Source organism: Chelonia mydas, chromosome 1 (genome assembly GCF_015237465.2).
Source record: "Chelonia mydas isolate rCheMyd1 chromosome 1, rCheMyd1.pri.v2, whole genome shotgun sequence".
Lineage (NCBI taxonomy): Eukaryota > Metazoa > Chordata > Testudines > Cheloniidae > Chelonia > Chelonia mydas.
The window spans coordinates 195,518,658-195,590,746 of record NC_057849.1 but is presented as its reverse complement, the minus strand read 5'-3'; positions in this window follow the sequence as shown (position 1 = coordinate 195,590,746).

Genomic DNA, 72,089 nt, shown 5'->3' with positions numbered 1-72,089 from the left:
TGTAGCACAGACATGACTGAACTTTGTTTTAACCACTTTCCTGGAAATGTGCTGCAGAGCTGCACTTTAGCCCAGTCCAAACCTGTGGTTAATACAAAGCTTGATCTCAGCTACGGCACAAGACAGAACCATTTTTTGTTTGTTTGATTGGTTGGCAAGTTTGTTAAGTGTGTGTTGCCTGAATATGGTTGATCAGTGCAGATGGGACATTCGAAGCAACATCCTCTTTGGAAAGCACACAGAGCGAAGGAGCTCACAGGCGGGACTAGTGGAAAATCACAGGCATGCAGTATTGTAAGTGTATAGAGCACCATACAGCAGGAGAACTGTGCCAAGCAAGTAATATGTTCCCTGCCCCAAAGGGCTTCCGTCCCACAGGTACTGGCTGGTACAGGGCAGGATAATATAAGACAATGCAGTACAAAGAGGCAGCTCTCCTGGGAATGTATCATGGAAAAGACAGGGGTTTATGGAATGCTTTGAAGGAGGAGCAAGAGAGAGGGGCTCCCCCAGGTGCAAAGGCAGCATGGGAACAAGCACAAAGTGGGATGTTGAGGCCAGCATTTGTGCTGTTCCCCACAGTGTCTTGGTCTTTCCCAAAGGAAAAAGGAACCGTCTATGTTTCGCCCCTTGTGCAGACTATTCAGCAGTGTAATCGGAGCCCATTAATCTAGCCCTGCACAGCAAACAGCCTCCAGCCAAACAGCACAACAAAAACCTGCCTACCTACCCCATTCACCTTGATGAGGAGCCAACCAGAAGACCTAGGTGGGACCACTAAAAATGTATCTTTGATTTGTTGAGAGCGTTGGGCAGGGGCAATTAAATAATAAGGCTGGAGTCCAGGCTCCACTTCTAACATTGTCTTTGTCCCTTTCCCATCTCATTTCCCCAGCAGGCTCCCTTTGCTTAGCCCTCGCCTTCAGAACAGGAATCTCCTGTCAGCCAGCTGTGACTGGAAGGAGACTGGGGCCTTTTCCTGCCCATTTATCCCTAGTGGAATTTTCCCTCTTGGTAAGAAATGAAAAGGTCACGTCATTCTTTTCTGTCTCTGCATTCCACCCCCTCCCCCCCGCTATTACTTATTTATCTCTGTGAAGCATTTAACTGGATTCACAAGTTGTCCCTTTCCAGCCCTGATAGACCCCTGGCTCCTGAGCCCTGCCTGCTGCTGCCCTGCCACTGCTGGGCCACTGGCAGAGCAGATGCAGGAGGAGGACGGGACAAAGGCCATGTCCCACAGATTAGGGTTGTCAACTTTTTAATTGCACAAAACCGATCACCCTTGCCCCGCCCTTTCCCTGAGGCCCAACCCTCACTCATTCTAGCCCCTCTCCCTCCATCACTCGCTCTCCCCCACCCTCACTCACTTTCACTGGGCTGGGGCGGGGGGGGGGAGTGAGGGCTCCAGCTGTGGGGGTGGGTTCTGGGGTGGGGCCAGAAATGAGGGGTTCAGTGCGCAGGAGGGGGTTTCAACCTGGGGCAGGGGGCTTGGGGTTTGGGCTCCAGCTGAGTGGCGCTTACCTCAGGCAGCTCCCAGTCGGCAGTGCAGCAGAGCTAAGGCAGGCTCCCTGCCTACCCTGGCTCCACGCTGCTCCCGAAAGTAGTTGGCATGTCTGGCCCCTAGGCGGAGATGCAGCCAGGCGACTCTGTGCACTGCCTGTGCCCAAAGGCACCACCTCCACAGCTCCCACTGACTGTGGTTCCCGGCCAATGGGAGCTGCGGAGCCAGTGCTCGAGGTGGGGGCAGCATACGGAGCTTCCCTGATCGCCCCTTTGCCCAGGGGCCACAGGGACATGCCGGCCACTTCTGGGAGCCATGCAGAGCCAGGGCAGACAGGGAGCCTGCCTTAGCCCTGCTGCACTGCCAACTGGAGCCACCAGGGTCCCAACTGTGCCCACATATCTATTCAGGGGACACCATCACAGGGCCTAATAACATCAGCCACACTATCAGAGGCTCGTTCACCTGCACATCCACCAATGTGATATATGCCATCATGTGCCAGCAATGCCCCTCTGCCATGTACATTGGTCAAACTGGACAGTCTCTACGTAAAAGAATAAATGGACACAAATCAGATGTCAAGAATTATAACATTCATAAACCAGTCGGAGAACACTTCAATCTCTCTGGTCACGCAATCAGAGACATGAAGGTCGCTATCTTACAACAAAAAAACTTCAAATCCAGAGTCCAGCGAGAAACTGCTGAATTGGAATTCATTTGCAAATTGGATACTATTAATTTAGGCTTAAATAGAGACTGGGAGTGGCTAAGTCATTATGCAAGGTAGCCTATTTCCCCTTGTTTTTTCCTCCCCCCCCCACCCCCCAGACGTTCTGGTTAAACTTGGATTTATGCTGGAAGTGGCCCACCTTGATTGTCATGCACAGTGTGGGGAGAGTGGTCAGTTTGGATGAGCTATTGCCAGCAGGAGAGTGAGTTTGTGTGTGGGGGGGGGGGTGAGAAAACCTGGATTTGTGCTGGAAATGGCCCACCTTGATTATCATGCACATTGTAGGGAGAGTGGTCACTTTGGATGAGCTATTACCAGCAGGAGAGTGAGTTTGTGTGTGTATGGGGGTGGGGGAGTGAGAAAACCTGGATTTGTGCTGGAAATGGCCCACTTTGATTTTCATGCAGGTTGTAAGGAGAGTGGTCACTTTGGATAGGCTATTACCAGCAGGAGAGTGAGTTTGTGTGTGTGGTTTTTGGAGGGGGGTGAGGGGGTAAGAGAACCTGGATTTCTGCAGGAAATGGCCCACCTTGATTATCATACACATTGTGAAGACAGTGGTCACTTTGGATGGGCTATTACCAGCAAGAGAGTGAGTTTGTCTGTGGGGGGGCGGAGGGTGAGAAAACCTGGATTTGTGCTGGAAATGGCCCAACTTGATGATCACTTTAGATAAGCTATTACCAGCAGGAGAGTGGGGTGGGAGGAGGTATTGTTTCATGGTGTCTGTGTATATAATGTCTTCTGCAATTTCCACAGTATGCATCCGATGAAGTGAGCTGTAGCTCACGAAAGGTCATGCTCAAATAAATTGGTTAGTCTCTAAGGTGCCACAAGTCCTCCTTTTCTTTTTTCAACCAGGTGTTCCATTCAAAAACCAGATGCCTGGCAACCCTACCACAGATCTCTGGCCTCCTGCATGGCAGGACTAGGCCTCACCAACCCTGACTATACACCATTGTCACACAAAACACTCAGCCACTGTACATATGTAGCTCTCCTCTCCTACTTCACAACTGAGGGGTGGAGGGAAAGCGTTGTTACTGCAGCTTGAGGCAATGGTAAGGTAACTTAAACTTACAATAGCATCAACATTCCTGATGGAGTGCAAGGGGGACATGCCACATAAAGTGACGTCTCCCCTGTTTTTTCCCACTTCAGCTGACCTACTGCTGAATTCAAGGGGCCACCTCTCGGGATGTGTGTGAAAGGTGAATTCTGGCTCCAGGCACACCCAACACTTGACCTCTTTGCTGAGACAGTAAAGCTGTTGCCAGCTGTGATCATAATTGTTCTGAGCTACAGATTCCTCTCCATTAGGAACTGGACTGAGATTCCTACCACCTCATTTCATATAGGCCAATGGTTACTGACGTGGTTCCAGCCTCGGCCGGCTCTACAGTTTTGGCCGCCCCAAGCAGTGACAAAAAACTGCCGCCGTGGATGGCAAAAGGAAGAAGCTGCCGCCGATTTGCCGCCATGGCTGGAGGAACTGCCATCCCTTTCAAACTGCCACCCCAAGCACCTGCTTGGAACACTGGTGCCTGGAGCCGGCCCTGGTTGCAGCAACCTAAAGGTGAATGACTCAATCATTTTAAGCAGAGCCTCTCAGTTTCGCTTGCTTGAAGATCAGTTCTGTCTTGGGGACTAATGTAATTATTTCAGGGCATTAAACTTATCTGAAAGCTTTTGTGGGAAATCATCAAACTGTTCCCTATGTTCTCAATCCCTGCACAAGGCCACAATGGTATGTCCTTATATTTTGTGGTGGTGCAACCATCTAATTGATCCAATAAAGGCTTTATCTTCAAGCGCGGGAAATGGTTGCTGAGAGTCTGAATCCCAGACCTTTCAGGAAACAAGCCATATTTGTATCCAAACATTTCTGAACGCTAATTGGCTCTCCCAATGCTCATGGGGGGCCAATATTATCAACTTTGTTTAGCAGATGAGGAAACTGAGCAACAGAGAGGCCAAATCAATGGCAGAGCTAAGACGACAGCCTAAGTCTCCTGCCTTGCACTGTGCTGCTCAAGGCCCTGAAACAAATTCTCACACTGAGGCATAGGCCCACAAAAAGGCAGTCCCTTCTCAAAGGAATTTAAGGCTCTTCCCCCACCAGTTTTTTGCTATTTCCCCGACTTTAAGCTTTCTGCTAAACAAAATGTCTTTCTCCACTATTATATATTATTTGTATTACTATAGTGCATAGTCGTGGCTTGGGACCCCTTTGTATGAGGCGCTGTACAAACACAGAACGGAACGATGGTCCCTGTTCAGGAGCCTTTGTGCAGCTGGAGAAGAGAGAGAAAAGGGTTTCCTCCTCCCTCACCCAGCCTGCCACCTAATGGGTTTCCCTCTGGGTGAGGAGAGGGCTGGCTCCAGGACTTGTGAAGCGAGGGAACTCACTAGGAGGCTGTGGAGGGTGACAACACATGCCAGGCCTGGTGGGCGGTGATCCTTGGGGGTGCACTCAGCCAACTTGGTGGCCTTTTCAGCAGCACAGCTGGCTGCTGGCTTCTGCAGGGTTTCAGAACCATCCCCAGGAGCTCTGGGACAGACCCAGAAAACAGGGACATACCCAGTTTTCAGTAACACACGGACACTGTCCGCACAGGCCTTTGTGAAGTTCTCCCACTGTGGCAGCTCTGCATGGGGTAGCAATGGTGAGAGCACCTGTGTGACCAGTACCAGTATGTTTACCACTATGTCATGGAGGGCTGCTCTGAGCAAGTTCAAGTCACACAGTGGTAAAAAGGCCAGTGGCACATCTACACTAACCTTTGCACCCTTGTGTCAGGGACCGGGATGTAGGCAGAGACGAGGGTCAGCATCAGAGACAAGCGCCAATTACAGGATTGAGCCAGTGATTGAGGCTGAGGGTCAGAGACCAAATTCCAGAGCCAAGGGTCAAGCCAGAGTCAGAAGTTGGAGCCAGGGGTCAGAGCCAGGCATGGTTGCTGATGGTTGGAAATGAGGCATATGGGCAGGAACCAGAGGAGAGGCAAGAATCAGGCACAGAGCAGGCATATGGTGGGAACCAGGAGTGAGGTCTGACCAATGTAAGCTCATTATTTAGTTCACCACTTCTTCATAGGAAAGTAGACCTGCGCCAGCCTTTGTAAGCTGAGCTGAGATCCCCCAAGCGCTTCTCAGCAATATTTCTGAGATGTACAGGGGAAGCAAGAAAAAGTGCTCCCCTGGAGGAAAATATACAGAAAAGAGAAAGTGAAATATGGAGAAAAGGGACCAGAGAGAAAATTAATGGATAGAAAGCCTCTGAAAAAGCCAGGTTGGGAAAGACTGAATTAATGAGCATTTGGAAAGCATTCTGAAGCTGAGAATTGCTAAGTGCTACTGTTGTTGTGAACAAGGAGTAAACAAAAGGCTCATCTTGCGAAAGGGGGGTGGGTGAGACATAAAGAGGACACTCTATAAAGAGCCCCAGCTCTGGTTTCTTAGACTGCCTGTGCTTAATTATGGTAATTATTCAGTGGAATGCCAACATACTAGGGCCCTGTCTACTTTGCAACTTTAATAAGCTCAGTTTTTAACCAGTTGCTGGCATGGCTGGCTCTAAACACAGCTTTTGTCTGTACATCAGTAACCATGGCAGCTAGTGGGGGTCTCACCCCTGCCCAAGGCCTAGCCTGGCACATAGTTATCTCCCTGTACACTTCAGTGCAGTTGCTGTGAGTGACAGGACCTCCACAGCCTTGCCGATATAACTGGCCTGGCTGGTGGTCTAAGTCAGGGCTGGATTTACACCTTATGCCCCCCTCCCCCTTCCTAGAGCCGTTGGGTGTGTCCCTACCTGTGGATGGCTGTGTAAGTTCAGTGCCTGTCAGAGGCTTGTAGCTTGACATTAGCATCAAGAGAGACAGCCCAGGCTAGTGGGTTTGGAGGGCTCAGAGATCCCACAGTCCAGTTTACACCCCGGGGACCCTGTCACAGTGGGGCAGAGGATATTTTGCTTAGCGACATCAGGGCAAACCTCTTCTCTTAAATGGTGTTTGTACTAAGCAAGAAAAACTTTGCCAGGGCATGAGTTACATGAACTATGTAGGTTTCAGAGTAGCAGCCGTATTAGTCTGTATTCGCAAAAAGAAAAGGAAGACTTGTGGCACCTTAGAGACTAACCAATTTATTGGAGCATAAGTTTTCGTGAGCTACAGCTCACTTCATTGGATGCATTCAGTGGAACTATGTAGGTGCTGGCTTGTCCTTCCAACAATGTACTTGGCAACCCATTTGCCTCTGCAGACAGCTCACCTAGTAACTGGTGTAGTGCAAGTAAATCCTGAAACATTTTTCTCCCAGCATCTGCTGGGAACAGGGGCTTTGGGTAGCTTCCAGCTGTAAGGCACTGCATTGTGGGATGGGGCTACAGGGACCGGTTGAGCCAGAGTCATTGTGACAGTTGAAGTTTCCCATCCACGTAGCGTTATAAGTTACCTTGGCCCGGGAACAGGGCTTCCCTGTGCCAGGCTCTAGATAAACACACCGGAAGACATGGTACCTGCTCTGAAGAATTTACAATCTACATTGGGAAGAAACTATTTTAGATTGCAACTGGTCCAGAGCTAAAGACTTGGTGCATTACCAAACATTACAACCAATGCTGGTAGAGGACCTGGAGGAACCAACTCTGCATTGACAAATGGTACTGTACAGATGTTGCAGATGCAACGCATTCCAAACAATGATTTGTTGCACTCCTTTCAGTGTTAACCTAGAACCACTGTTGCGTGTTGTGACACCCATGTGATGGGATGATACCAGGTTTACCAGGCAGAATGGAGGGAAGGGAAATAGTTCTGCATTCAAAATCAAGCTGATATGGCGTCTAGATGGCTCTGGGGCATGGTAGTAGGCTGCAGTCTGTCCCTTCTAGCACCTGTATTTATTGACCTGGATTGTAACTGGGTTGATGGTTCAAATCAAACACAGTTTGTTAATGCCTGGTTGTCGTCAGCATTTCATGGTCAATTCAGTGGTCTAAATAAAGTGACAGGTTTCAGAGTAGCCGCCGTGTTAGTCTGTATTCGCAAAAAGAAAAGGAGTACTTGTGGCACCTTAGAGACTAACAAATTTATTTGAGCATAAGCTTTCGTGAGCTACAGTTCACTTCATCGGATGCACTCAGTGGAAAATACAGTGAGGAGATTTATATACACACAGAACATGAAAAAATGGGTGTTTATCATACACACTGTAAGGAGAGTGATCACTTAAGATGAGCTATTACCAGCAGGAGAGTGGCAGGGTCGGGGGGGAGGGGGAGTAAACCTTTTGTAGTGATAATCAAGGTGGGCCATTTCCAGCAGTTAACAGGAACGTCTGAGGAAGAGTGGGGGGTGGGGGGGAAATAAATATGGGGAAATAGTTATTCCCCCCCCCCATTGTTCCTCAGATGTTCCTGTTAACTGCTGGAAATGGCCCACCTTGATTATCACTAGTACTCCTTTTCATTTTAAATAAGGTGAGTTTTCGGTCTCAAATATTCACATCACAAAAGCCACACTCACAATTGGTCCCTAGCTAGTTTGTCATGGACACCAAGATTTGAACAGGCTGTTGAGACTGCACTGTCTTGAGAGAGGAAGCATAGCCCAGTGGTTAAGGTGCTAGCCTAGGGCTAGTGAAACCAGGGTCCAGGTCCCTGCTCCACTACAAAGTTCCTGTGGGCAAGCCACTTAGCCTCTCTGTGCCTCAGCTGCAAAATGGGGATAAAAGCACTTCCCTAGCTCACAGGGGTGCTGTGAGGGCCCAGGTGCTGGCTTCTTCTGGGCCCTGGGGGTGCTCAACCCCCCGCTCTGCCCCTTCCCGCCCCCTCCGATCCCCTCCTCTGAGCGCACCCTGTCCCTGTTCCTCCCTCCTCCCTTCCAGTGCCTCCTGCATGCCAGAAAATAGCTGACTGCGGCATGCAGGAGGTGCTGGGAGGGAGGGGGAGGAGCTGATCAGTGGGGCCGCCGGTGGGCAGGAGGTGCTGCGGGGGAGGGGGGGGAGCTGGCTGCCAGTGAATGCTGAGCACCCACTAATTTTTTTCCATGTGTGCTCCAGCCCTGGAGCACCCACAGAGTGGGTGCCTATGTGTGAGGGTAAATACATTAGAGCGTGTCTACACAGGAATTAAACTCCCACAGTTGACTCTGGAGCATGGGTCTGTAATACTGCAGGGTAGACATTCAAGCATGGGCTGGAGGCTGGGCTCTGGGACCCCATGAGGGGAGAGCGTCCCAGAGCTTTGTCTCAAGTCTGAATGTCTACACCACAATTTTACGACCCCCACAGCCTGAGCCCAGGTCAGCTGACACAGGCCAGCCATGGATGTTTAAGTGCAGTGTAGACACACCCTTAGAGACAACGAGCTGCTCAGACATTGTGGTAATGGGACCTATAAAAGATAGATTACTTCTTACACTGAGAGCTAGGCATTTCCTACAAATCACAGTTTACATCAGTAGCTAAAATCCTAATGCAGACAAGCCCCGGGTTTCTCTAGACAGGGCTGGCACCGTGGCAAGACAGCATAAAGGAAGCTTGCTCCACGGCTACCGATTCTATACCTGCTCTGTGGATAAACAAAGTCTCCAGGGACTGCGAACATTTCACTTTCACCAACACCAAATTCACATTAAAAGACATGTTCTCAAGTCTTTTTTTCTAGTGACTGAATCCACGGACATAACCTACTGAAGGAAATCTTAGTTACGAGAAGGCTGCCTTTGTTAAGATAACACTTATCCTATTTCCTTTTATAATTACTTATTGTATTTTATACTGTATGTTCTTTATACAAAGAGGGTAGTGGACTAATGGAAGAGGATGCTGGGAAATCAAGGATACATAAAAAACCCCTCAGATCCTGTGATTTTAGGGCTGTCATGGTTTTTACAGAATCCACAATGCAAGTAATAACATTGTGTGTCTAGTCGTGCATCTTTCATCCAAGGGTCTCACTTGACAAAATAGTTAAAATTAAGCTTCGCGACCCTTCTGCAAGGTTCAAGTATTATTCTCGCCTTATTCAAATGGGAGAATGAATGCAGAAGTTAAGCGACTCGTTCATGGTCAGATGGTAGTTCTGCCTACAGTAGGCTTGTTTGGGGAAATCTGCAGTTACAGAATCACCAGTGTAGCTCCACTTGTGCAAGCAATGATGGAAGTGCTAGTGTAGACAGGGCTCTGGTGGCCACTGGCATGTTAAACAACGTGTCACTTAAGACTTCATCTGATGCAGGGTATGGGTATACTGCAATCAGAAGCCTGTAGATGTACCCAGGCTAGCTTTCACCTAGCTAGCCTGAATAACAATAGCAGTGATGTCACGGCAGACCAAGCTGTACAAGCCCACCTAGGACCCTCAGTAAGTACTTGAGCAGCCAGCCTGTGCTGCAGTCACCTTCTAATTGCAGCATAGACCTACCCAGAGTGGTTAAAAACAGCGGTGCTGAGTGGACACTACCACTCACGACCAGTGGAGCTTCACTAGTGGTGCAAGTGAAATGCTGGGAGACTGCCCCCAAAACTCGGAGTAGATGCAGTTAATCAATGGGAGAACTGGGAAGAGAACCCAGAATTCCTAACTCTTGGTCACATGCTTTAGTCCCTAGTGCTCCACCCTCCTTCCTGTTATATTGTCGATTCCAGAAGTTCTCAAACTGTGGTGCGTGGCCCCCGCAGTGGTCGCGAGCTCCATTCAGGTGGTCCGCGGAGAGTTCCCTCTAAGGTGCATGCCTGGGCGGCCACGCACGAGAGAATGAAGGGCCACCCACCTAATTAGTGGAGCTGACAGGCGTAGTTCCACTAATTAGGTACCTGGACCCTGGAGAAGATGCACATGTAAGGTGAGGTGCTGGCCTTGGGGGAATAGCGGGTAGGTGGGAGGGGGCAGTGGGGTGAGAAGACGGGGTGGGGGGGATTTGGGATGTGCAGGGCTGAAGCGGCCAGAAAAAGAGATGAGTTTCCCCAGCTCCAGGGCTGCGGCTGCTAGGGAGAGACCCCCCTCCTTCCCAACCCCAGCTTGGGGGCTGCCACAGCAGGGGAGAGAGGGTACATCCATCGCATTAGAAAGGTAAGACTACTGATATTAAAATATGAGTTGTGTGCTTTTATTTGTAGAACAAAAAAACCTTAATTATTATTAATTTTTTTTATACAGCACTTTTATCCAAAGCGCTTTACAATAGTTAGCTAATGGTACAAACAACATTTGGAAAGATCATTAAGTGGTCTGCCAAGACCCTCAGCAATTTTCAAGTGGTCCACAACAAAAAAAGTTTGAGAATCACTGGTCTATTCTTTACTTACTTTCCATTTACAATCAAAGCACAGGGCTAAAATCTGCTACATTGTTTTCAGTGTAAACTAAAAGAAAGCAAATTTTCTCTTTGGTCTCCCTGCAAAGAGCTTTGAGAGTGTCGCCATCATGCTGCTGCCGCCCAGTTAATCACCCAGCCATAGAAAACAGCAGCACTAAACTGATCCCTAGACCCACCCACAGTCTCCAAACACTGCAATGAGGTGTTTACCTCAGAGACCTAGCTTGGGCCATTAAACTCACCTATCAAAAAATAAACAACCAAATGGAATCAAGGCACTTAATTTTAACAAACAAACAGCTTTCTGCTCGCTTCTTACCCCTGCCTTTTACTGGCCTGAGCCTGGTCTTTTTATTCCCATTCTCTGACTAGTCTAGGAGGAGACTGGAGGTTTTCCATACATACCAACTTGTCCCTCTTTAGCTGACATGGGTCAATACTGGGACAGTTTAGTCTGAATTCTAGATGTCTGGATAAACTGGGACTTGGATCCAACCAAACCCACTTGTTGTTTTATGAAGACAAATCCTAACCAATGTGGTTATATAAAATCAAAACAAGCCCCAATTTTAGCCCATCTCCAGGTAAGAGGGAGGAGCCCTGCTGAACAGAAATACTGACATTTAGTCTCTCCAAATAATCATGCCCTACAGATTTCAAAGGTAGTTAACAGTTTGAACTTATTGTCTCCTTTAAATGTTGCCTTTACACATTGACAAATCTGGCTTTTTCCTGTGTCTTCATTCTTGGACATAGATTTTTTTCCCCATTTGGGAAGCGATTTTAGTGCTGCAAATTATGCACAACAAGGTCTTCTCTTTCCTCCTGACGCAATAGCTGGAGAAAGCTTGGGCTTGGCCAACTGAGATTTCAGCCACCTGTGTAGCTGCACCATCTGCATACCACCGCTAACATAGATATGATTTACATCTGTGCAGCTATACTAGTGGCTGAAATCCTAAGGTACACAAAGGCCTCCGTCTAGTCGCAGCATGATGCTTAGACGCTCAAGAGCAAACCTCAGTCATGTTTATCTCTAGGAGTGAAACATCTTTAAAGGTTATAAGATGGCTGGGTCTATAAGTGTTATTGCATATACACAGAGGGGTTAGCTAAAAACATAAAATGTTCTTGCCGGAAGGTTGCAATGTAACACTACTTTATTTCTTAGAATTAGAACAATAAAACACGAGAACCAACAGAGGGAGACAAAGCAGGCTGCTCCCTAAAACAGAGAGGCACAATGTACCCTACCTTACTCTAAGCTGGCTATCTGTCTGCAGACTGACTCTACGTCTAGGCCCAGGTGGATTGCACACTTCCCGACAGTGCCTGCAAACAGGATCAGGACCTGACCCTTGACCTTCCACTCCCCCTCCCCACTCAAAGTGGTAGCTGGCAATTCCACCACAGTCCTCAAAACACCACAACAAACACAAACAATGGGGGAACATAGGGCTTCCCGCTGCTGGAGCTAAGGTAACCAAAGAATGGGTATGCAGGAAAGGCGGCAACATGCTGCCCTCAGTGCTCCCATCCTCTGTTATTTTTAGCAAGACTAGCTCACTCCCTGATCTCCCTCTCAGTGGTACCCCTGCTCTCTGTCAAGCCCCTTCTGCCTTCCATCAGCTTGGGGACCCAACTCTCCCTTGATGTGCCACAAAATGGGTCAAATGCCCTCGAAATGGTTTAGGGGGTTTCTCCTTAATATAAAAATGACAGCATTTCTCAAGTCAGAAAAGTGCGATGGAAACTACCTATGCTGAAAAGTTTAGTATAATGAAGAGCTGCTGCTGTCTCCTCTTCTAGTGGAGATCAATGGGGCCTGAACAACTCTACCAGTTAGCCAGTCGTTTCTGAGAGGACTGACTGAGGTCACCTCTGCTCACAGTTATGAATGGCAAATGCAGTTAATGATAATTAGTGACTTACATTTGCACAGCGTCTTTCATTCCACCCACAGCAGCTGTCCAACAACACACAGCAATGCTACATTTCTGGCCCCATGCCACTGTGAAGGGGAATGCTTTATATCCAATCAGAACTACAGGGATAATTTAGGAAGGGGAAATGCAGTTAGTGGATTTAGGTCCAGCCAGGATGCAAGGTTTCCACGACTTCCAAAGATTCCATGAGGTTTTTTACTAAACACCAGTGATCAGAACCTCAGGTTTACATATCACCTGGAAGATGGCTTCTCCAACAGTACAAGGCTCCCTAGCACCATGCTGGGGTTTTACACGTCAGATTGCCACTTACTGATCAACCAAACCTACTCTGTCCAGCACCCTAGATTTTCTTACTTGGACTCTCCACTGCCATCCAGTTATTGACAAGGCTCCACTTTAGTTGATGAGATGTGATACGATCACAGCCAGAAGCAGTATGACTGCAGTGCAGGACATTAAATGCCCATTCACTGCTACAGAAGAAAGCAGTCCCATTATTAATAAAGCCCCATTAGTCTTGAGGCTAACTTCTATTGTTGGGATTTCCTTGAGCAGGGCAGTAAAAGCAATCAAAACCTAACCTGCCTTCAAGACGGTTTTCACTGGGGAGATCTGGATGTGGGAAATATTTCCACATCTGCATTGCTTAACACTCACGGGAAACATGCAGCCAGTAGCTGGACTCATATGCGGGCTAGATTTAAGCATGTGTTTTTGGTTCAAGGCACTGTGTTCCCAGCTGCTAAATGCAAAACACACTCCTCTAATTTTCTATTATCTGCATGCCTGTGGATCACCACTGTCATTGAAAATATCTCAATGAAGCAGTTATGTTTGTGCTGGAAGATAAACCTATCCCCAGGTGGTAATTCAAAAGACTGATGTAGGATGGGTTAACATAGAAAAGGTCCAAAAATATCAGATATTTTAGAAGGTCAAAAGGACATGTAACAACTGTGCTCCATTTTCTACCAAGTCCTGTCTACGTTCACAAAGAGAACGGGTTCCTATCAACGGTAGTAAATGCTGCAGTGTTTGGTAGCATGTGTTTCTGTGATGTGACTTGAACAAACAGCACTGAATTTTATTGAAGTCAAATTGATCATCTATTCTTACTCCCTTTTTCTGTCACTTAGCCAGTTTCTAATCCATGACAGTATTTTACCTCTCGCCCCATAACTTCTTAGTTTCCCTAATAGCCTCAGTTAATTTAGTTAACGCTTTTTTAAGTCCAAAGAAATTGCATTAATTAGTTCTTGTTTAATCACACTTTTGCTGAGATGATCTAACTCATTAATGAGGCTCAGCTTTCCTTAACAGAAGCCAGGCCCGTTTATCCCCATCATATCATGGTACTCTGGGTCTTTCATAATTCTATGTATCATTTCAACCAAAGTGACTGCTTAGGAGTGGAACGGTGCTTTGGATGGGATTGTGTTGCTCCAAGAAGAGAAAACAAATGGTACAGGATCATACAGTTCCACGTGGGTTGAGAGGTCTGTGTGGCATGCCACCTAGGTTCTGCCATGGCACCATTCAGCAATGGCATAGTCGAGGTTGAACACTGCTACTGAAAAGCAGGTGGGTAGCACATATGATAAGATATAGCTACCATCCTCAGTGATTTAGCACCATTTAGCCAAGGATTATCCCCCTACATATGGATTCTGCCCATGGTACTGATGAGGTAATTGAGGCACACAGAATTGAAGTGAAAACCCATATCTCTCAAATACCAGTCCTTTGCTCTAACCACCAAACAATACTGCCTTGCATTCTAAAGGAGGTTCTAAAGAAAGAAGAAACTAGGGCTCATCTGTAAAGTTAGTGTAAACCTCCCCAGGGAATATCCCTGGAACAGAAGGCCCCTAACACAGTAGAGAGCCAGCTTTGATACCTCAGCGGCAGCTTTGGATGCAGGGACATTCTAGAGCAAGAGTAGGGGGGCAGAGCAGAGGCAGGGCTTGGGCTGGGCCCAGTGAAGTGTATGCGCGTGGCTGGGGCAAACTTGCACTCTGGTGATTCTGCAGTGGTGCACTGGAACCATTGAAGCTGGGGTGTGATTTAGGAAAGCCCTCAGAACTGTTCTAGCTTGTGCCAAGGGCTGAACGGGCCCCGTAGTAGCTCCTGCATAGAGGAGGCCAAGATGCCAGACCTCAATCCCTGAGCTGTCCCTATGAGACAATCTAAGCTACAAGACAAGACAAAGCTATCTCAGGGAAGGTTAATGCACTAGAGGAGATAAGGGGAAGGATGGTAGATGTCTGCTGATTGAGAGTAATGCTTTGTTTGCTTCCCTTTGAAGTGTGGTATTAAGGGGAAGTAAAGCACTGACTGCTGTAGAACATTAACCATTTGAAACAGTGGCATAAAGCTAAATCTCTGTGCTTTCAGGAGTTCTGGAGAGCTTAGGGGGATTGATCACCAGATACGAACCCTCTCACTCGCTGCAAATTCAGCTGAGGTCAATAGTGACCCAAAGTCATTCCCATCTGATAACTGTTTGTGGCCTGCGAGACATGAGTTGGTGGCCTCAATCTGCGCTTGACTGGGGAGATGCCCACATTACAAAACCACCATCATATTCTGCATTTGGTGACAGTCCCAGCTAAGAGGTCAAGGGCTGATTGGGCCATAGAGGGTAGGTCTACACAGCAATTAAACACTCCTGGTATCCCCGGGTCAGCTAACTCGGGCTCGCAGGGCTCAGGCTGAGGGGCTAAAATTACTGTGTAGACATTTAGGTTTGGGCTGGAGCTCTAGGTCTGGGACCCTTCCCACCCTGTGGTGTCCCAGAGCTCAGGCTTGTGTCCAAGCCTGAATTTCTATACAGCAGTTTTACAGTCCTGAGCCCTGCAAGCCCGAGTCAACTGACCCGAACGAGCCATGCGTGTTTAATTGCTGTGTAGATATACCCAGAGACTGAATGACCCTCTCACCCTTATTGCCTCCAGGGCAGGAACAAGGCTTCAGTCTCCCAGTCTAAGAAAATGGGCATAAAAATCCATACACCCGCGGGGGAATGTGAGGCTTAATTCATTATTGTACCTCCAACACATGTACAGGCCATAGATAAAAGTCCAAAATACCGACTAGCGCTTTCCCGCCACTCACCTAACTCATCCTCTGTAATTCTCACTATTGCTGATAATATGCTGCCGTTTTTAAATGGCCCTTTCCCTATCCCAGTAGTTGGGCATTCCAGCTCTGGAAAATCTAATTTGGCTTTGTCTACACTTAAAAGGGTTTGCTAGCATAGTTATACGGTAAAGTTACACGGCAACCTCCCCTAGCAGAGATACAACGTATACTACCAAAAGAACTCTTTTGCCGGTATACCTTAAACCAATTCTCCAAGTAGAATAAGCTATACGAGCAAACAGACTTTTTTGCTGGTATAACTATGGCTACGTCTACACTAGAAACTTCAAAGCACTGCTGCGGGAGCGCTCCCACGGCAGCGCTTTGAAGTGCGAGTGTGGTCATGCGCGAGTACTGGGAGAGAGCTCTTCCAGCGCTCCTGGTAATCCAGCTCCACGAGGGGAATTGCTCAGAGCGCGGGGAGCACGGTTACCAGAGCTTGGAGCAAGCTCAGACTTGCTGAGCTCAGGGGGGTATTTTTCACACCAGCAAGCAAGTCAGAGTGCTATAAAATGTAAGTGTAGACAAGCCCTATGTCTACACTAGGCTTTTTGCTGGCAAAGCTATGTCAACTGGGGTGTGGTTTTTTCCACACTCCTAACTGAGTTAGCTATGCTGATAAAACTTTCTAGTGTAGACCTGATCTACGTGAGCTCATTGATTTCTGTCTCCCAGGACATTCCAGGGCACTTAGGAGGAAGGCAGGAATAGTTTATTCACCACACGTACCAGCAATCAATCTCTGTGACAAGACCAGAGCAGAAGGGCACCAAAGGCCAAACCTACATGAGGAGATTTTTTTTTTGGTTGAAAAACAGGAAAAGTTGCACTTTTATTACCAATGGGGGAAGCTCTAGTGTAGCTCAGAAGCAGATGTTTTCACCACTGTGTTTAACATCTGTTTGATCAAAATGCCTAAACAAACTGTTGGAAGGACTCCAACTCTTCCATTCTACACTGCAATCGGAGATGTGAGCGCAGCTCCCATACCTGGGATCACTTTAATAATTATTTAGCTAACAGGAACGCCAAGAGCAGTGAAAGCTGTGGTAGCACAGATCCAAGTGCAGGGTGGCTGCCCAAGTAAGTATCCAGGGTTCTGGGCAGGCTTGTACAGCCAGTGCTGAAGCCTGTTTTGCTATAGCTTCACTTCTACTGGTGCCTGAGCTAATTAGATTCAAGCTACTCACCTGCCCGATTGCAGTGTAGACATACTCTAAAGCTCAGAGAGTTCTCACTCCACGTACTTGGGTCCTCCAAGGTAGGCCTCCAGCCAAACAGGGAAAACAAGACTCGGTATGCCTGATTCTTCTAAGATAAAAAGCAAGCAGAGAAAAACCACCCCAAAACCCTATAGAAAAAACAGAAACTTTCTGGTCCTCTTTATAAGTCATCAGATAAGGCAAAGATTTTGTCCCGGGTATTTTTAGTATCATAGAATCATAGAATATCAGGGTTGGAAGGGATCTCAGGAGGTCATCTAGTCCAACCCCCTGCTCAAAGCAGGACCAATCCCCAATTAAATCATCCCAGCCAGGGCTTTGTCAAGCCTGACCTTAAAAACTTCTAAGGAAGATTCTACCACCTCCCTAGGTAACGCATTCCAGTGTTTCACCACCCTCCTAGTGAAAAAGTTTTTCCTAATATCCAACCTAAACCTCCCCCACTGCAACTTGAGACCATTACTCCTTGTCCTGTCATCTTCTACCACTGAGAATAGTCTAGAACCATCCTCTTTGGAACCACCTCTCAGGTAGTTGAAAGCAGCTATCAAATCCCCCCTCATTCTTCTCTTCTGCAGACTAAACAATCCCAGTTCCCTCAGCGTCTCCTCATAAGTCATGTGTTCTAGACCCCTAATCATTTTTGTTGCCCTTCGCTGGACTCTCTCCAATTTTTCCACATCCTTCTTGTAGCGTGGGGCCCAAAACTGGACACAGTACTCCAGATGAGGCCTCACCAATGTCGAATAGAGGGGAACGATCACGTCCCTCGATCTGCTGGCTATGCCCCTACTTATACATCCCAAAATGCCATTGGCCTTCTTGGCAACAAGGGCACACTGTTGACTCATATCCAGCTTCTCGTCCACTGTCACCCCTAGGTCCTTTTCCGCAGAACTGCTGCCTAGCCATTCGGTCCCTAGTCTGTAGCGCTGCACTGGATTCTTCCATCCTAAGTGCAGGACCCTGCACTTATCCTTGTTGAACCTCATCAGATTTCTTTTGGCCCAAACCTCCAATTTGTCTAGGTCCCTCTGAATCCTAACCCTACCTGCCATCGTATCTACCACTCCTCCTAGTTTAGTATCATCTGCAAATTTGCTGAGAGTGCAATCCACACCATCCTCCAGATCCTTTATGAAGATATTGAACAAAACCGGCCCCAGGACTGACCCTTGGGGCACTCCACTTGATACCTGCTGCTATCTAGACATGGAGCCATTGATCACTACCCGTTGAGCCCGACAATCTAACCAACTTTCTACCCACCTTATAGTGCATTCATCCAGCCCATACTTCTTTAACTTGCTGACAAGAATACTGTGGGAGACCATGTCAAAAGCTTTGCTAAAGTCAAGAAACAATACATCCACTGCTTTCCCTTCATCCACAGAACCAGTAATCTCATCATAGAAGGCGATTAGATTAGTCAGGCATGACCTTCCCTTGGTGAATCCATGCTGACTGTTCCTGATCACTTTCCTCTCGTGTAAGTGCTTCAGGATTGATTCCTTGAGGACCTGCTCCATGATTTTTCCGGGGACTGAGGTGAGGCTGACTGGCCTGTAGTTCCCAGGATCCTCCCTCTTCCCTTTTTTAAAGATGGGCACTACATTAGCCGTTTTCCAGTCGTCTGGGACTTCCCCCAATCGCCATGAGTTTTCAAAGATAATGGCCAATGGCTCTGCAATCACAGCCGCCAACTCCTTTAGCACTCTCGGATGCAATGCATCCGGCCCCATGGACTTGTGCACGTCCAGCTTTTCTAAATAGTCCCTAACCGCTTCTTTCTCCACAGAAGGCTGGCCACCTACTCCCCATGCTGTGTTGCCCAGCGCAGCAGTCTGGGAGCTGACCTTGTTCGTGAAGACAGAGGCAAAAAAAGCATTGAGTACATTAGCTTTTTCCACATCCTCTGTCACTAGGTTGCCTCCCTCATTCAGTAAGGGGCCCACACTTTCCTTGGCTTTCTTCTTGTTGCCAACATACCTGAAGAAACCCTTCTTGTTACTCTTAACATCTCTTGCTAGCTGCAGCTCCAGGTGCGATTTGGCCCTCCTGATTTCATTCCTACATGCCCGAACAACATTTTTATACTCTTCCCTGGTCATTTGTCCAATCTTCCACTTCTTGTAAGCTTCTTTTTTATGTTTAAGATCCGCAAGGATTTCACTGTTAAGCCAAGCTGGTCGCCTGCCATATTTACTAGTAAAAGTCATGGACAGGATGTGGGCAATAAATCATGGAAGCTGGAGCTCTGTGGTGCGGGGCTGAAGCCTGAACCCCACCGCCTGGGGCAGAAAGTCATGGAGGTCACGTAAAAATCACGGAATCCATGACCTCAGTGACCAACTCTCGTAGCCTTAGTCATAAAACAAGCTAACAAGCCCAATTTCCATGTATCAGGTTGACGGTGGGAGACAAGTCCCTGTGTTAAAAGGGGAAACAAAGGCATGGAGAAAATGTACTAAATTGGAGAAGACTGGATACAATAGTTATCCTTCTGATTATGTTAAATATTTTTCTTTCATTATTTTGTGGCAGCCTCTTTGTTTTCCTTTTTGGCTAGTCAGTTTTCTTCAAAGGGAGTACTTGGCTGTTGATTCAGTAGCCAAGACTGAGTATACGTTCTTATTTTGTCAAGGCTCAAGGGGTTGGGGGGGAAGAAGGAATGATAAATGCCCCTCTTGCCTCACCTTCCTTTTTCCTGGGCTTATATCTCCTCCGGCTGCTTAGCCTCACAGCTTCAAAACACTGCATAGTGTCATACTGCGATGAGAGGGAAGGGCTGCAGGGCACTGTTTAAAGTGGGGAGGCCCCATAGATCTCCCTCTCCCCTACCTTATCCTCCTCTTCCTCTCTCAGGCACCCCATGAGCCCTTACATCCACCTGCTCCAAATCTGAGTGAGTGGTGGTGTGACCAGGCACATGGAGTCACAGTGCCATGCAGGTTTGACCCAGCCAAAAAGTGCTCAAGCTATGGCCCCGGTGCCCCCGCCCCTGGCTCTGCAGCCTCTAATGGGAGGTCAGGTCAGTGCTTTCTATCAAGATTGTCTCTCTGTCACTGTTATGATCTCAGAGTACATGTACCTCTTAGTTTATAACGCTCAGAGGTTAACTTCAGTTAGAATTGTGGGTGCTCAGAGAAGCTCCTGGTCTGAATTGACAAGATCTCTGCTTGCTACTAAATAAAGCCCACATCTGCAGGGTAAAGACACAATTTGTATTTTTGCTGCTCGCTGAGCTTGTGGGGTTTATATTATGGTTTCAAATATTAGTTCTCTTGATACGGAGTCCTAAACATACAAAGGACAGACAACTATCACTTTAAGCCTAGCTCAGGGCTTATCAGGGGGCTATTATTTACACAAGAATCCAGGTTTAAAAAGAGCTTTTAGTTCTGGCAAATTGAGGCCTCTATCTATAGAATAAGCTGGGTGACAGCAGTTCAGTGCTCCACACGCTCCCCCCCGCATCTAGAGAAATGTGGGTTTTCCTGGAACTGAGACAGTATCTCACTCTCTATGGCTCATCATCAGTCCTTGACCTCTCTACTGAGAGCATCAACACTGGTGCAAGATGCGTTGGTAGTTTATAAGACAGGTATTGGCCAGTGGGAGCATGACTGAGACCACTGACCACCTCGTACATGGCACCTAACAGCTGTCACTTGGTAACAACTGTCAATAACTGCCATCTTGAGCTGGATTCAAATTAGCAGTCGGGTTCTCACTGGCAGTCCAGGGCTAATCGGTCCCATACAGATATTCAAGTTCTGAAATTGTTTCTAGTGTCAGTGTGATCAAGGAAACAGTTGAGGTTCTTGGAGTTTTTCCTTTCTGATCAAATTAAGAAGGGAGTGGAGGTGGGAAATCAAATGATTAATGCTTTAGAAACTATAAAGTGTTGCCAAATCTCATGATTTTACCACCAGTCTGGTGATAGTCAATATTTCCCCTAAAGTCCCAATTCCTGGAGCCACACGGTTACAAGATTCTCTGCTTTCATTTTGAAACAAAACAGAACAAAAACCCCTGCAAATGTCTAGCTTTTATGATTGTGGAGGAAAGCTTGAAAAAGGTGCCCTGAATGTATCCAAAAGGCTCATAAAAAGAACCCAATAATGCATCCGATGAAGTGAGCTGTAGCTCACGAAAGCTTATGCTCTAATAAATTGGTTAGTCTCTAAGGTGCCACAAGTACTCCTTTTCTTTTTGCGAATACAGACTAACACGGCGGCTACTCTGAAACCAATATCTATTGTTACTTTTTAAAATCCCATGGTTTTTAAGCCAATCTCAAGATTTTGGGGGGACCTAGCATGTCTGGGACTGGCAATACTGAATCCATAATACACTCCCTCTGCACATATACACGCACATGCCTAGGCATTCATTTGACTGATTTAGATTGTAGAGTGACCAACTTGAGACAGCTTCACTCTAATTTTCAGGAGGTGTCCAGCACCCACAGCTCCCATTGACTTCAGTTAGATTTGTGGGTGTTCAGCCCATTTAATAATTTGGGCACTCAGCCCATTTAATAATTTGGGCACTCAAGTATTGAGGCACGCTAAAGAAGTGGCCACATTCGAAAAATGTAGCCAAGTCTAAGTACAAGAACTAGTGCAGATAGTACTGTGAAGGTAAATACTCCTGTGCAGTAGATAGCTCTTTAAATAACAGTCGCTGTACCCGAGATAGCTAAATAAATATTTATTAAATGTGGGTAGGTATATGCATCCATAACCAACCAGGGGATGAGATCTAGGTGATAAATTGGATTGCTCATGTACCTTTGACCACCTCACCTGCATTCTCGCCCACACCCTCAAAAGGTATCTAGACACCTATTTCAATAGGAATTAGGTGCCTAAATGTCTTTGATCCAGCAAGGACTAATATTAAGTCACTCAGCTGTCACAAAAGAAAATCAACTTGCTAGAGAAATTATTCCTTTATCCTCAAATTACATGAGCAACATTTGATCTGGCACCAGTAACAGGTTTAAGGACCATTATCTCATTATATATAGAGAGACTAACAAGCAGAGCTTTAGTCCATTAGAAATGGTAGATTCCTAGCATCCCAGTGGAATACACAATGCTTGGTTCTAGTCTTGAAGGTCCCAAGATTGTAAACCATAGAGCTGCCAGACAGATAGGGTAAAAGCAATTTTAGAGGGCTCTTAGAGGGAGGAGAAAAATTATTGTTAGAATTGAACTCATCTCAGACAGCCTGGCTTTACAAAAAATTAGTCCAAATAAAATATTTGAGAGCTCTCTCAAACATTTCTAAAATAAAATATGTGATTTATGAAGAATACATGATGGTGTAGTCTACATGTTTTATTGGCACTCCTTTGAGCGTACACAATTTACAGCTTTGCCATTTGTGAATAATACGGCCATGCATGACAATTTCAGATCAGTTTTTAGATGAACAGAAGATAAGCACCCACAAGTTTAATGGCTTTTCTGAACATCTTAAGTTGTGCATATTGGACTGGATCAGACCGCAAGCACAAGCTGTTTCATGAGTTCTGGCGTAGTACTTCCTGCTCTGGCCAGAGTACTGGGAAATCAAGCTCTTTCTGGAACTCATAAGTGCAGAGGGGCATGAAACTGACAAATAATGAGAAGTTAAAAGAATTCTCAAACCTTAAAAAGAGGTTTGTTTCAGTTTGAATTTTTGACGACGGTTCATAATAGTTTTATGTCCGTAACTGCGACTTCTCTTCCAAAGCATATTTAAAATGAAAAAGACGTTTTCCCCCTAAGTGTGTGGTTTTAAATTCCAATGCTATTAGGGTTTCTGTATACTGAATGTTTTACCTTTCTGATTACTCTCTCTGACCCTGATTCTGCAAAGAGTCGCATGTGTATAAAGTGATTCACATGCATAAGTGTGTAGAATCAGGGATGAGCGCTAAGCAAAAATGACAATTATTCTATTATTAAATTTTGTAAATAAGGTATTCACAGCTGTGTTCCAGGAAAGCTTGAAAAATAAGTGGTTTGCACTGAAGCAAGAGAAACAGCATGTGCTGCAGTGGGAAAAAAAATCTGATCATCACCACAAACTTTGGAAATCAGCTTGTAAGCAAGGAGTCTGAAAAAATCTGCAGATTTGGTGGCTGCAAACTTGACATGAAATCTCATCTCTCATTCTGGACGTTTTATGTACCCCCAATTAAGTCAATAGTACCCTTAATTATTCACAAAGAAGAATTTTAAAATGAAGAGTCTGACCTTCTGATTGGTTGTTTAGAGTTTCAATTCAGGTCAGTATTTACTACAGTGTGTATCTGTTGGAAACCACAATGGCTTGGGAATAATAACAGGGGCAGTGACTGTAAGTTACAAGGCTGTGAATATGCCGTGCTCTGACATAATAAATCACAAGTCAAGAGCTCTCTTGGTTCATGACATCACCAGCATTTGAAGTTCTATTTATAAGCTGCTCTACTGTATGCGGTAAGAGTTTCCCAGGTTAGAACGGACTGCTTATTTAGAATTTTAATTTTAGACATCTGGTCTCTTTCAGATGTGCTGATCTATTTATAGCAAAATAACTGCAGTACATAAATATTGATAGGGCAGCATGGGGCTATAGTTATGATGCAGGGGCACATTCATAGCCCACTGAAATAAATGGGAATCTTTCTATCGGGCCCATAATGACTATCACTTTTTCCCCAAAAAGTTTGTCCTACTTCCATAAAAAGTGGTCTGAAATTTTGCATTGGAAATACATACCGGCATATTAAAGGCTTTGAGGAGTAAAGGCACGGTGAGGATGGAGATGAGGTAAAAAAAGGGGACATAAAATAAAAATCCTGTGGAATGTTATTTTGTAAGTCGCAAGAGACAACACTGGAACCACAAGCCATCTAAAATGAATGATCAGAAAAAGAGGACCTCAACCAGGAGAGTTCTGGTTCTTAAATACCAGACAGAGACCATGATATGGGCAGCAATACATCAAGTGATTCTACTGACAGATGTAATAAGATCAGGGCTGATCTTTATTTTCAATGTAAATCATTTACAACAATACAAGTGAAGAGGGCACCAAGTTTATAGAGAGTGTAGGTAAACTTGGGGGGCTCTCATGAGGGTCAGACGTAAAGTGTACCAGTTGGAATTTGCTGGCAACATTCCCTGTGTATTCAAGGCTCCAGAGAGCAAGACCCTACAAACACTGTTAATCTGATTGAAGAAAGACATTGCAAAATCCTCAGGCGCAGATTGATTTTAGCAAGAAAGAAAAAGAAGGAGAGCCCCGGAGGTTTACAACTATTTAATTCAATCAGAGAACGGTAACAGGTGTTTAGTTAAAACCAACTTCCCATCATAATTAGCCTAATTATACCAAAATACATTATTTTGTTTATATTCATTTTTAACTGTGGCTATCAATGTTCAACATGCTTATAGTGTTTAAAAAACACACACAAACAGAACAACACCTCCCCAATATCCGTTCCATCAGTTTAGTCAGTCCTTTGCTCATAGTGCTTAGTATTAGAATCGATTTCCACCAGCAGCTCTCTGAATGGCAATCAAGCCATCATAGCTGGCAAAAGCAGGGCCAAGAGGTTTGATTAACTCCCTTACAGGTCAAAGAAGCCAGCTTGTCCAGTACGTCAGCGATAAATTGTTGCACTATTAGATTACGCTGTTCACATCACATGCCCGCTGGAACAGAATTAGATAGGGCCAGATTTTCAAAAGAATAGAGTGTACCCAACTGTAACTGAGGTCAAAAGGAGCTGCAGTTACTCAGCAGTCCAGCCACCTTTAGTACCAAAGAATCAGTAGTATCACTAGTTAATATTCCAGTGAAAATCACAAAAGCCGAGTGTCAAACAGGTGAAAAACAATATTAAAAAGAAGTTATAATAAAATAATAATAATAAAAAAAGCAGGTAGGTCCACATGAGACAGCAATTAATGCACTTCCACATCTTTACAAGATCAAGACAGCAATCAGTTGAATTATTGGAGTGGCCCATTTCTTAAAGGGAACATGCAAAGGACTTTTCAAAAACTGGGCTTCTGCAGTGAACTAGCTCTCCAGTCATCAGTGTCTCCTTACCGCATAGCTCAATTAGTTAGAAGTATGAATGACCAGTGTGCAGTTTTGGCTGCACATTTGCTCCTTTTCAAAGGAAGAATGAAGTATACTTGGCGAGGTTACCAGCACTCTAGTCATTCTAAAAGCAGCAGCTCTGTAATGTAACTTGGAAGCATCGCTTGAAACTTGGATAATTGTGAAATTGAATGGGCAGGTGCCATGGAATATTATTATCCTGCTTGCTTCCTTAGGATGAAGGGGCTGTCTTGAGGAGAGTGAACAGGCAGTTGATGTTAGTCCAGAAGCAATCCATACTCTCTTTGCGGAGTGGAAGGAAAGGCCGAGTGGGCTCAGATGTCCCTCTGAGGCACCCAGTTCTTTCTGGAACAAGTAGTCCTCAGGCTTCCCCAGTGCACTTCACTGGGTGCCTCAGAATGTTAGCAGCTCATCAGGGGGTTGGGCAGTCTTTTGATCTGTACCTTTGAGCAAATGGCCCAGGTCAGGTGTCATTGCCCTCACAAGAACTCAGAACTTATTTCTCCTCATCTTTAAGAATAAATTACAATGAAATTTCCCAAGAGCAGTCCAGAACTAAGAAAATATCCAACATGAAGAAAAAAGTTTATTCAAAAATTGAGAGAAAAACAAAAAACAAAAAGATAAATTGTCTGAAAGATCCTTAGGTCTCCTACCCAGCCTCACCTAGGTAGGCCCCAAACATTTAAGAAGAAATAAGCTGGAGAACCAAATGCTCACGTCCTTTCAGAACCTGGATTTGTTCTTCAAACTGTTGAAGTCCCGTCCTTCTCCAGTTGTCAGTTTGCATCTCCCAGCTTCTGTTGTCAGCCACCTCCTCTTCTCAGGAAATGCCTCCCATTTACACTCTTTGGTCACTTTAAAGCATGATGTGTGATCCTACATTACCATATTGGCCAGAGTGTCACACATTGTGTTTGCATAGGAACAATAATGTTTGCTCAGGTGCAGCAGTCTGGACATTTGCTAGATTGGGGCCTGGCACAATACCCATTGTATACAGTATTTAATGAAAGACTCACTCTAGCTCTGCAATCTTTGTGTTTCCAGTTCACTCTCCCATACCTTTGCCTCTCAAACAGCTCCTTATTTGTGCATATTAATGGCCTTATCCCAATTAGGGGGTTATTTGCTGTCACTGCAAGACACAAGGCTATCCTCCTTCAATGGCAGTTTTAAAGGTAACATGAATATATCTCCTTCAGCTTAGTAACTTTGATCTATATCAAAGATGACTTGAGGAGTGATATCCAATCTGTTACAATGACATAACTGAGAGGATCATTCAAATGCTGGTAAAAATTTTTACCTTCCGGAGTCCCAGTTTCACAGTGAGTTGTGTCAGTCCTGTTTATATAGGAAGGCAAACACACACATGGATTATGCACACCATTAAAACCTGAATGAAGAATCTTGCAAGCATCACACACACTGAATTTGCCATTGGAAATTGAGACTGACATTTAACTATGCCTGGAGTTTGTGTTAATCATTGTCATTTGGAAATCTCAAATCATTGTGCATAGGGTGAGAATGAAATTAATAAAAACCTCTCCCTGTTCCAGCAGTCTCTTGGATACAATTATCTTTTCACACACAGGAAGAAACATCCTTGCCCTTCTGATATAAATTTTAATGACCCATATGAAATGCACCTAGATACCATGCTATAGGCGGCTTAGGATTGTGCAGAAAGAACAACAATAAAGGCTGAGGAAAGAAAGAACTTGCTCAGTATTTCATTTGCAATACTTACAGCTGTGAGCATGGAAGCAACAAACAAAGGCTTTATTTATATTTTTGGCTTGTTTGTTTAAAAGTCAAGAATAATACAGATAATTTCATATCTTTCTATCTAATTGGGACAGGGATAGAAAAGGCCTGCCACCTTGCTATCTAGATGCTAAACCAAATGATGAAGTAACAAATCATCTGAACAATGACATTTCCTCTCTATCTCCTGGGTTAAAGAGGTGTTCAAATGTGTTTTGTTGACCTGATTCACTATTGCATTATTCTAGTTTTCCACCAGTGTAATTCCTTTATTTCAATGGAGTAACACTGGAGCAAAACAGTGGGTGAATCAGACCCAGTGTCTTGGAGGGTCTGTTAGTGGACATTTTGATGAAATCGTTACCCACAAACAAAGATGCATCTTAGGTTTGGGTTTTAACACAGTCTAGTTTAAGGCTCCATCAGAGTCCCAGAATAGAATGCTTTGCTCTCAGTCCTTGATAGTCTAAACTTGGCTCTTCCTAGATGCATTGTCCTTGTGGAGCAGTCAATAGCTGTCTTGCAGGTCCACAAAGGGAGAGGCCTGTGAGCTAGCCAGTCCTTTGCAAGGGTTTGTAAGTTAGGACCTCTAGTTCACTAGTACCAATGATTGTTATAGACAGTGACCAGAAGTTGTTACTTCTGATACGTGTTCAACGTCCTGTGTGAAGTGAGGCAGTGGCTTCTGTCCAGGCCAGGTGCTTTCAGTACAAAAAATCACTGTCAGAACGGGCGATTTCAGCAGATGCACCAAGAATTGAATGGGTTAGCAAAGGCTGAACTATTGTTTTGCCTTCTGTGTGTAGCCCCTTCACGTGACTGAGGAGGCCTATTTCTGTCTGTGCTCTACCTTTTGTGAACATGGAGAGAGGACTGTAAGTTTCAGGGCTGTCTATAAAATTTGAATATGCATTAAGGTAAAGGCAAAAAAGCAAATCTGTACTACATATCCACTCTCAGCACCATCACCTGCATGTGATTCAACTAGAGATTTCTGAACCAGAATGTTGGATCTCAATATCCCTAAAATGTGGATCCCAGGGGAGAGCCCTGTACATGCTATGGACATAGCTGGTGTAAAAGAGCATAGCTCCTTTGAAGTCAAGGGAATTACACCACCTCAGGATTTGGCTCTGTGTGTCCTAGTCACTATCACGGGGTGAACAAAAAGCCCTGGATCTGAACTATGGACCCGTCTCTAATTTTAAATAGGCAAAAAATAAATCGTGTACTCTTATTTCTCTCTGAAAGACACAATGCCACACCCTGGAAATTTCCACACCAGGACCAGAAGAGATTGTATTTTAATGAAGTAACCTGATATTTAAAGCTTCCTACTCTGAAACAGCTGTAAAGAAACTAAGAAAAGCTACACAGGGACAGAGAAGTGAAGAGAACCATTCTGATTAATGAAAGAAGTGTGTAACAATAGATGAATTAATCAATAACTATGTAGACGCTAGTGGAACAGTTGCCAACCAGCCTGGAAAGTTTCTTTCTTGCGTAACAGAGTCAAACTCTAAGTGCTTTATTGCTCAACAGGGTAATTTTCTTCTTAAGCCTTAAGCTTTGCATTTTGCCTGTAATTACTGACTTTTCAAAAACGTTGGCCCTTTTGTTTGCATTTTGTTTTCTTCCTTAGATGAAAGAGAGGAGAAAATGGCAAATGAAACTGACTTGATAAGTGACTTTGGGTGCCCTACATTGAAATACCTGTGGCAAAGAAAGAAGAATGTGTAATGGGACCTATTTTGAAATCTGAACTCATAGCTTAGGTCTCCCAAAGAGGTGAACATACACCTGCTGGATTTATGAACTGCCTCTCCTGGACACACATCAGATAAATGCACAAGGAATGTATTATTTGCACTACGACTACCAGCTCTATTGTGCTTGGTGCTGTATGAGACACACCCGCACTGGCTCTGATCAAGCTAGTGCACTACAAACAGAATGTAGCTGCAGTTGTATGAGGAGCTAGATGCCCCTTCTGCCGCTTGTGTCACTGCGACTATACCTGATTTTTGAGTGCTAGCATGATCACAGCTAGCATGATTGCACCCCCAGCTCAAAGTGCAGACTCACCCAGTGTCAGAGTCCCTGTCCTGAAGAGTTTACAGTCTAAACAGACAGACAAGGTTGACAAAGAATGGGAGAGGTAAGTGACCTACCCAAGGTCACAAATGTCAGTGCCAGCTGGGAATAGGACCTATAGCTCCGGTCTCCTGACTCCTAGTCAAGTGCCTATTCCACTACACCATGCTGAATGTGGGGCTTACACACACTCTGTGGGTCGGCCCACACATTTGTCATGGGTAAGCATAGGTGAGTCATCTGTGTCGTAATAGTCACATAAGTTATCCCACTGAGTGTAAGTTGGTCAGAAAAGCAGGTGTTGGTGGGTGTCTGTGCCTACAGCAGTGGAACCTACACCAATTCAGCATGTAGATGTCTAGAAAGAATTTTGTTAAACACAGAGAGACCAGTTCTCCTTCTCACTCACATGTAAATCAGGAACAACTTAACTGAAGTCACAGATTCATAGATATGAAGGTCAGAAGGGACCATTATGATCATCTAGTCTGACCTCCTGCACAATGCAGGCCACCGAATCTCACCTACACGCTCCTGCAATAAACCTCTCACCTATGTCTGAGCTATTGAAGTCCTCAAAGCATGGTTTCAAGACTCCAAGGCGCAGAGAATCCTCCAGCAAGTAACCCGTGCCCCATGCTGCAGAGGAAGGGGAAAACCCCCCAGGGCCTCTTCCAATCTGCCCTGGAGGAAAATTCCTTCCCACCCCAAATATGGCGATCAGCTGAACCCTGAGCATATGGGCAAGATTCACCAGCCAGATACCCAGGAAAGAATTCTTTGTAGTAACTCAGATCCCACCCCATCTAACATCCCATCACAGGCCATTGGGCCTATTTACCATGAATAGTTAAAGATCAATTAATTGCCAAAATCATGTTATCCCATCATACCTTCTCCTCCATAAACTTATCGAGTTTAATCTTGAAGCCAGATAGGTCTTTTGGCCCCACTGCTTCCCTTGGAAGTCAGTCAAGTTATACTGGTGGGCAGGGGTGGCGAGTTATATGGGCCTGTGGTGCCCGGGCTCCAGGAATATTCAGGGCCTGGGGACCCAGCTCCACCAATGTTCAGAGCCGGGTCTCTCTCCCAGCCCCGCCTGCTGCCCCCACGTGCCTCCCCCAGAGTGTCTCCCAGCCCCGCCTGCTGCCCCCAGGTGATTTAAAAGGGCCAGGGGGCCCCTGGTTGCCGCTGCCACCACTGGCAGTGCAGTGGGGCTAAGGCGACTTCCTGCCCGCCCTCACTCCGTGCCACTCCCAGAAGCGGCCGGCATGTCCCTGCGGCCCTGAGGGTGGGGGGTGTCTCCCTGCGCTGCTCCCGCCCTGAGCGCTGACTCTGCAGCTCCCATTGACCGGGAACTGTGGCCAGTGGGAGATGTGGGGGTGGTGCCTGCGGGCAGCAGCGCGCGGAGACCCCCGGCCCTCCCACCTAGGTGCCGCTGCCAGAGGGGTGTGTGGGTTGCTTTCAGGAGCCACCCGAGATAAGCGCCACACCCCTCACCCTCTCCTGCACCCCAACCCCCTGCCCCAGCCCAGAGCCCACACCCAAACTCCCTCCCAGAGCCCTCCCCCTCCCCCTCCTGCACCCAAACTCCCTCCCAGAGCCTTAGGCAGGTGTGTGGGGGGGTGGGACTTGGACCCTTTCTGGGCATCACCAAAAATTATACTAACCTGACACCCCTGGGGAGAAGTGGGTCCAGAAGGAAAAGCAACAACTGTAAGAGTGAGAGATAACATAGTGGAAACATTCTCATATGCTGTGTTCTGTGGCTTTCCCCCCACTTCATCCCATGTCATTCTGTCAGCATATAATTTACATTCTTTTTGCATAACTCACTAAATACTTAATCACTGCAACTCTGCTTTACCACATACACCCATTTATGCAAGCATTCTGACCAATTTACACTTGATGAGTAAGTCATAATTCTGCTGAATTTGGCCCAGAGATTTAAATTGCAAATGGTTCATGTGTTACAACTTCTTGCTGTTCAGAGCTACCCCACTGTGTAAAGAAATTAAGATACAGGAACTATTTGATAGCAAATTGTCCATTTACTATCCTGTCAGAAAAATATATCCAAATCCCAAAATTTCTCTTATGCTGGCTAAATAATACTCATAGAAGAGTTATCAGGTGAAAAATGAAGGTGATTTGGATTCTGAAAAGCCTTAAGAGACAAGGTGGGTGACAGATTTCAGAGTAATAGCCGTGTTAGTCTGTATTCGCAAAAAGAAAAGGAGTACTTGTGGCACCTTAGAGACTAACCAATTTATTTGAGCATAAGCTTTCGTGAGCTACAGCTCACTTCATCGGATGCATACTGTGGAAAGTGTAGAAGATCTTTTTATACACACACAGCATGAAAAAATACCTCAGCAGGAGAGTGGGGTGGGGGGAGGTAATAGCTAATTCAAAACAAAAGGTGAGTTACTTTGAAATAAAACTGATTCCGTTCACACGACCAAACCAGTTTTTTTGATTTAAAGGGCTCTTTAATCCGATTTCTGTACTCCACCTTGGCAAGTGGAGTAGCGCTAAAATCGAGATCGCAGTTCCAGGTTACAGGTACCATGGGCGCAATTTGACGTTATTGGCTATCCCAGAATGCTCCCTTGTGACTGCTCTGGACAACACTCTCAACTCTGATGCACTAGCCAGGTAGGCAGTAAAAGCCCCGGAACTTCTGAATTTCCTGTTTGGTCACCATCAGCACAGGCGACCATTCAGTCCTGGATTTGCAGACGAGCTCCAGCATGGTCCGAATGGGAGGTACTGGATCTCATCGAATGTTGGGGAGACAAATCTGTTATGGCAGAACTAGGTTCCAAAAAAAGAAACGCAAATATGTACGCTAAAGTCTCCAGGGCCATGAGGGAAAGAGGCTACTCCAGGGACACAGAGCAGTGTCATACAAAAATCAAGGAGTTCAGGCAAGTGTACCAAAAAGCCAGGGAGGCTGAATGGGTGCTCTGGGTCACAGCCCCATACATGCTGCTTCTACCGTGAGCTGCATGCAATTATGTGGGGGGTGACGCCACCACTACCCCACCACTGTCCGTGGACACCTGCAAGGGGGGAGTAGCATGGAGCGAGGAGGATGAGTTTTTGGAGGACGAACAGGAGGAGGAGGAGGAGGAGGACAGAGCACAGGCGGGAAGTGGGGAATCTGTTTTCCCCTCTAGCCAGGAACTGCTCTTAACGCTGGAGCCAATAGCTTCTCCCCACTCCCAAGGTGGGCTCCCGGATCATGACCCTGGAGAAGGCACGTCTGGTGAGTGAGAGCTTGATCGGAGCCACGCGGTGGGGGGAAACCCAGCCACGCTGGGCTGTTTGCGTTTAGTTTAAAGGGCTCATCCCTGCTCAGAGCCTCATCGGAGCCACGCGGTGTGGGGGGGGGGGGGGGAGAAGAGGATGCTGTGTGAAGCGATCATCCCAGAGAGCATGCAGGCTCTCCTTTTATATGGCAAACCCACCAGGCATTGCTTGCTATGGGAAAGGGGGCCCAGCAGTTTGAAAGCATTGAAATGAATGTCGAAGAAGCAGAACGCTGCGTGCCCCTAGGGCTTACCATGGCTGCCTGCAAGCTGAATTCTGTTGCCTGGCTGCATTTGATGGCTTACTCACACCAAAGTGGCAGGCACTTCAGTATAAGAGGCAAAATGCAAACTTGTACAGAAAGAACATGTGCTGTGTACTATGAATTGCCTATGTCACTGAGAAACAGTGTCCCCTTTGTTCTCTAAAATGTATCTTTTAAAATACTACCCTCCCTTTTTCTCCTCCCGCAGGTGCAAGTGTTTCAACGTGGCCCCTATCTACTCAGTCCCAGAGGCTGGTCCAGATTAGAAGGTGGAAAAAATGAACTCGGGACGACATGTTTGCCGAGCTCATGCAGTCCTCCCGCACTGACAGGGCCCAGCTTAATGCGTGGAGGCAAACAATTGCAGAGTCCCGTAAAGTGTTACATGAATACGAAGAGAGGAGGGACGTGCGCGATGAGAGCAGGCAGGATGCTATGGTCAAGCTCATGGGGGAGCAAACTGACATGCTCTGCTGTATGGTGAATCTAATGCGGGAAAGGCAGCAAGACCACGGACTGCCACTGTAGCCCCTGTATAACCGCCCTCCCTCCTCCCCAAGATTCATAGCCTCCTCACCCAAATGCCCAAGAACATGGTGGGGGAGGCTACGGGACCCACACAGTCAGCCCCAGAGGATTGCACAAGCAGCAGAAAGCTGGCATATCCAAAATTTTAATTTGGTTTCTGGACTTGTCCTTCCCTCCTCCTCCACCCGCTAACCCACTACCCCCACCCTCCCCCATCTAGCCTCTGATTTCTCTCAGTGTTTTGTGCAAAAAATAATAAAGAATGGTTTTTAAACAATTGTGACTTTTTTTCCTTTCATATACGTAGGGGGCAGGTAACTTTAAGAGAAACAAACACAACTGTCACACCGTACCCTGGTCAGTCATGAAACTGGCTTTCAAAGCTTCTCTGATGTGCAGCGCGCCCTGCTGTGCTCTTCTAATCACCCTGTTGTCTGGCTGTGTGAAACTGGCCGCCAGGCAAGTTGCCTCAACCTCCCACCCCGCCATAAACGTCTCCCCCTTACTCTCATAGATATTGTGGAGCACACAACAAGCAGCAATTACAATTGGAATATTGGTTGTGCTGAGATCTAACCAAGTCAGTAAACTGCACCAGCGCGCTTTCAAACGTCCAAACGCACATTCTACCACCATTCTGCACTTGCTCAGCCTATAGTTGAACTGCTGCTTACTACTGTCCAGGGTGCCTGTGTACAGCTTCATGAGCCATAGCATTAAGGGGTAGGCTGGGTCCCCGAGGATAACTATAGGCATTTCAACATCCCCAACAGTAATTTTCTGGTCTGGGAAGTAAGTTCCTTCCTGCAGCTGGTCAAACAGACCAGAGTTCCTGAAGATGCGAGTGTCATGCACCTTTCCCAGCCACCCCACGTTGATGTTGGTGAAATGTCCCTTGTGATTCACCAGTGCTTGCAGCACCATGGAAAAGTACCCCTTGTGGTTTGGGGGCCAAGATAGGGATATGCGTTCCGTCTATCGCCCCGCCGCAGTTAGGGAACCCCAGCGCATTAAAGCCATCCACAATGGTCTGCACATTTCCCAAAGTTACTACCCTTGATAGCAGCTGGTCAATGATTGTGTTGGCTACTTGCAGCACAGCAGCCCCCACAGTGGATTTGCCCACTCCAAACTGATTCCCGACTGACTGGTAGCTGTCAGGCGTTGCAAGCTTCCACAGGGCTATGGCCACTCGCTTCTCAGCTGTGAGGGCTGCTCTCATTTTGGTGTCTTTGCGCTTCAGGGCAGGGGACAGCAAGTCACAAAGTTCCATGAAAGTGGCCCTACGCATACGAAAGTTTCGCAGCCACTGGGAATCATCCCATACCTGCAACACTATGGGGTCCCACCAGTCTGTGCTTGTTTCCTGGGCCCAGAATTGGCAATCCACAGCATGAACCTGGCCCAGCACCACCCTGATCTCCCAATCGCCACATGCCGTGCTTCTAGGAACGTCTGTGTCCATGTCCTCATCAGTAGAGTAATTGCGCTGTCGTTGCTTCCTCGCCCGGTTTTGCAGTTACTGCACATACTGCTGGATAACGCACGAGGTATTTACAATGGTCAAAACTACAGCAGAGATCTGAGCGGGCTCCATGGCTATGGCGCCTGCACGGGTAATCCTGGAAAAAGGGTGCAAAATGTAGGAGAGCAGAGTGGCAGCGGAAGAGGTTCTGTTCGGTTCACAATAGCCGAAAAAAGGCGGGAAATGGTTGTGTTCTGTGGTTTTCATGGAGGCGGGAGCCCAGGACAGACAACATGGGAAAGCTCAGTAGCGCGGCAAGAGCAGAAGAGCAGAGTTGGAGGCGGAAGCTGTGCTGCTCGGTTCACGATGGCCGAGCAGAGTTTGCAGCGGAAGCATTCGATAAGGAAGAGAAAGAGTAGATACTAGAGATTACATAGGAAGATGAGAGGAAATGTGAGGTGGATTCATAGTAGCAGGAGAGCAGCAGTGCACCGTCTGCTGAAAGCAGTATGGCGTCTGCACGCCAAAAAGGCGCGAAACGATTGTCTGTCGTAGCTTTCACGAAGGGAGGAGCAACTGACGACACACACGCAGAAACACCCACAGGAATGTTTTTGCCTCATCATGCACTGGGAGCTTAACCCAGAATTCCAGTGGGTGGCGGGGACTGTGGGATAGCTACCCACAGTGCACAGCTCTGACATTTGATGCTAGCCTCGGTACTGCAGATGCCCTCCACCAAATTCACATGCTTTAGTGGGGACACAGAAGACCGAATGTATAAAATCGCTTCCAAAAATTCTAATATAATAATTTCAAAATAATTTCGTACTGTAGACGTACCCTATCTTACACAGGGCTCTTCTTCAAGTCTTTTCTTCAGGCCTTAAGGCAGAACAATGGGAAATGTTCAGGCTAAGGAAGATGCTAGTAGGTGCCCTGAATGGCTCAGAGATTGGGTAGTAGGATGTGGAGTGTCTCACCTCCAAGTCTTCAAGTCAAATATGACACCAAGATCAGTAAAGACTGAAAATCATTATGAGGTTCAGGTTGTTTGGTGGCCCATATGAGAAGTGTTAGGGTTTCAGTCCACTTTCTAGTAGGCAGGTGGGCACATCATAGAAGTTCACATCATAAAAGGCACTCCTAGCAAAAAAGCTGTGACTGTAACAAATGTGGAGACAGAAGTTTTTTCTCCTGCCTATAGGTAATTGGTAAGGGCTTGCCTACATGGGGAAGCTATGGTGTGGTTGAGGTAGGAATGAATGTAAAGTGCTATAGCTATTCTGGAATAATTCCCTGTATGGACACACTTATTCCAGAATAAGAGTTTATCTACCTGGGGATACTTGGGAAAGTAAATCCAAAATTAGCTTTTAAAGTGCATTTGTTAAACCACATTAAACCCCCTGTGTGGATGCTCCTATTAAAAATTAAAGTAACCGTACTTGGATTTAGTTTTAAACACTTTGGAAATGAATTAAACTAAATCGAAATTAAGGCCACTTTAATTCTGAATAAGCGTCTCCTCACACAGGTTCAGTGTGGCTTAACTAATCCACTTCAAATTCATACCTCTAGTTCACCTGGATTATCTTTCCTGAGTGTCCCTGTGTAGCTAGGCCCGAAGAATGTCCACACGGGGAGCTATTGTGGAATAGCAATGCTGGTCAATTCCCCTGTGTAGATAAGACCATTGGTAGGATGGCGTGCAGAAACTCATATTGGCACTGCCTCTGCTTTGCCTGCTCTGCTGATGAACAGAATTGGTCTACCCTGAGGACTGTCAGCATGGCACCTATTAGACTACCAGTTCTAAATTAAATTAAGTAAATAATTAAGAGCGAGTAAGTGACTTTGCACGATATCTAGGGTGAGCTTAAAAATGACAGTCATTGTACATGATGCCAGTGCATCCTGACACTTTGCTGCTGGGGGCGGTTCTCATACTGCCAGAAATCGACACAATAAAGAATTTTCAGGCCCTTGCACATCACAAAGCCTCCCATTCTGTCTCTGGCCCTGCTGCCGTTCTCCCGCAATCCACCGAGGAGGAGACATAATGAAGAGTGGGTGTGGGTGGCATTATTTTTAGGCAAAGGGGAAAGCTGACCCTTTTCAGAGAGCTCTTCATATAGAGAATGGTTCAAACACCGTCCAAAAATGAGCTTAGGGAATCAACACTTAATGAGCAAGACCAATGTGCACTGAGGGGCTGTAGCCGCAATCTTCAGTGGAGTTACTTCTGATTTTCATCAGCATAAAGGAGAGAAGAATCAGGCCAATGGTGTGTGTGTACCTTGGAATAGTGCTTGTCAACCTGTACCATACTACGGCCCCCTCTTACAACAAGATAGAATTCTGGGACCTCCCTCCCATCTAGCCATAAAGAAACAGAGGGTGGGCATCACCCCGTTGAACCTTGTTTGCAATCCCCAGTTTGAGAGAACTGTGCGTTAAAATCTGAGCCTGCCTGCACTAGCCTTTAGAGCGCTCAGCAAGAGCGGTTTTACCAAGACTTGGGATGAATCTGAATCAATGAGTTGAAGTTGAGACACTTCATATCCCATTACCAATCCCCTGAGCCCTCTACCACCCTTGCTAGTTTCTCTGCTAAGCTGTTTATTTCCCATATCCATAAAACTCTTCAGTGGAGCTTGGCAGGCCTTAAATCATTTGATCAGGTTTTTGTGTTTTTTAAGAACTCGGATCATTTTTTCCCTCCTCCCAATCTCGACAGCTCTCCCTCACGTATTATTTAACCAATACAAAGAAAATCCCACCTGCAAGCAAGCAGGCTCTTAGTTTGTAAGAGGAAAGCTACAGTTTAACCCAGAAGAGATGCTAATCACTGCTCACGTTATAATCACTCCATCTAATTAAAAACAAAGAGTAAGCACCAAATTCAAAAGCAACGTCAATGCTGGTGTGAGTTACGCATTGTGAGCTTACATGCCAAGGGGCCACAAGAGAGAGCAGATAGCAGGAAAAGCAACAAAGAGGAGGATGTAGGAGTGCATGAAAGAGTAAGTGCCCCTCCCATCAAGATTTATGTTGCACTACCTCACATCCTCATATTGATGGTCTTTCCTGCTATGCCTCCCCCCGACATGTCATTTATATCTGCATCCCAACATGTGTAATAATCACCATTGAGGTCACTCCTGACAGTGGCCCTCAGCTACTACAAAAAATTATGTCCTATTTTTTTTTTTAAAAGAGGTTCAGTCACTACAGGAAGCTGCTATCTGGACAGGCTGACAAGAGACGGGACCCAGGAAATGCAGCTTAGCCTCTGAGCGCATGGCAGAGGCAGGAGGAAATAGAACAGTGGGCCCTTTTCTGGACCAAGACGTTTAGCCCTGTGTGATGGGTTCAGTCACAGAGATCCCCTTGGGACTGTCGCCTGATGTGGTGAAATTACCTCTGACCCTGTTTTCCTTGCCAGCTTAGGACTCCAGAACACTGCCTTGTTGAGCCAGACATGCTAGCCTGCTGCAACACAGACCTAGGGTCTGGGCTATGCCCCCAAAGCTGCAGACTTTAACTAAAAATAGCTCAGCAGGTTACCTGTCTTCAGCATCTAGACACCCAGCTCCCAATGGATCCAAACCCCAAATAAATCGGTTTTACTCTGTATAAAGCTTATACAGGGTAAATTGTTTGCCCTCTATATCACTGATAGAGAGATATGCACAGCTGTTTGCTCCCCCAGGTATTAATCACTTACTCTAGGTTTATTAATAAACAAAAGTATAAAAAATAGGATTTAAGTGGTTTCAAGTAATAACAGCCAGGACAAAGTAAGTCACAAAGCAAAATAAAACACAACACGCTAGTCTAAGCCTAATACATTAAGAAACTGATTACAGGTAATAATATCTCACCCTCAGAGATGTTCCAATAAGCGTCTTTCACAGACTAGTTTCAGAGTAACAGCCGTGTTAGTCTGTATTCGCAAAAAGAAAAGGAGTACTTGTGGCACCTTAAAGACTAACCAATTTATTTGAGCATGAGCTTTCGTGAGCTACAGCTCGCTCACGAAAGCTCACGCTCAAATAAATTGGTTAGTCTTTAAGGTGCCACAAGTACTCCTTTTCTTTTCACAGACTAGACTCCATCCTAGTCTGGACCCAATCCTTTCCCCGGTACAGTTCTTGTTAGTTCCAACAGACATCTCAGGTGGTAAGCAGGGGGTTTCTCATGACTGGCAGCCCCCTTTGTCCTGCTCCACCTCCTTTTATAGCTTTGGCACAAGGCGAGAATCTTTTGTCTGTGCTTGTTCCCACTCCCGCCGCATCAATGGAAAAGTACAAGGATTAAGATGGATTCCAGTATCATGTGACATGGTCACATGGCACTATAAGACCCCTAGTTTCCATTCTTCCTGGGTTGGCCCACACCTACACAGGAAGGTTTGCAGGTAAATAAACCATTTACAATCAATTGTCCTAGTTAATGGGAGCCATCAAGATTCTAACCACCATTAATGGCCCGCACTTTGCATAATTACAATAGGACCTCAGAGTTATACTTCATATTTCTAGCTTCAGATACAAGAATGATACATGCATACAAATAGGAGGAATATATTCAGTAGGTTATAACCTTTGTTATGAGACCTTACTAAAGGTCTAAAGCATATTCCAGTTACATCATATTCACACTCATAAGCATATGAGTATGCATCCGATGAAGTGAGCTGTAGCTCACGAAAGCTTATGCTCTCATAAATTTGTTAGTCTCTAAGGTGCCACAAGCACTCCTTTTCTTTTTACTCATAAGCGTATTTCCATAAAATATATGGAGTGTGTCACACCATGCTTTAAGGCTTTGTTTTCAATATTTCTTTTTGCTGCACTAATACTGTGATGTACAAAAGGGGTGAAGACAGAACCAAGATGAATTATCTTTAGCAAATGCCTGATCTGCAGTGTATTATGGGTGATCCTCTGCTAGCCCTTTGACCCCAGAGGAAAATCCTTTCCTGCACTGACAGGGAGATGGACCACACGACCCAACTGCTCTTTTCCCTCTTTAGATTCTGTGACCACAGTGATCAGAACTGGTTACAGCTGAGGAGTCACATGAAAAGGGATTATTGTATCCTACTCAAGTCCTCTGTTTCAGCACAGAACAAGCGCACAACATGGGTAGCAGCAACTGAAGCTTCCCCCCAGGTAAATGTGCCTCAAATCTATGCAAACGGGACTGCCTCTAGTATTGAGAAGGCAGTACAAAAGCTTCTATAGCCCACTCAGTCCTTGATCCTTTCTGGGATGCCCACCAACAAGTGCCAGTTGTGAAATGGCCAAATATCTGTTGTGAAGTGGATTGAGACCCACCAAATTAATATCAAACAGGCTACACAGCCAATCATTTCCAGCCTTTAACAACAGAAGTGCTACTGAGCCAATTCTTTTCACCCTTGTAGACTTTAGACATGCAGTGTATACAATGAGCTTAACTGGAAGAGCTATGTTAATCTCATTTTGTCAAATCAAAGGTAGGAATTTGTACAGCTGCGCAAGCTATTCAATGCAATAAACTGGCAGCCAAATATCCGCTATTAAATTAATTGCTGCTATCCCAAGTGAGAGGGAGATTACTCTCTTGGCTAGAGTCTAAAGTAAGAGATGACTTTATGGACCTGAGTCCGGTTTCACTTTTACATGTGTAAATCAGAGCTGCTCCTCTGAAGTCAATGGAATTAAAACAAGATCAGAATCAGGTTGGCTTTCTCTACACCTATAGGTTCTGATTTAGCAAATCTCTCAGTATGTGCTTAACTTTACGCATGCAAGATTCCCCTACTGAAGTCAATGGGACTATCTATGCATATGCCTGAAGTGCTTGGTGAGGCTGGGTCCCATGTGCTCAGCACCGAGCCCCAAGTGCTTGAAGTTAAACATGTGAGCTCAAATGCTTTTCTGGAACAGGGTTGCCGTCCTCCCCACCTCTGTTTATGAACCTGAACCTCTCCAGGTCCAAAATAATTTTTTTTTAAAAAAGCATTGGCACACAGAAATACAAACCCAGTCAGCAACTAGCTTCAGAAGGAGAAAAACTATGGCAACTCAAAGAGTGACATACAGGCAATATGCCAAAACAAACCCACTGGGCTCTTATTTACATTGGTGTAACTCAGGAGTAACTCCACAAAATCAGTGCTGTTTATACTGCAGCAAAACCAATGTTAGAGCAGAGTTAGGCCCACAAGGTACATATTTAAAAAAAATCCTTGTACATGATATTCATACCTTAGATAATTAAGAAGAATCTAGCTTATCTGTACGCTGTTTGTCTTCTTTTTTTGGTTCTCACTCACCATGGACTGTTAATATAGGCAGGTCAGTTTCACTTGTTTCTAGCTGGTTTCATTTCCTGGTTCTCATGCCCTAGCTCAGTGCTGCTGGTCTTCTGAGAGGAAGAAAGAAAGGCAGAAAGATTTAAAAAGTTTTAATTGAAATCAAAATAGTGAAACACTTCTATTCTTATCAGGGTATTTATCTCCAACAGCATTTTGTGTGTGAACAGTGATTGAAAGGTTGGGATTTTCCAGAAGCCTAAGGGAGGTGGGTGCCAAACTTTTATAGGCTTCCTTGAAAAGTCCCAACCTAAGGCCTTAGTTTGAGACAGTTAGTTAGTTAGTGTCCTTTAAAGAAAGGGGAACATTTTATTCTTTCCCTGCCAAGCCCATCTCTTTCAAGGCCTTGAGTTGCCTTTGCAAGAATAAGAGTACTTGTGGCACCTTAGAGACTAACCAATTTATTTGAGCATGAGCTTTCGTGAGCTACAGCTCACTTCATCGGATGCATACTGTGGAAACTGCAGAAGACATTATATACACAGACACCATGAAACAATACCTCCTCCCACCCCACTCTCCTGCTGGTAATAGCTTATCTAAAGTGATCATCAAGTTGGGCCATTTCCAGCACAAATCCAGGTTTTCTCACCCTCCGCGCCCCCCCCCCCCCCCACAAACTCACTCTCCTGCTGGTAACAGCCCATCCAAAGTGACCACTCTCTTCACAATGTGTATGATAATCAAGGTGGGCCATTTCCTGCACAAATCCAGGTTCTCTCACCCCCTCACCCCCCTCCAAAAACCACACACACAAACTCACTCTCCTGCTGGTAATAGCCTATCCAAAGTGACCACCCACCTTGATTATCATACACATTGTGAAGAGAGTGGTCACTTTGGATGGGCTATTACCAGCAGGAGAGTGAGTTTGTGTCTTGGGGGGGGGCGGAGGGTGAGAAAACCTGGATTTGTGCTGGAAATGGCCCAACTTGATGATCACTTTAGATAAGCTATTACCAGCAGGAGAGTGGGGTGGGAGGAGGTATTGTTTCATGGTCTCTGTGTATATAATGTCTTCTGCAGTTTCCACAGTATGCATCCGATGAAGTGAGCTGTAGCTCACGAAAGCTCATGCTCAAATAAATTGGTTAGTCTCTAAGGTGCCACAAGTACTCCTTTTCTTTTTGCGAATACAGACTAACAAGGCTGTTACTCTGAAACCTTTGCAAGAATGTCAGATAGATACACTGAACTCATAAGTCATTATTTATCTGTACTTCAGTAGCGTCCAGTGATCCATTGTGCTAGGCACTATATAAACGTCAAAGGAATACATTTTAATCAACAATTCTTCACAGATAAGACTGATCACATTTAGATTGCACTGGTTAGCTACAAGGGAAGAAAACTACAATTTCTGGCTGAGTTACAAATCATTTCACTCACTGCGAAGTGGAGTGGGGAGAGATGTGTTTGGGGAGCTTCTGGGTCCTATGTGTTAGTTATACCCATGACCCTCCTGAATCAGAAAACAAACAAACAAACAAACAAACAAACAAACCTCACCACACAACAGTGGATCCAGTATCATCCCACTTGATGGAAATCATTAATGCCCTCCTTAAAGGTAGCAAGTTTAAACTTCTGTTTGGTTTTTAAGTTTTGTTTCCAAGCTAGGAAAGCCTTGAATGTTAGGTTGTCTCAAAAAATTTCTGGGCCATTGACACAGAACATTCATTGCTTTGAAAATGCTGACCCAATTGTCTTCAAACTTGGCTTGTTTTGCAGCTCTCATTGAAAGTTTAATCCAGCCCAATATGAAATTGGACCTGAGTGTACATAAAGTTGTATAAGGAATTTCAGGTTGTATTAACTGACAAATAATTTAACATTACATAAAGACTTTGGATGTTTAAGGCACAGGTACAAAAGGCAGAGTTACTGAAAAGTTAAGCGTTCACTATTAACAGTATTTCTTGACTTCCAAATGCTTGCTTTCCAAACTTAAATGCTGGGCAGATGCTAGATTTTTTGCACAGAAAAAGCCCCCTCACAAATGGCCTCACTGAGGGATCACTTCCCCACCACCCTTCAAACAATGCAGCTGTCTCAGGGGTAGAGCATGGCAGCTGTTAATAACACTACAGAACAATTTAGTGCAGTAAATGAAGAATATTGTAAGCAATGAAACTGCAAGGAAAATTTAGGTCTACAGAATGCAATTATTCAAAATGGAATTTGGCCAAGAGACCGGGGTTTGGGTTGCTATTCTTGAGAAAAGGGTCTTCAGATCTTTAAAAATCAATGGTATTCAGTTTTCTTGCTCAGTAGAAAGATGGCACCTCTAGCCTCAGAGTGCAGCTGAATACCCTGCTGAGGTATTGGCTTATAACTGTCTCAGAGAGGAAGTGACACTTGCTGAATCAGTGTCACTTCCTGCTGCAACACCCACATTTTCAGAGGTCTCCCATCCAAGCACTGACCAATCTGAAAACTGTTTAGTTAATGAGATGTGATGAGGTCACACCCTGAGATGCCACAGCTGTTAGCTTTAGATTGACATAAAGTTATGCCTCAGGTTGAGACCTGCTACAAATCAAGGCACTGAGATTCAATAGCAAGGGACATAAACTATTAATAAAGTTAATAGCTTATTATCCTTGGGTGAAATGCTTGCCCCACTGCAGTCTATGGGAGTTTTTTCATTGGTATCAACAAGGCCAAGTTTTCACCCCTTGTCTGCACTGCATAGATATTCACACACATTGTGGAAACCCAAGTCCTATCCCAGTTTGCACTGATCTCTGTACAAAACCTGGAAACAATTCCTGAAGGAAGTGGGGAGCTAGCTCTCTGGTTATTCCAATGGCTTAGTGAGAAATCTGGAGGGGATAGTCCCAGAACCTGACACACAGTGCAGCAAACTGAAACAGGTTCTATCCAGAAACAGTGGTAAGTATGTACAGGCTACCTTCAGAAACTTGCACATTGAATAATTAAAAGTATTTTCCCTTCTCTACTTATAATACTCTATGGGCAGTTCCCTGCCCCAGGCTGTTCCCCCGCCACAGCAATACGCATTAGCTGTTAATCCCAAGGAGCTCTGTTAATGAAAAACCAGATCATGTTAGCAACACTCAGTCAGCCAGTTTGTTGGTTTTATTATCGCTTTCCTCTGAAGCCATCAACCCATTCAAAAGAATAAAACAAAGCCTACTACTGGAAAGTTTGGAGTGTCTTGATAGTATTTGTAAATCTGCACTATAATGGACAATCATTATTGACTCTGTGATGACATCTAACTACATACATCATATAGATGGACCTGTGATGCGCCAAGGAGTGGAATATGCCTATCATCCAAGCTGCAAAGTCCTTAGGAATTAAAATGCAGGAGAAGTATCTAGAAAAAGTATGGCTCCCAATTGACTAAGAATTGCCTATATCCTATTATCTTTGTTACCTTGTCTCACACCCCTCGCTCCAGCCTGCTTGTTCGTCCACCTTATATGTCTTTAGCCTGTAAACTCCTTTTGGGCAGGACTATCATGTACTAGGTGTTTGTACAGCACCTGGCACAACGGGGCAGGTTGGATTTTAGGAATTACTGCAATATAACTGTTACTAATACTGCATGGTGGTAAGGAACCTAATGTAGTGTGGGTGACAAGCTCCCAAGAATGGTTAATGAAGTATTAGCTGGGCTGATGAAGGAGGACAGGATGGTAAAGAGAATGGCACAGTCATGGCAATTCCTTTTTCTCCCCTGGCACAGAATGCCTGGGAGGGGAAGGGTGAGTTGTGATAGATTCTCATATGCTACAATGAGGCATACAGTTCTGCGCACACGGAGAAGGAAGAGGTAAGGTTACATGGAGCGGACGCATGCCAGCCCCTTGGCAGAACTGCTTTAGGACTTGGTTTCTCATTGAACCTCATTGTTCTTCTCCGATTGTCAAACAATGTGGTTCTGTTTCTCTCCATGAATGTAACTCCTTGTGGGTAACTGCAGTTTTGTTGATTCTTTATGTAACCCTTTGGGACTGGCTGATGTTTGTCACAGCACACTAGTCTGTGATTGTTCTCCAGTTCACAAGAACGGCTGAGATAGTCAGGTAGCATCTGGATTGTTAGCACAATGTATAGTTGGGGTAAACTAAGGTAGGGCTATGAAATAACTGGGCTATTGTTGCAGTAGGAACTGTGCAATACGGGACAGCGATTTAAGTCCTCATTTCACCTCTCCAGGGATGCACACTGTGCCCTTCTTTAGTTTGTCAGCACAAAATTACACATTATAGCAATTGCAGGCTGGCTTTGGGTTTAACTAGTGAAGTTCTTACAAACAGCCTCTACATGAAATGCGTGGAGGGGAGATCATTGTATTTTTGTTACAGAGATAACAGGTCATTACACACAAATGGCACAACAGTGGTTCCTCGTAGCAAGCTGGCCTGTTAGTGCTCCCTTTCACCAAAATAAGCAGCTTGGAAGAATGAATAAAAATGCACAATATGAGCATTTATTTTGTTGGAAGAGAAGAATTGGAGGCAGGGGACCCTGCTATCTGTTCTAACATGCCTGCCCCTTTAAAAGTTTTGCTCTAGCTTAATCCTTCCTTCCCACTTTTTCATCAGACCCCTTAATCCCCTCTATCTCCAGCAGCCAACCTTGCTCCCTCTTGAGCTCCTTTATTACATCTCAGGTACTTTCCCTGTTGTTCCAAATGTTTATTACCCTTTGACTGAAGCAGATCTGCCTGAGTTCCCTGCTTCATGCTGAGTTTCTAATTTGTGTCCCTAGTGGTTCAGTTCCTTCACCCCAGTGAACAATTTAGCTGAGTAGGTTTATAAATAGCCATTTCTAAAAGAATCGGGGGAGGAAATAACCACATTGAAGAGGCCTCTGCAGAAGTTTTTAAACTCCTTCACAATGTTGACCCTTCAACCTCAGGAAGGATGGATGTCTGGGTCGTAAGGCACTGAACTGGGACCCTGGTTCAAGTCTTAGCTCTGCCACAAACTTCCTGTGTGACCTTGGATAAATCACTTAATTTCTCTCTGCCTCAGCTCCCCATTTGTTCTATCCTTTTCCCCACCATTTGTCTTGTCTATTTATATTGTAAGCTGTATTGGGAGCAGGGACCATCTATCGGTATCTGTGTGTAGTTCAGCATCCACTACAAGGGGGCCCTGCTGCTGGTCAGGGCCTCTACCTGCTATTGGAATACAAATAATATTAAAAACTTATCTTTATTGCCCTAGTTGCAATGCAGTAACATTCTTCTTTTAGGACAGCGACCATCCCTAGGTCTGGTCTACACTGCTGTTTAAGTCTATGTAATTTATTTCACTCACGGGTGTAAAAATGATACTCCCATATGATGCAAATTACATAGACTTAAAGTCATGTCCACGCTGCTATGTCGGTGGGAGAGCACTCTCCTGTCAACATAGCGCGTCTTCATCAAACGTACAACATCGGCACCAATGTAGCACAGTAGTGAAGACAAGCCGTTAATACCCTGCTAGGGGAGATAAAAGGATGATGGTACTTCCAGAGAACTCGTTGCTTCCAAGCCTTCCCCTCTAGATTGAGGTGAGATTATGAAGTCAGCTTCTGACTAAAGTGGTCAGCTCATTGTGTCCCTTGTCATACAGAGGGGACAGGACACAATTCTACAGAATACAAAAGTCATTCTTTATTGTGGCTATAGGACACAGATGGACCCTGTAGTTCTGTCCGTCTCAAGACTCAAACACTATTACTCCAAATGAAACCCTGGAAATCTTATTTCCAAAAACCTCCCACAAAACATTTATGTGTAGTGGGTGAGATAGTTCAGGAAGGGAATATCCTATGCCTTTTCCAGTTGTAATCTTTTCCCTACTTGTATAGAACGCATTCATGGCCACCTTTGTGTGCTGCTTGTAAGCCAGTTTTCTATCCAACTCCTGTCTTATGACTTTTCAATGATTCTGGGCCAGATCCACATTCTCAAAATGGAGTGTATTGGTGGGAGAGGGCATCATGTAACTAGTTACATCTCCTTATTTTCTGCCCAATCCTGACTCCCAGTCCAGTGCTCTACCCACTGCACCAAACTGCCTAGCAACAAATGAGAGAGAAAATACTACTAAGTTGGAGCACTAACCTGCAAACACTTACTACTGTAGGTAGGCTCACTGACTTGAGCAGTGCGCCCACCTGTAGGTTTTTATTGCTGGGGAATTCAGCCAAACAGTGATTTCTACCTAGTATGACCTCCCTGAGCCTATTCACAGTAATAGGTAGAGCTCCTCAAAATTTTTTTTGATGAAACTTCATGTCCAAAATTGCCATTTTACTGAAATCAAAACTTTCAGTGGGAATGTGTTGTTTTTGAGGAAATTTTCTTTGGAAAAAATTGAAATGAAGCATTTTAAATTTTAAAAAAATCCATTATAAATATAAAGTCAAAAGTTGGATTCAAATGTTTTGATTTGGTCAAAATAGAATGATGTTCCAATCAACCCGCATTTTTTGAAAATTCCATCTCGCAGAAAATTGATTTTTGTTTTTATATCAATTTGGAATGAAAACCAATGCTGAAATCACAAATATTTTTGCAGAAGGAGAGTTCTGTTTTTCGACCAGCTCTTCTACTGGCATGATGCCTTGTGGTGGTCCTTGTGAGATCAGTCCCATAATTCAGTTTGACCTTCCCAGAGCAGTTACATGGAGAGGTTATCCGTGGGCTGCACTTTGGGATTCCACAGACTGTCCCTTGGGTACCTTTGATTACTGACAATCACCTTCCTAGCATATCCAGGAGATTTAGAGCAACAGGTTCCCCTCCTCCCCCGTTTAATCTTTTATTTCAATCCAGATAAGTCTATCTTGCCTCAGTCAATATGCAGAGAAAGGAATACACAAATCATGGAAGCTAATAAGGCACTTTCTGGATGCAAGGGCAGACTTATGAAATCTGAGAGCTCTGCAGCTTCTCTCTTATTAGGATGATGCGTCAGTACACATTTGTTCCAGTCATACAGTTTAAAATGAACGGATTATAGTTACCAGCATGGTGACCTGTTGAACGGGTTTATGACATTGCTTTTATGGCTGTCCAGTTTCTTCACTGTAAATAACTTTCCATTGCTTAGTCCAAAGCAACTTCTGCTACTGAAAACGGGGTTGAAGGCATTTGTAAGAACACTTCTCGTCATACATTCTGCTTATGTCTTAAGCCATGACTACACTGCAAAACATACCCATTGCCAGACACACAGTGGATCTGTTTCTGTATTACCCTGCTTCTTGTGCAGTCATTTACACCAGTGCAAAGTGGGTGTAAAACACTACCAGATCAGAATGGGGCAACAGAGCACTATCTGGACATGTAAATGGCTTCTATATTTGATCCCTGCTTAGTGGCACACAGAAAGGACACCAGATAGACTCCTAAGTAGTGACTGGTGTATTATGGGACAGTAGCGGGAGGGGGAAAGAATGGGCCAGAGGTTAGGATGCTAACTTGGAACATGGGAAACCTGACTTCACTGCCATGCTTTCCCATAGTCTCTCTCCATATGGCCTTTAGCAAGTCACTTAGGCCCAGCTCCACAAAGGGTACATCTACACAGCAACTAGCCACCCACGGCTGGCCCATGCCAGTCGACTTGGGCTCACAGGGCAGTTTCATGGCTAGACTTCTGGGCTCACGCTGGAGCCTGGGCTCTAGGACCCTACAAGGGTCCCAGAGGTCAGGCTGCAGCTGGAGCCTGGAAGTCTACACAGCCATTAAACAACAGCACAGCCTGAGCCCAAGTTGGCTGGCATGGTCCAGCTGCAGGTGTTTAGCGGCTGCGTAGATGTACCCAAAAGGGACCTAGGCAGGTTATAGATATGCTCGGGGAAATGAACATTATGTCATATTTCACTAGAGTAAACAAGTCTTTCTAGAAGGCAGCTGCTTGTCTTTCTCTGTACCCCTTCTTCTCAACTAGTTAATGAAAAGTGTTATGTAAGAGCTAAGTATTTTCTACAGGCTAGAAAGCCTCTCAACTGAGAAGAAAAACAGTAGAACTGGGTTTTACTCATCATCATGTGTAGTGATTACTCGGCTATATGGCTCTCCACAAGCCAGTTCCTTTGCATGCTTGTGTGTTTGCCCCTAGCTTACATAAACTGTGGGGCTTTTGGTGTCAAGGCTCTGACTGGAGGGGATTGCTCTATAATGTGTTTCCAAGGCAGGAAATAATTTCACACCTTTTCCTAAGGGCTGCTCAGCTGCAGGTAGTGTGTGTTACAGCTCAAGGGAGTGCTGATTAGAGCTCATTATAATTTGATTGACCTGTGTTGGACATAATTGCCTAACAGAAGTCACACTGTCCTTTTGGGCTGGAGATTTTGTTTGTGTGTGTTTCAGATTCAGTCACCACTGCAGGGATAAATAGGAAGCGATCTTTCAGATACACACTCGTATCTTCAAATCACTCCTTCTGGCAGGATTGCTCTGTCGTAGAGGTGTTACAATGCAAATGTTAGAGTGAAATCATTAAAGAGAGGACTTCTAGATAAAGCCAAGCCAGGAATAATAGCAACTCATACTGCAGAACAATATTTACTAAGTAGTTGTAGGTGTGGGACAGAGATAAGTGGGTGGGATCTGCAAGAAACCTGGCCACATCCTCCTAATATTAAACAACTCTGCTGGCTCCCTATTAATTGCAGGAATCCTTCAAGCAGCCCTCTTGGAGCATAATTCTCCAGTGCCTTGTATCTTGTGTTAGTTACACCTCTGCAAATGGAGTGTAAAAGCTATAAGACTCCACCCAGCTGTAGCTCACGAAAGCTTATGCTCAAATAAATTGGTTAGTCTCTAAGGTGCCACTAGTACTCCTGTTCTTTTTACTATGTTCTATAGTAACTACTGCAAAATGCTTGTAGCTGGGAAGGCTTCTGAATCATTCCTGTACAATAGGGTTGTATTTTTTTTAAAATCATCCTTGATTTGGGAACTTCACTTTAATTGATGCGGGGAGTGGCGGGGGAGGAAGATGAATCTGTTCGAAACTGAGAAACTGAGTTCCTACAAGTCTTGGTCATGAGGTCCCATGAAAATGAAATTATGATTATTAATAATGGCACTTAGCTTGTACTTGAGGGAAGGGACAATCCTTGTGTTTGTAAGGCGCCTAACACAACGGGGGCCCGGCCCAGGACTAGGGCTCTTTGGCATTACAGGAATATAAATAATAATCCAAATAGTTGCACTTTATACCATTGTAAAAGACTACACAGGGTCTATGACAATGGTAAATCCATGTTGTTTTGCCAGTCTCATTCATGGCCCTTCACTTTCTCTCTCCCCCACTTTTTCTTCCCATTGCTCACAGATGCCAATTGTCTATCATCTCCCCCAAGCCCTACCCACACTATTTCTCCAAAAGCACATTGGGCCAACTCAGTCCAGACATAAGCTTTCACAACACCCCGCAATGGAGTTATATCCACTTTATACCAAGGCTAAACTCAGTCTTGTGTGTCTAATGTATTTCGGTGGAGTTAAAGGAACATCCTTATTTTTTCTCCCCACATGTCCTTATTTATAGCTTTAATGTTGTCAGGTGTGAGATCTACTCATTCAGCATCTGCCTCGCCCATCTCCCTTGATATAAATCTTTCTGCAACTGATTTGTAAGCTTTCTTCTGAAGAGCTCCTGCTGTCAGGAACAGCTTTCCTGTATCTCTCTGCCTCATCAACTCTCCCTCTCATTTCTTTTCTCCTTTGTCTATTTCTCTCTCCTTCAATTACTATTTTATCACAAACGGTAGAAGATTTAACTCTACTCAAGGATACAGTTTATGCAAAAGATGCAATACAACCATTAAGTGGCATAAGGTATGGTTTCTGCTTTAAAAAACACCGAAAACCCCACAATCCTGAATTGCTGAATAAGATTTTTTTTTTCCTGTGTGCCTTACTGCAATGGCATATTCTGTACTGCGCCATTGGTCACAGTCTTGAGACAAGGCACAAAAGGAACTCAAATAAATGAACAATGCGGTAGCAGAGACAAAAGGCATAATCGTAAGTGGAAATTTGTGTTTTTTTAAAAAAGAAACAAGCAAAACTTCCTGCAACGTTTAAAGTAGTGCCAGGTAAATAAAAAACACAATACAAAATGATTCAGGAGTTCTACAGATCTGGGCTGACAAAAAGACTATGGGGAGGCCAGTCAAGATAATATACTGACTTGACTTTAAGCAAATGCAGAGCTGTGGATTAAAGGGAAATCGCTGTAGAGTCTGTTTGTTTAGTAACTCTCATCCCAAAGGATCCCATGGGATTTTATAGGATGTATAGATAGAGGACTTGTTTGTCCCCTATAGAAGTGAAGCCATCTCTGTGGTGGAACACAGCTGCAGTTTAACAGTGCACAGTAACGTCATGTAGCTATTTAAGGGTCGGTCTATACTGCAAATAAAACATGTGGCCTTAATGCTGGCTGGCTAATGAGTTAGCTAAATTTAGCTTAAAGTAGCAGTGAAGATCTGGCAACTTGGCTTTTAACCTGGGTTAGCTGCTCAACTGCAATCCCAGACCCCCTGCTCACCCATGGCTGAGTTGCCATCTCTTCACTGCTGTTTTAACCTGGGTTAAGATCTCACTTTTTTCAAGCACAGAGATACCTATAGAGAGGAGATAAAGACTAGAGCAGCTCCAGTTCTTTTTTAGCTTAACTGACAGTTGTCTTAAAGAAACACAGCATGATATTTTAATATTTTGACAGCTAACTAATGAGATACTAAAGAGGAAGAAAGGCAAGACAAACATCTCCCACATCCACATTAGTGCAGAGGAGGTACCTCCTTTTGGGAGCACTGTGACTTTTGTAGTGCACCCCCTCCCTCGTCTGCAGCGGGTGAGCTTGCGGAAGAAAGCGAGGAATTCTGGGAGGAGCCAAGAGTGATCCGTAAACCAGGTGTCTACCCCACCACCTATGGGGTCCAATCTGTAAGCGTGGTCTTCATGGATTTGGGCCTCTGCCCTGTGCTGATTGGCTGTTTGCTCCAACTCCCCTTGTGCTCTCTTCACCCCAGCCTTACCCCACACCTGCTGCTTGGACCTTCCTCCCCTCCTCTATCCCCCTTCATTGTTGTCCTCTCTCCATTCCCTTTTTCTATACATATAGCTAATCACTCCTAACTAAACCCATCCAAAAAATATTGAAAAACCCCAACAACATGGCGCTAATGTGCCATTTGCTATCACCACACTGATTCTGCTCGTATGCGCTCCCTCTTTTCCCTACCCTGGGTCTTCCTTGTCTATTCAGATTGCAAACTCCTCAGGGCAGGGATTCTGTACTACTCTGTTTGCACAGTGCCTAGCACAAAAGGGCGTCCATCTCACTGGGTCCCTAGGCACTACAACAAAATAAGAAAGTTTCCACATGGTTGTGATCATTCACATTATACAAAACACCCAATAGGGAATAATGCTGAATGTATTCATTGACAAACACACGCTTGCCTCTGCACTTTTCCCATTAGGGGATAGGGGAACTTGTGGTTCCTGATCACTCCATTGCTAGCCCTCCACATGGGAAAACAAACCCTGGAACAGCAGGCTGTTAGCAGTCATATTAAGGAAGTAATTGAAAGAGGGCTGTGTTTATTCAATACTGTATAAAATGTAAATACAGAAACATCTTATCACACGAAAATGTAAGACCACTCTCCCCATCCCTAATGCATTACTCTCTTCCTCTCTCTGGCCAGATTTAATAATTTTATTAAGATGATGTTAAAATAAAAATAAAACAATACAGAGTTTAAGCATAGAAGTTTCTGGTTATCAGGGAATAAGGTACAGATTATCAAGGGGTGCAAAGTTCGGTTTAGGATCAGGTGGCGTAAGGAATACATAATCTGCAATATCACCCTTTGGGGGGTAAAAGGTTAATGGGTCAAAGTACAGACATTGAGATATGAGGGTATGTTGTTCATATAATGGCTATGTTCAGGTGTGGAGTATAATGAGTGGATACGATGATGAGGATGGATTTACCCTCATTTGGTGAGATTTAATGTTCAGCGAGTTTATGGTTCCAGTTCATATGGTCCAATGGAAAAAGTCTCTCGGTCCCTTTCTCATAGTTGATGCACAACGTCATACCGGCTCACACTTCCTGGTACTGTCGGTGGCCGGTGATGTGTTCGATGTAGATGTCCCTGGACCATCGGATGGTGTACAAGACGATGAGGCAACGCATGAACCGTGCATAGCGTTGACTGATCCCACAGGTCCGCAGCACACGCCCATTGCAGGGGTCCCAAGTGCCCAGGGCTCCGACGATCAGGGCATCCATCTGCACCTTGTATCCCTTCACTCTCAGGGTGTCGGCCAGGGGGGCGTATTTTTCCAGCTTATGAGCTTGGGCTTCGCCGAAGGCCGGGGTCCTGTTCTCAAAGGAGACCGTGATGTCAACGAGGTTGATCTTTTTCTGGGCCTCGTCAGTGACTACCACGTCAGGTCGCAACTGGCTGTCAGTACCGGGGATGGCGCAGTTCACGGCGACCTCCCCCAGGCGGTTTCACCAGGCGGTTCTGGATGGCATTGTGGCACAGCTGCCAGGCTCTGGAGTGGGGCTTGCAGCTGCACAGGACGTGGGGCAGGGTCTTGTTGGAGTAGCTGCACTTCCTGCAACGCTTGTCTCGGTTCCCGTGGCGTACGGCTCCGTTGAGAGGGATGCAGTAGAGCCAGGCACGGTGGATGAACCGCCAGTCAGCGAAACGCGTGAAGCCGCCCCCGGCGAGGAAATGGTTGCTGGCGTCCCACTTGCTGTCAGTTCGAGGGCTTTACCCTGGTCCGGTTTACGCTTCAGGGTTTCCATGTAGAGTGAGTGGATGGCTGCCTTCAGGGTCCTCTCCAGCATGCCCCTGGCGCTTGGGGTGACGATGGTGTTGTCATCGTACCGGATCTGTGGCACCAGGGCTCCCAGCTCCTGGTGCTCCTCGCACCACTCCCAGCGGCAGCCGATTCGCTTCCCCAGGCGGCGCGTGGCATTGCGAGCACGGGACCACAGTGAAGTGATGTCGCACCCGTCCCGTCCGAATTTGCCATCCAGGGAAACGCTCAGGAAAGTGGCGATGTCTTGGCTGGAGGGGGCTCTGCCGATCTGCTTCTTTGTTGCATCATAGAGGGCGTCTGCCGCGATGTTCCTTACCATGGCGTCGGGACACGTCAGCAGGCAGAAGGCGTGGGTGATCACCGCGATGTCACACAGGTCGCCCACACGGGGGACGTTGGCACCGCCATGCCTGTGGGCGATGTAGATCAGCTCGTTGCTGGCTCTCTGGGGAAGGAACAGCCACTTCTTCACCAGCTGCCGGACAATCTTATCTGCCTTGTGGAGGGGTACCTTCACCACGGCGGATCCCCTTAGGATGAAAGAGATGCGGGCGATCAGGAAGGTGTTCAGGGCATTTATCTTCTGCCACGGTGCTAGCAGGGAGGCATCGATCTTGGCAGCATTCTGCAAGATCTCCTGGATGGTGTCCTCGGGAGTCTGCCGGACACAGAAACCCGTTGGTGTGCTGAGGTGCTGGTACGCCTGCCCCTCTGCCAGGGGGATGACGGGCTTGCCCTGGATCTGGAACCCCGTTGTCTGCCCCGAGGCCCTTTTGCTGCCGTCGATGTGGAGAGTTGTGCACTTCTTTGCATTGAAGCGAAGCCCCATCCAGTCGGCAGTTCGACTGGTGGCATCTAGCATACGTTGGAGGCTCTCTGGATCATCCGCGGTCAGGACCAGGTCATCCGCATAAGCCAGGACTCTCACTCTATCACCATGGAGGTTGAAGCCATCTGTGCCATTGGAGATCGCTCGCAGCAACAGCTCCATGGTGAGGTTAAAGATGATGGGGCTGAGGGGACAGCCCTGCTTAACTCCGCTCTGGATCGGGATCTCGGTGGTCTCCCCTTCGGCTGAGCGAACGTTGGTGCTGCATCCCTCGTACACCTCTCGGATCACACGAAGGAAGTTCTCTGGCATCCCAAACTCCTGGAGTGTGGCAAAGATGTAGTGGTGGGGCATGGACCCAAAGGTGTTAGCCAGGTCGAGCCACGCTACTGTGCACTGCCTCCGTGCCCTTCTGGCCGTTTCGATGGTGGTTTGGAGGATGAAGTTGTGTTCATAGCAGCCCTCGCAGGACATGAAGGCTTTCTGGATGGAGCTGATGGCTCCCCTGCTCACCGACCACTCCGTGATCCTTGATGCCAGGCAGCTGGCATAGAGCTTGTACATCGTGGAGCAGAGGGAGATGGGCCTCCAGTTGCTGGGGTCATTGCCTTTCTTGTACACCAGTACCATCATGGCCTTCTTCCAGGAGCTGGGAGTCCGGCAGAATCGCTTGCACTGGTTGAAGAGCGTGGCAAGGACCAGGCAGCCGGGATCTCGCTTTTTCAGGAGGCTGTAGGGGATGCTGTCTTTCCCAGGAGCTGTGTTTTTTGTTTTTGAGAGTCTGGCCATCACTTCCTTGGGCGTATAGTCAGTTTCCAGGACACCTGCGTCGTCGACACGGGGCAGGGGGCGGAGGCACTCTGGGCGCTGCGCATCATTCCGGGCTATGCAGTCAAATACATCCTTGAAGTAGCTGTAGAGACACTCAGATGGGATCGTGCAGTAGGGCGAGGGCCCATCTAGGATCTCCCTCATGGCTTTTGAGCGGTTTGCCCGGTACAGCTTTTGGATCCTTGAAGCCGCTGCTGGATCGTAGCGGCAGCTGGCGTCTCTACTTCTGGCTCCCCTGGTGGTGGTGTTGTGGTTTGGAGCAGGTGTTCTGTAGGCAGGCGGGGCGGTCTTCTAATTAGCTGCTAAATCTTGTCTTATCTCTCCTTCTCATTTGCTTTTTCATTTTTTAAACGCACTAAGGCCCAAAGTTGCAAGAGAGCTACCCTGGGGAGGGGGAGGGGGAGGCGGGGGGCACACATTCCCACTCCCCATCTCCCCCTAACTATCAAAATAAGTGGCCTGATTGATAAAGGAGATCAGCATTTTGGGTGCTGAGCAATTTGGAAAAGCAGACCGTAAGTGTCAGAACAGGTGCTGCTGAGGACTTACATCTGGCCTCATTTGTAGGTGATGAACACTTCAAATCTGACCCATGTATGGGTCACCTATTCCTTCCACATTAGCTACATTGAGCACCGGGGAAATAGCAACCAAGCACTCACTGTCTAGGCATGAGATTCTAGGAGGAACAAGGGCGATCTCTTCAAAGTGTAGGTTAGGTAAGAACTCAGCAACAGTAAGGGCTGGGAGTGACTCTTGCTTATTATCTAATAAGATTTCCACTTAAGACAATAATAATAGTGATCATAATGGTAATTCTTTGCACTTATACCCAAAGATCTCAGCAAGCACTTTACACACATTATTTTGTGACGCTTTGCAGCACTTCCTGGCATCTCTGTTTTACAGCCAGAGAAACAGAGGCACAGAGCAGGTATGGTCCAGATCAACAAAGGTACTTAGCATCTAAACCTCAGTTTTAGGTTCCACTGCAGCCCCCAGTCAGCTGACACTTAACCCTGTGCCTAAACTCACTTGGGGCCTACATTTTTGCTGTAGAAGTTCCCTTTGTACCCACGTCTCTGCCTCTGGGCATGTGCACTATTGCCTTAGTCTAGTCACCAGGATGCCTGTACCATCCAATCCACGAACCAGGGAAAGGTAGGTCGGCAAACACCTCTCTTTCCTACAGGGCCTCGACCTGGTAGGCATGCTCACCCTGTTAGGCCCTATTCGAACTCCATGGCATGGTGCTGGACACTTTGTGATCTTCAGCCCAGTGGTTAAAGCATTCCTCTGGGATGTCAGTGATCCAGGTTCAATTTCCTCCATGAGGGGAAGGAAGGATTTCAGCAGAGGTCTCCCACCTCTCAGGAGTGAGCTTTAACCACTGAGCTATGCTGATTACTTAGCTAGTCATTACACCCGAAAAGGTGAGGAAGAATAATTATAGGCTGGAGGTTAGGGCTGCCCCACCTCCAGGAGTAGGAGACCCAGGGTCCAATCCCCCTGCTCCTTTGATTATTTATTCCCAATGGAACAGCTTCAACAGGAGAGACTGAGGGAACCCTACATCAGAATATCCCAGAGCTCACTGGTTAGAGCTCTCTCCTGAGAGTGGGAGACACCTGTGCAAATCCTTTCTCCCACCAGGCAGAGGTGGTGGAATTGTACCTGTCTCCTACATCCCAGCTCAGTGCTCCATCCACGGGGCTAAGAGTTATAACATGGGCACCATCACCACCTGCCGCCGCTGTTTTGTGTGGAGTCAGGCAGGCTCCTACCATTCCCTCAAGAAATGATTTAGACACCTCACTCCAGGGAGTGGGTCCCTAGTTCTGGAATGCAAGCAGATATAGAATCTTAAGTCTAGGGTGACCATATTTCCCAAAGGGAAAAACGAGACAGTGCACAGGGCTGGCCTCGGGTGCTCTTCTCTCTCTCCCCCCCAGCCCCCCATTGGGCTGTCTCCAGCTGCTCACCTGAAGCACCGCCCCACCCCCAGATTGTCACTGGTCACTTGAACTGTGCCGGCCCCCGGCCTGAGGCTGTGGCTGGAACCCTATCTGCCCCCAGGCACTGGAACACTTCCTCTCTCCCCCTCCAGCCCAGCCACCCCCTACACGGGGCTGGCATCTCCGTTCGCCCCCCACATGTTCCTCCACACCACATCACACTTTTTTGACAAAAGTGGGTATTTGTCCCATTTTCTCTTGCCAACTTGATCAGAGACAAATATCCACTTTTGTCAAAAAAGTCAGCACGGCTGGGACAGGGCTTAAAAAATGGACTGTCCCAGATGTATGGTTATCCTACCTAAGTCTGGTGTGCCAGGAGACACCGATCTCCAGCAAGTGGTGGGGCTTAATACACCCCTCATCACCAGCATCTCCTAGAGCATGCTGGCTTTTGCAGATAAAGGTGCCTAAGAACACTCTCTCCCCATTCATTGTACAGGAAGCTTCAGCACCTAACTCAGGCTTTGTTTCTGTGAGTTTTCTGGGCACTTAAAAGTTAGGCATTGCGACGCTCAGTATCAGTGGCCAAGTCCCATTGTAGATCTCGGCCTAAGTGACTTGCTGAAGGTCACAGAACAAGTCACCAGCAGAAATAGAAAGAGAATCTGAGGGCTGGTCTACACTTAAATTGCTATAGTGTGCAATTGTAGCACTTTGTATAGACACAACCTAGGTTGACAGGTTTCAGAGTAACAGCCGTGTTAGTCTGTATTCGCAAAAAGAAAAGGAGTACTTGTGGCACCTTAGAGACTAACCAATTTATTTGAGCATAAGCTTTCGTGAGCTACAGCTCACTTCATCGGATGCATACTGTGGAAAATACAGAAGATGTTTTTATACACACAAACCATGAAAAAGTGGGTGTTTATCACTACAAAGGGTTTTCTCTCTCCCCACCCCACTCTCCTGCTGGTAATAGCTTATCTAAAGTGATCACTCTCCTTACAATGTGTATGATAATCAAGGTGGGCCATTTCCAGCACAAATCCAGGTTTTCTCCCCCCTCCCCTCCCATTTGAGCATATTCTCCCACTGATTTAGGGTAATCCACCACCCTGAGATGCAACTTCCTCACATAGATGATGCCAAGAGAAGGCCTGGAACGATTTGTATTGTAATTTTTTTGTATTAGAAAAAAAAATCAGATCTTGTCTATCTTGGAAGACTATGGACCACTGGAGAACAGGTGGATTATGACAGCAAAGATATCAAGAAAGTAAGAACTGATTGAGATGGACATTGATTTAAACAGGTTAAATCACTTTGGTTTTGTTAATACCCACCTAACTCAAACACCCTAGACACAGTTGGAAGAAAAAAAAATATCAGTTTTAAATAAATATTCTATACTCCTCTTCAGAAATCATGACTAACTTTAAAAACCCCACAATTTAGGAAAGTAATATAGTTTGTGTTCTTGTTTCTTTGCTTGCTGGCTTTTGAGTTTTTACTGTTCATGAGGGTCAAAAGCTTTATATATATATATATATAAATTAAAGCTTAGTCTTATAGTTACATGACTCCAGGAGCTAGGGCTTTAAGAAAAACACCAAGGATGAAATCCTGGCTTCACTGGGGTTTTGTTATTGATTTTAATGGTGCCAGGATTTCACTTCAAATACTGTGAGAGTTGGCAATATTGTGAAACACCCTCCCCCAACTCCCACAGCAAATCATCCAGCAAAACCAGATGTGACAAGGCACCTCCTTTACCTTGCCAGGCTCAGCATTTCCCCCTCAGGCAGCAGAGGTTTGGAGCAAGTCACTCCCACTCCAGAGCAGAGGCAGCAGGTTTGTATAATTTTTGGTGGTGCCCAGAACAGATCCAAGTCCTGCACCCCCACACCTGCCTAAGGCTCTGGGAAGCAGTTTAGGTGCTGGGTGTGGGCTCTGGGCTGGGGTGCAGGCTCTGGGAGTTGGGGTGCAGGCTCTGGGCTGGGGCAGGGATATGGGAGGGGGTCAGCACTTACCTCAGGCAGCTCTCGAAAACAACCCACACACCCCTCTGGCAGCGGCTCCTAGGCAGGGTGTCTGGGGGTCTCTGAGCGCTGCTGCCCACAGGCACTGCTCCCACAGCTCCCATTGGCCACAGTTCCAATGGCAGAGTTGGCAGTCGGGGCAGGGGCAGCACACAGAAACTCACGCAGCTGGCACGTGCCAGCTGCTTCTGGGAGTGGTGCTGCACTGAGCAAGGGCAGGCAGGAAGCCGCCTAAGCCCCGCTGCACTGCTGGTGGCAGTGGTTGGGGGCCCCCAGGCCCTTTTAAATCACCCGGGGGCAGCAGGCAGGGCTGGGAGATGCTTTGGGGGAGGTGTGCAGGGGCAGCAGGCAGGGCTGGGGGAGAGACCAGGCCCTGAACATTGGTAGAGCCATGCCCCCTTGCTCTGAATATTTCTGGAATATGGGCATCATGGGCCCATACAACTCACTGCCCCTGCTCCAGAGAATTTTTATTACTCCCCACTCAGGTAATATTTTTCAACATTTACAAGATGGGCCTCAGGGTAGGCCCAAGCAGGACTCTTCAGCCAAACAAAAAGAAGCAAATTCATTACACTAGAAGGGAATATAATATACCTCTCTCTACCCCCTCTCCAGGGCGTTACCTTGTTATGCTGGCCTTTGGATGCCAGTCCTTCCCCAAACAGTCAGTCGGTCCCGTTGCTTCCTCTATAAGGAGGAGAGCAGCCTACCCCCCAGGAGATGTCTTCTCTCTGCTGTAGCTCACCTCCCTCTCCCCAGGTAGCCCTTAATTGGACTCAGGTGTCCCTAACTGACCTGAGGTAACCTCTTTTCAGCTCATCAGGAAAGGGGCCTTTAGAATTCTAGGGCTAATCTATGGGCCTTCCACCACTCCAGTTGGACTTTGTCACACAGGAAAGATTGAACTGATATCACTAATATTTCTAAGGTAACAAAAATACCTTTTATAAAAATCAGACAAGCCAGGCATGCTTTCTTCATACATCATAAGGAAGCAAACGAGAACATGAAGCCAGGATATTTTTCCTCTTTGTAAGTCACCTTCAATAGCAAGGCCTGACAAGTCAATAAATAACACTAAGTACAGCCATTATATAGTTAAAATGCCTCCTTGGTTCACTGATCATAATCCTAGAGTTGGCTTAGCTTCCATGCTTTATCTCGATACAGCCTTGCTAAGCCTAGGTTCCTTTAACCCTAAGAGTACACAGGAGGTTGTAGACTCCAGTCAGTGTCCTGAGTATGCTGATGTCCTGTTCCAAGACAAATGGCCCAGACCTCCTTCCACCCACCTCCAACATTGTCTCCCCTTCCATCTGCTGGTTCTCTCTTGCTACACTTCTCACACTGCCCAGCTTCCCTCTTTTCCAGATGGAACGTTAACATGCCAGGCCCCGCAGAGGAGCCCAAATGACCCTGCCCCCAAGCCCTCATGACACACTGGGCCAGATTCAATCCTGCACTATGGCTAGAGACCTGGGGGAGCCAGCTTACTTTTCTTCTATTCTACTGCTGCTGCTGAGGGACTAGGCACTGCCCTAACTTATGCTTGGCACTGCCATACTGAGAAATCACTGGGGGACTAGTCCGCTCTGGCAACACCCACACATTTCCCTCCTTTTGCCCACCCTACCCCAGAATAATTCCTGCACTGGAGCACCCTCAGAAAGCCAGCTCTGCACTGGAAGGAATTCATTACAGAGAGCTTTTGGGGTCAATTTGTGACAGCTATGCTGACTGCAACATGGGTGAATTCCCCTTTCTGATTCTATGTTTCAGCCCCAAGGATACTCTCAGAATCAGGCCTGATTCAAAATTTGGTGTCCAACGGTCAGAGTAACTAGACGAATGCTGACCTGCCAGGTGTAGACAAAGATATGCAGGGATTTGCACTGATTGAGCTAATAAGTTTACCCCCTGCTGGCAATCAGTGCAAACCCTGGCTTGCCCTTTTCTACACTTAGGCCATGTCTACACTGAGAAAGTGCTTCATGGCAGAAAATGTGCTAACATGTTTTTAACTAAATGTGATGTTAAATATGACTTGGCATCTTTTGTAGACAGGGGCAAGGTGTACTTAACAATGTCCCATTTAACATATTTTTCAACACAACTGTCCTTTCCTGTCCTGAAGGCAACATCGTGTTAGTTTCTAACAAGATGCATTTTCCGAGTGTAATAATACTGTGAGGGTCACCAGCGGCACAGCTACACCAGTTGCAGTACTGAAGCTATCCCTGACTGTAGACAGGGTCTAACATCATCTCAGAGATGAATACTCCTTTCCCCTGGCTGCCATGATGTGTGAGGTCAGCCCCAGTTCCATTACCCCAAACAACCTAGCTCAGGGCTCCCTGCAGGTTGGCCCTGACTTCTGGCATTTAACACAGCACAAACCTGAAATCTCATGTCAGTAGAAAGTCACACTGCAGTTCAAACGCACAATGGGCTCCTACTGCTGCTGCTTATTAACTTGTTGATTGACAAAAAGAATTGCCAGGGATGCAGAGGACAGAGGGAATACAGGGAGCACTTTATTTTAAAGGGTTTAAAAAAAAAAAAGAAGAGATTTCAGCAACTTCCAGTAGGAATTCTTCACAAAAGAGGCTCTGTGCACACTGGCTCTTTAATGCCAACATTTAATCTCATTATTGCAGATGTTTAAACAGTCATGTCTTAGGCTGCCTTTGTTTTATAGCAAAACTGATCACTAAAGATAACAAAATAGAACAGGTTTTAGAGTAGCAGCCATGTTAGTCTGTATTCGCAAAAAGAAAAGGAGTACTTGTGGCACCTTAGAGACTAACCAATTTATTTGAGCATAAGCCCTCGTGAGCTACAGCTCACTTCATCGGATGCATCAGCAATTATGCAAAGGAAATTACAGAAGCAAGCAGTTAATAGAATTACAGACATAATATAAAATGATTGGAGGAAAAGAAAATGCTCAGTAATGAAGAATTATTATATTACAAACAAAATGTTAAAAGAACATTATTAAGGTTGCAAAGTCAAGTACTCAAAAGTTAGGAAATGCCAGAATTAAGGCTGCTTGTGCAATCTGAATTTGTCCCCTTGAGCATATACTTTATGATACAGACTTTAATTGCATGATCACGTATTGTTTTTTCAAACAACACTCCTGCGTCATTCTGTGCACAGGATGGATGGCACTCACTGACTGGGTAGCTATTCAATATTATTTCTTATCCTCATCATTCAGTGTATGGCTCCAGGCCTTATTTACTGCACACCATCCAAACCCTGCTCTGAATACATCATTATTAATTACCTTGTGGGCATTTCAGCACAGTATCTTAGTTTTATCTTCACAACCTCCCGGTGAGGTGGTATTATTATCTCCATTTTACACATGTGGAACAGAGAGAGATTAAGGCCCAAACTGTCAAAAGTATCAAATAATTTTGAGTGCCCAATTTGAGATACTTAGCACCTTATTTTTCAGAGTACTTAACGTTATAGGTTCCAGAGTAGCAACCGTGTTAGCTCACGAAAGCTTATGCTCAAATAAATTTGTTAGTCTCTAAGGTGCCACAAGTACTCCTTTTCCTTAACATTATATAGCACCATATGGGCATGTCTATGTAAGCGGAGGAATAGTCCCGCTCTTGTGGGGAACTTTCCTGGCTTCTGCACTACCCCGGTGAAGTGGGCTAGCGAAAGGATCTGAGTCCTCGCTCCCACTTCCTTTACCCAGTGGCCTCCCTGCCCTTGAGGACTCCCCTTCCACTCTCCTGTCTGGCAGAGTCCTCGCAACCGCAACAAGGCTGGGCCCAGGATTCCTGGGGGGCTCGACCCCCAACCCTGCTGTGGTCACCTAGGACAGGGGCTAGGGTGTCCCCACTCCGGGGTGCTCTCTCTGCACTGGGCACTTCTCTGACCCACTGACCATTACATACAAGTTAAAGCAAATGCAGTTATTTAATCAACAATTAATTTTAAAAAGAGTAAGGAAAAATGGGAAAAGTTAAGGGAAACAGATCACCCCGCTCTGTGGCAGGGACCATCACAAACAATGTCTCTGGAATGTTAGGGCAGTTCACAGTCTGTTCCTTGTAAGTCCCAGGCCTTCTTCTCAGGCCCTGGCTGTGCTGCAGGGATGCTGTGGGTTGGACACTTGCTCCGGTAGTGGCCACACGCTCTCAGGCTCTAAGTGGCAGGACCCTTCTTCCCAGTGTCGCTCCTGCCCTGTCGGGGTTACGATCCAAGCCTGGCCTGCAGAGCCTCCTGGCTGAGGAGTCTCCCTGTGCTGGGCCCGCTGCCCAGGGTCCCTCTCGGTCTCCCCAGCTGCTCACTGCACCCAGCTCCGGACTGCTCCAGCCCCAGCTCCACCACTCTGACTCTGCGCTGCTGCTGCTGCTCTGCCTCCAGCTCCCTGGGCTGCTTCTTTGGCCCCTCTGCCTCTGGTTGCTACAACTCTGCTCCCAGAACAGGTCTGCTCTGCAGGCTGCTTCTGTGACTCTGCTCCCAGCACTGATGTGCTTCCTGGGCTGCTTTTCTGGCCCCTCTGGCTCTGGTTGCTGCAGCTGTCCTCCCAGGACAAGTCTGCTGGCTTTGGGGCTGCAGCTCTGCTCCCAGGATAGGGTCTGCTCTCTCTGGGCTGCTTTTCTGGTCCCTCTGGATCTGGTGCAGCTCTGCTCCCCAGCTTAGCTTGGGCCCATGCTTTCTCCTTAGCTCAGCCCCACTCTGTCTGACCCAGGCAAATTCAGCTCACACAGAGGACGGGATCTCCAAGGCCTCCTGACTCTCTGATTAGCCTGCCCACCCTGTCATTCAGGCCTCTCCCCATTATTCCTCGGGGCTGTCAGTCTCAGGGTCCCAATTCCCCATCGACCCTTTCCCCTTTTAGTACTGGGAGCTAGCCAACCAAAACACCCCCACTGAATGTTAGTAAGGGGGCAACAGTCCCCTTACATCTACAATGTGACAAAAGACCCACAGCAAGGCCCTGGCTGGACCGGGTCAGCTGACTCAGACTTGCAGGGCTGTGGGGCTCTAAAATTGTTGTGTAAATTCTCAGGCTGGCACCAGGACTCTGAGACCCCGCAAAGTGGGAGGGTCTCAGAGCCTGAACTCTGGCCTGAGCCCAGATGACTACAATGCAAGTTTTAGCCTCATAGCCCAAGCCGTGCAAGCCCGAGTCAGCTGACCTGGGCTCTGAGACTCAGTGCTATGGGTTTTTTATCGCAAAGTAGGCATACCCTGTTTGTCCAGAGCACAGCTCCAACAGCCTTCAGCTGTGGTGTTGAAGAGCCTAGCAGTACTGCAGCTCAGACACCAGAGTCTCATGTCATGTTGGGTACCCAGAAAATGAGGAATGCACAGTGGTCACCTGTGAAAAGTTTGGTTAACGGGACTTTCCCAGTATTCCACCTGTAATGATTACACACAAATTGGGGGTGAATGTCTTTCCTTAAAGGCTAAAAATTAGAAGGCAGATGTAAAACAATGTGACTTGAATGTTGAAAAACTAAGGAGTCAGAAATCAGGAAATACAGATTTAAGGTTGAAACCTCAATTTTAACTCTGCCCCTTTGTGCTCATGCTTTAAAATAAGGCCTCTCTTTATACCATTTGAAATGATCTATTTACATAATGCAATTTATAATTCCCTGCAAAGAGGAATTTCTTAAAGACCCTCAAGCTGTGAGTTACAGCATCACATACGTACGTAGTGCTCAGCAGTGGGAGAAATCTTCCTAGCCTTCCTGTCTGACACTCTGGTGTGCCCATGCATCTCACAGCTATGCCTGTCCAAAGGAGGGGAATAATCCGGATAGTTGGCCAACTCAGGGGAAGCTGTATTCTTTCTTTTCAGAGCAGTTGGACAAAGGTCCCCAGGGGAGAATGGAGCCTGGAAGCACTTAAGATCACACACTGACTTCCACCTTGAAGGTGGAATTGGTTTGGATTTGCCTCCCTGCCTCTCTTCCCTTTCGCTCCTCTTCAACTCAGTGCATTAAGCTAAGGCGCCCTTAGAGACAAAGAGCTAGCTTTTGCCCACCCCCAACTGTGACCTGGACACACAGAGCAAGGTCCTATTCTCCGTAAAGGGGGTATGCCCAGTTTCCCCCGAATGTCGACCTGTTGGTACAGATTAGACAGCTGCTAGAAGGTGAACCCTACTGTCAAAAATCCCCACCTGTTACCCCTAGGAAATGGGAATGAGTTAACCAGCAGAAATTAGCCCCTGCCCCACTCTTCTGATCTGGAATCATTTTGATGTTAGATTTGAGAAAGTAAGGGTTGTGGGGGAGTTCAATGATTCTTATAGCCACTGGTTCCAGTAAGAATGTTGTTTTTCCAGCTCCCATTGATTTCATTCTCACTGCTGGGATTTTCATGGCATTGTTCTGTCAAATGCTCCTGTGGGCTTGTACTCTCCATGGGCCCATCCCTCTACTCCCACTCTTATCTCCACCCCCACCTCCTGGGTCTTTGCCTGAGGGCTTTGTGAGGGCAGAATATAGCTTTTGTCAGGTGGAATATACTCTCCTTTCATTCCCTGCCTTGGGGCGGGTGGGCAGGCTTGGTGGGGGTGGGGGAGGGTGGATAAGGCAAATCATCCCAGCTGGAAGGTGAGATGCAGCACAGTGGCAGACTCAGTCAAGCCCCAATCACACACCTGCAGCAAACTCCATAGTCCAAACTCTAGACCCATGAATCCCCTGCTCCTTCTGCATGAATCCCTTCCAGTCAAACTCCCTGAGGCACTTAAAGCTCCTGTTCTCCCTTTGAAATGGATCAGATGGAATATAGATGTTATCTTTATAAGCCTTTTTTATATTATCTCCAAACCATCTTTCCCAATCTGCTCCTCAGTACCCCCCAGGCAAACTATCAGTAAGGCTCCACCTTTATAGGCTAAATGCCCCTCCTCAGCAAGAAAAGACGCCAGATCCAGACGATTGTCTCTTATAAGTCCAGGCCTCAGGTAGCACAACCTCATCGCTCCTGGGATCGCTTTCCTGGCCTCCCAGTGCAATTGGAAAATAATTCCAGAATCCACATTTCCAGCACCAGAAACATGGGATTGATGGGGCCTCCATTCAAGCCCATGGTTACTCACTCCATCTACCACCTTTCAGTGAAGTCAGCCTTCCTGGTGACCACTGCATGGGTCAGGACAACAGGTTAAATTCAAGGCAGGTCGTTCTTATACTGCAGGGGTGGGCAAACTATGGCCTGTGGGCAGGATCCAGCCCCTCAGGGCTTTGGATGCGGCCCGCGGATTTGCCACCCCCGTGATGCTGTGGGCCCCGCACTGCTCCGGGAAGCGGCCGGCACCACGTCCCTGCAGCCCCTGGGGGAGGGGGACAGAGGGTTCCGCGTGCTGCTCTTGCCTGTGGGTACCTCTGTTCCCGGCCAATGGGAGCTTCGGGGGAGGTACCCACAGGTGACGGCAGCACGTGGAGCTCTCTGCCCCCGCTCCCCCAGGGGCCACAGGGACGTGGTGCTGGCCGCTTCTGGGAACGGTGTGGGGCCAGGGCAGGCAGACAGGGAGCCTGCCCTAGCCCCGCTGCCGCCACCCTGGAGGTGCTCCAGGTAAGCGGCGCTGGGCCGGAGCCCGAACCCCTCCTGCACCCCTCCTGCACCCCAAACCCCTGCCCTGAACCCTCCCCGCCGCATCCTGCACCCCAACCCCCTGTCCTGAGCCCCCTGCTGTGCACCACACCCCTCTTGCACCCCAACCCCCTGCCCTGAGCCCCCTGCTGCACCCTGCACCCCTTCTGCATCCCAGCCCCCTGTCCTAAGTCCCCGCCGCACCCCGACCCCCTTCCCTGAGCCCCCTCCTCTGCCCTGCACCCCTCCTCTGCCCCAACCCCTTGCCCTGAGCACCTTCCTGCTCACCACACCCTTTCCCACACCCCACATTCCCTCCCGCACCCTAACTCCTTGCCCCGGCCCTGCATGCGATTTCCCCACTCCGATGTGGCCTTCGGGCCAAAAAGTTTGCCCACCCCTGCTATATTGTCTTTCAGAAGGACAAGGTGTTGCTAGAGCATCAAACTTTTAATCGCAGAGTCCATGGTTCAAATCTCTGTTCAGGCAGTAGGTTTTTAAAAGGGGACTTGGTTGCTGTCTAAGTACATCGGGGACAAATATTTGATAGTCTAGCACAGTGGCTCTCAACCTTTCCAGACACAGTGCCCCTTTTGGGAGTCTGATTTGTCTTGCATACTCCCAAGTTTCACTTCACTTAAACTACTTGCTTACAAAATCAGACAAAAATACAAAAGTGTCACAGTATGTTATTACTGAAAAATGCTTACTTTCTCAATTTTACCATATCATTATAAAATAAATCACTTGGAATATAAATATTGTACTTACATTTCAGTGTATAGTATATAAAGCAATATAAACAAGTCATGGTCTGTATGAAATTTGAGTTAGTACTGACTTCGCTAGTGTTTTTTATGTAGCCTGTTGTAAAACTAGGCAAATATCTAGATGAGTTGATCTACTCCTTGGAAGACCTCTATGTACCCCTATGGGTACGCGTACCCCTGGTTGAGAACCATTGGTCCAGCAGAGAAAGGAATAACATGACCAATGGCAGGGAGTTGAAGCTAGACAAATTCAGATTGGAAATGAGGTTTGCTTTTTTAAAAATGAAGATCGTTAACCATTTGAACAATTGTCGTGGTGGATTTTCCATCACTGGATGTTTTTCTAGAAGATCTAGTATAGGCATTATTTTGTACCATGTTATGCAGGTCGTCAGACTAGGTGATCACAATGGTCCCTTTTGGCCTTGGAATCTGTGGCTCTATGGTCCTAGCATCCTTCTCATCCTGACATCTGTCCCAGCCTCCACCCCACCCCACAGTACTTCTCTGTTTCTCATACCATGTGCTGATAACTTTTTGCAATTGCACTCTCCATTTTCTGACCTCTGTACCTGACTTCCCCATTCCTTTTAATTTTATGCAGCAAGATACCAATGCTGCCAGTGCACCAGTGCTTTGTCACCTGAGCTAGGGTCACAGACAGGACAGGGACCAGTGAGCTGCAAGCACACTTGGTCTCAGGTTGCAAGTCCACTCTATACTGGTGTTCCTGGCCTCTCAGCACAATTAGAGAAAAATCCAAGTATTCCCATTCCCAGCACTAGAAATATCCCAGGATCCCTGGAGTTTCTGGCATCACGTTCCTGGCACTCAGCAACGACACAAATCTTCATAGCTGTGCTGATTTAGGGCGCTCCCCAGTCTTGTTCCCCTGTTCGTGAGCACACATCTTGTCCTTCACAGATGCTCCCATGTCAGTAGCACAGCATGGAAAAGGGCACTCGTTAGTTCTCAGGGACTCACCTGGGTTCCTTTCCTTTTCTCCCCACATTGCCTCTCAGATGTCATTAATTTTTAAAATTTCTCTTTTTTGTCTCTCCCTCAATTTCCCCTGAGTGTCCCTATGGCCCAGAAACTGTACTCCCTCTGGGCTGAACTCTGCTGAAAGGAAGGTCAGGCTTCAGCTCTCACTCAGGTCCTGTGATCACCTCACCACTGACTCCACAGTGCTGGGCTTTGTGATGATAAGATGACATCACAATGCAGAGCTGTGATACTCTTTTGGCCATCGATTTCCTTCTCACCTGCCATGAGGGGTGTAGGGGACCGTCAGCAGTCTTCAAGTAACTGTCCGGTATGGGCTTCAATTAAGTCCAACAAGGCCTATAACCAAATGCAGTCAAGGAACTCTGGTCTCCTCAGAGTCTGTGAGGGATGCTCCAAAAGCCAACTGGTATTTTCACATGTTTTTTAAACATGTGCTCTAGTGGCTACAAGCTCTCTGCCCTAGCCCCCAGGGCTCTCTGTCCCCTTGTCCTCCTACTCCTGCCTCTAGCCCTTGCTCCTGTCATGCTGCCTCATTGTTATCCTCCCGACTCTTATCCATCCTCCCCTGCCTGGCTCCTGCCTCTGCTCCTATCTCCTTCACTGTCCAGATTCTGCCTGTGTTCCCTCTCCTGCTCCTACCCTTGAACAGCTCCTGCTCTCCCCAGACCCCTCTGCTCCTATCCTCTCTGCTCCAGCCCCTCTCCCTAAACTTGTTCCTATCATCCCATCTTCTGACCCTCTGTGCCCCTGGTCCCGCCCCTAGTTCCTGCTACTCTACCCCTGCCTCCAGTCTTCTATCTGCTTCCCCTGCTGCCCTGACCCTTTCCACAGTGCTCTGCCTTACAATCAGGAGCTTCCTTCTCCTCCTGACTGCCTGGGCCCAGCAGGGGGATCATTGAGAGCCCGGGACAGACAGGCTGCATGCAGTCAGAGCTGGTGCCTAGTGCCACAGTGGCTCCCAGCAGTGAGAGCAGCATTTGCAGGGAAAGTCCTCCTTAGCCCCCTGCATTCCCAGGATGGAGGATGCTCAGTCGCTCTGTAGGGATGGCACATGCACAGTCCAGTCAGCAGATAGGAGCAGCTGGGGGCTAAAGCATGTTCAGTGCATACAGAATCTTTGGAGAATTTAGCTCCCAGACTGTAATAAGTCTCTACTGAGCATGTGCAAACTGAGATTTTTTTTGAGGCTTTTAACATGTCCACACTTGAACAAAATTTCATGGGCCTGCCAAGGTACATCCTACCTCCGGGACGATACCCCTTTGTCATATTTCAAATCTCTACCCCCAAAGTCTGGAGGTGCTGGAGCTTCTGAATGAAATGGTTGTAAGAATTTTTCTAACATGGGCAAAATAACATATTTTTTTCTCTCACCTCATTCTGAGAAACAGCAGACTGTTTTTGCTGAATTTTTCAGTAAATAAATAAATAAATATTCAGCCTGAGGCAGACACCCAGCATGGAAAATTTCAGCCTGAACAGTTAAAGGTTAGAAAAGTTATAAAGAACTGAAAACAGAGTCTTATCATGGAAAATGTTGGGCAATCTTAACTGTAGGTTAAGGCAGGTCGTGCTGCCTATAATAGGTATATGTTTGAGAAGGCTCTTGTAATAGGTGCTGCAGAAGAAACTCAGATAGGGTGTCAGTTTTAACCATAGTAGAACCATATTTAAATCCTGAAAGTCAAAGGCCAATTTAGTAAGCCAAAAAGAAGATAAAAAGTAAAACAAAATAAAAGTAGACAAAAGGCTCAGAGCTTTAGTTTCTTCCATCTGTCTTTGCTTTTTACTGCAAGTCACTTGAATATAATTCCTTTCAGCAGTGGAGCCATTTAATACTGAGGGCAGGGCTTGTTTGCTCCTCTCCGCTTTCAGCTAAGAAATGGTTATTTGCTTTCTGGCTCAAAAGGCATTTTATTATTTCCTTCCTTTAAAATGCCATAAATATATAGCTGTTTTTTGGCCATTCAAGGTTGTGTTTAGTTTATTTTTTTAAATCGGTGGACCAGCTCCTCAGCTGGAATAAGTTGGAGCAGCTCCATTTACACCAAAGGAGGATCTAGCCCTAACAATAGATTTTTTTTATCTTGGAAATTTACAGATAAAGATCTGGAGATTAGAATAGTAGTTATATAACCTTTATTGCTTTTTTATTTTAAAGTGAATGACTTGGCTGATATCAGTTTGTCTATGTTTAGATTTTAAGAAAAGGTCCATTCCAGCAATGATCAGAGGATCTTTGTAGTCATAACAATACAGCTGGCTAAGATTTGTATAGAAGGCAAATAAATGCTTTTAGAAATTTCAAGGCCAATAGGTCATACAGAATGTGATCACTTCTCACACACTTTCAGATGCGGTAGCATCTAACATGTATTTTACAGAGTTTTCCAAGTATTATATTTTTTTAGAGATATAGTGAACTCACAGAAATAAATGAGGAATTAATTCTGCTCCACAGATCTGATTTAAATATAAATCCTGACTTGCTTTATATGATTACATCACTTTTGTGAGGGGAAAACAATTTCTGAGAACACACTGCTGAAAATGTTTTCTCACAGGACGCGGCTACTTCCGTAAAATTCAGGATTTTCACTCTAGTTGTAGTGCTGCTAATTCAGGGCCTGATCTTGCCGGCCTTACTCAAGCAAAACTCCTATTCAACTTGTTGGAACAGATTCCTGGGTAGGCTGGTGCAAAGACGCCCTGGGTCAGGTATAAAGCTTCCCAGGGGCAGTGAGTCATCATCAATGCTGTCTCAACATGAGTGACAGTGAACAGTCTAGGGAGGGGCAGGCTGGAGGGATGGGGTGGAGATATGGCTGGTGCATTCTTATACCCTGGAGGTTCCGCATCTTGCAGGTTAGAGCAGCCCTGGGGCAGCACCTGGAGTAGACCTGGCTTGTGACTGCCCTGGAATAGAGGAGGAACAATCCACCTCTTCTCAGTCCCTGCCCATCCCTAGGGCTAGCAGAGGGATGCTTTTTCATATACAGCACACAACCATGTAATGTCAATCTGAGTGGCCCTCTGTTTAAATTAAGGGACCAACAAATCAAGAGAAGAATAAATATAAAAGAAAAGAGTTGAGTATGAAAAGCAGAGTATGAGCAGGTGTCTCCCCTATAACAGACTGCATCCAAGCGGCCTCACAAAATGGAAGCTCCCTCCGCTGACATTCCGAGGCGCAGTACCTAGAGAACGATGTTATAACAGATGTTATGTGGCTCTGTACCTCGTACAACTGATTGGGCATTTGCCTGAGTAAGGACTGTCAAATCAGGCCCTATTTCTATACACTTCATTCAAGGAGACATGCTACCTTCCAGCAGATCACCCTGCAGGAAGGTAAAACTTGCTCAGAGATCTGTTAGTGGAAACTCAGAGCCAGTTTGCATCTCCTTTATTCAGGGGGAGT